At 32.8% G+C, this 62,106-nt stretch overlaps 5 protein-coding genes across 7 annotated transcripts; 3 read left to right on the forward strand and 2 right to left on the reverse strand.

Moving 5' to 3' along the window:
- Positions 1–7,187: 7,187 nt before the first annotated feature.
- On the reverse strand, positions 7,188–11,081 carry LOC146957340 (uncharacterized). Of its 2 annotated transcripts, none has more exons than XM_085735925.1 (9): positions 10,787–11,081; positions 9,793–10,323; positions 9,549–9,614; positions 9,007–9,173; positions 8,715–8,874; positions 8,468–8,561; positions 7,998–8,398; positions 7,782–7,886; positions 7,188–7,691 (listed from the first exon to the last, which is right to left on the reverse strand). In XM_085735925.1, exons 1-9 carry the CDS (start codon positions 10,916–10,918, stop codon positions 7,419–7,421), a joined length of 1,929 nt encoding a protein of 642 aa, XP_085592051.1. In that variant the 5' UTR covers positions 10,919–11,081; the 3' UTR covers positions 7,188–7,418. The 2 variants fall into 2 exon arrangements, with proteins under 2 accessions (XP_085592051.1, XP_085592044.1); XM_085735918.1 differs by having other exon boundaries at positions 8,715–8,877.
- A 9,889-nt stretch (positions 11,082–20,970) lies between these two features.
- On the reverse strand, positions 20,971–26,962 carry IREG3 (iron-regulated protein 3). Its single transcript, XM_085735933.1, has 13 exons — positions 26,616–26,962; positions 26,310–26,529; positions 26,162–26,225; positions 25,367–25,585; positions 25,118–25,290; positions 24,952–25,026; positions 24,709–24,810; positions 24,497–24,614; positions 24,268–24,414; positions 23,627–23,733; positions 23,412–23,525; positions 21,708–22,008; positions 20,971–21,329 (listed from the first exon to the last, which is right to left on the reverse strand). Exons 1-12 carry the CDS (start codon positions 26,747–26,749, stop codon positions 21,715–21,717), a joined length of 1,767 nt encoding a protein of 588 aa, XP_085592059.1. The 5' UTR covers positions 26,750–26,962; the 3' UTR covers positions 20,971–21,329; positions 21,708–21,714.
- Positions 26,963–28,371: 1,409 nt separating this feature from the next.
- On the forward strand, positions 28,372–30,968 carry LOC146957342 (uncharacterized). The gene is made up of 5 exons (XM_085735942.1): positions 28,372–28,503; positions 28,824–28,899; positions 29,143–29,287; positions 30,011–30,228; positions 30,310–30,968. Exons 1-5 carry the CDS (start codon positions 28,376–28,378, stop codon positions 30,565–30,567), a joined length of 825 nt encoding a protein of 274 aa, XP_085592068.1. The 5' UTR covers positions 28,372–28,375; the 3' UTR covers positions 30,568–30,968.
- A 1,354-nt stretch (positions 30,969–32,322) lies between these two features.
- On the forward strand, positions 32,323–35,446 carry LOC146957343 (high mobility group B protein 10-like). Of its 2 annotated transcripts, none has more exons than XM_085735961.1 (6): positions 32,323–32,564; positions 33,170–33,245; positions 33,492–33,651; positions 33,975–34,085; positions 34,407–34,645; positions 34,762–35,446. In XM_085735961.1, the coding sequence occupies exons 1-6, from the start codon at positions 32,401–32,403 to the stop codon at positions 35,077–35,079; spliced, it is 1,068 nt and encodes a 355-aa protein (XP_085592087.1). In that variant the 5' UTR covers positions 32,323–32,400; the 3' UTR covers positions 35,080–35,446. The 2 variants fall into 2 exon arrangements, with proteins under 2 accessions (XP_085592087.1, XP_085592080.1); XM_085735954.1 differs by having other exon boundaries at positions 32,353–32,564; positions 34,404–34,645; positions 34,762–35,223.
- An 11,305-nt stretch (positions 35,447–46,751) lies between these two features.
- Positions 46,752–47,629, forward strand: LOC146957344 (transcription factor bHLH149-like). Its single transcript, XM_085735978.1, has one exon. It carries the CDS (start codon positions 46,863–46,865, stop codon positions 47,466–47,468), a length of 606 nt encoding a protein of 201 aa, XP_085592104.1. The 5' UTR covers positions 46,752–46,862; the 3' UTR covers positions 47,469–47,629.
- Positions 47,630–62,106: the final 14,477 nt, after the last annotated feature.

Raw genomic sequence — 62,106 nt, forward strand, 5'->3', positions numbered from 1 at the left:
TTAAACTTTGGGTTAGGTTAGGGTGACGGTGGATGTAATTTCTTTCAGGCCCTAGAAATAAATAAGGTTGAACAAGAACAACAATGGTTAGACCTCAAATAAGAAGAGACAGTGAAAACTGTCTTGAGTCACGGCACATTGATAGAGTAGTAGTATAGTATTAGTAGGGTTGTGGATGACGGATGCAAGTTCTGTAGTCTGCATAAAAGAGGTGCAGTGGTCTTGTCAACATGATTGCCACTGTTATGTATTTGTGTTATTATTATTTGCCTTTCATCTCAATTCAATTCAAGTAAATGAAAAAAGCATCTCCCTCTCCCTCACTCTTTCTTTTACGTACGATACAACACCTCACTCTCAGGGCCCCTTTCTTTATCATGTTCATGTTCATGTTCGTTCAACCACTCAACTCAATCTTAAAAAACTAACAATAAATCAATCACTCACACATTCAATCAATCACACATCACTCCCCCCATTTTCTCGAATTTCTCTTTCCCTTCACTCACTCACTCAATACCACCACTACCATTTACCACCACTATTCAATAATACTTTCCTATTTTTATTAATAAAAATACAAAAAATAACAATTTGATTTCAAATTTAAATAATTCAGGACCAAATCTTATCACTGGTGTGCTTTAAGAATTATTTGTTAAACTTAATCGTTTTCTAGTGAACACATAATTTTAAACTTTTTAATTTGGCAAAAAAAATAATCACAATAGATGCAATTATACAAAGATAGACATGTGATAATGAATCTGATGCCAAAGTAAAGCATGTATGATTAGTGTGTTTTTTTTAGACAGGTGTCGTCTAAAACTAAGACAAACAATTTTAAGATTATGAGTTGATAAAGACACCTAACATAGTAGTGTCACTTAAGCAGAGCCGTTTCTTGGTGGCATAAGACGAACCTATAATCCGAGTCTTAAATAACAGGTAATAAAAAGAATTAGATTTTTTTAAGCGTGAACATAGTTTACTCTTACATGATTGTTTAACTACTTTAAAAAATTATCTAACAAAAACATCAAAATTCATAAAAAAAAACATTGAATTACTTATCTAATATTCAAATGTTCACACAAATCAATTTATACAAACATTTTTAGATACAAAGTTACTAATAATTGTGTCAACACCAACATGTTTTATCATATCTTTCTCACATCAATAGGTTGGGGTGAGATTGTAAAGGTGTTGATTTTTCAAACAGGCGAAGAAGAGTGACTCTAACTAGGGATAACAAATGGATGGGTAAAACATAAATCATCATTAATCAATTTAACATGACAAAAGTTTTTTCCTTTCTCACGAGGTCAATCAAATGGATTCAATAAGCATCAAAATGACTTCCTTGAAATCCAATTCCCGCATCCATTCAATAATCGATAGCAAACCCAATGCATCTCCAAAAGTAACATTAGCAACTAATCTTATAATATGTGAGGATCCTGATCAATGTGGTATCAAAGCCTCTACTAAATAAGAGGATGCATATGATATAAATGTAATAAAAATGTGAGTAAGGAAGAAAACCGCATAACCATAAAAACACCAGAGCTAAAAAATCAACCTCTCACCGTCTCAATCCCAAACTTGTCGATCTCTCTGAGAAAAATATGCATCAATATTTCACGTTTTGAATCCAGTCTAATAATTCATCTTACACCATACTAATTAATCTTATAATTAATATTCGAACTTGTATACAGTACGTACAGCAGTAATTCCACAATAAGCAGATTGGACTATTGACAACAACCTAGCGTGGCCCATTTGCATCCAACCAGGGCCCTCGTCTACTCCAGTCACATTCCAAACCTAATCGTATTTTCTAGGGGTGTTCGCGGTGCGGTTTGGTTCGGTTTTGAGAAAAAAATCATCCAAACCGCAAGATAAAAAAGCATGCGGTTTGGTTTGGTTCGGTTGATTTTTAAAAAGTCATCCAAACCAAACCAAACCAAACCAATGCGGTTTGGATTGGTTCTGTTTGTGCGGTTTATCGCGAGATAAAAAATATTACATTAACTCTAATATTGCCAACTTGTTACAAAATAAACATAGGACATTTTATTTTGATGTTTATATGATAAAATATTAGGTAAAACTTATATCAAAATAGGTAAAATTAAGAAGAAACATAAGCATGAAACAAATTATTGGGAAGTAAAGAAAACAAATTCATCATTGGAAATGAATTGAAAGAGATGTAAAGGAATTATAATCGAACCTGATGGTGCAACGATGAAAAAATCGAATCAAAAGAGATTATTCTTGAGCTATGTAATTGGGCTAGTACATATTTAAGTAATATTCATTATTCTTGCGGTTTGGTTTGGTTTGGTTCGGTTGCTGAGATGCAAACCGCAAACCAAACCGAACCGCGCGGTTCAGTGCAAAAGTCATCCGAATTCATCTGAACCAAGTGCGGTTTTTTGCGGTTTCGGTTTGGATTGGTTTGGTTTGCGGTTTTTCTATTGGGTTGGTTCGGTTTTGAACACCCTTAGTATTTTCCCCGTTAATGTCTGGTTTTAATTTCAGAATTAATTAGTTAGTTTTTTTACAATAAAAAGTGTCACTTTTCCAAAACTATTTTATAATCTTATCTTAATATCATAAAAGGGAAAAAAGTTTTGTTTTTCAATGATTATTTTTTTTGACTCAGAGTAATAAATTAAATATGGATTTTTTTTTTTAATATCATCAATACATGAGGAATTTTGATATTTTTTTTAAGGAATGAATTTTGATATTTAATACATAGAGTGGGGATGTCTCTTATTATATTTTTTTTTATCTATTCACATTTACAAAAACAAAAAATTAAAATAAAAATGTGTTCGCCGATGAAGGACAAGTTTTATTTGTGTGTGTGTGGTGCAGTGAAAGTTGGGTTTAGCATAAGAAATTAATCATTCATCGAATCAATGTATGAATTTATGCATATATGATTGTTTATATTTATTGTTTGATAATTTATTTTTATTTTTTTTGAAAGGATTTATTGTTTGATAATGTTTTGAATATGATTTACCTATCTTGAATAAAACATACGAGGATGTGGATTCATACCCTAGAAAAAAGCCGTTGATTCTGATTGTTTATATTTAATATTTTATTGCGGGGCAAAAAAAGATAAAATAATATTTCAAAATAGAAAACAATAATGTGAATTTATTTAAAAAAAAAATACATTAACCATTTTCTTAATTTATTTAAAAACAAATAGCAAACAAAATAACAATAGAGAGAGATGGAGAATAGAATAACAGTAGAGAAAAGGTAAAATAAAAGTTCAGAAAGAAGATCGAAGTAAGAAATAAAAGGAGGGAGATAATTAAAATTCAAAATGGAGTAGGAGTGGAAGGTGGTAGTTGGTTTGAAGAAAGTATCTCAAAACGTTTAGGCAACGACTTAAATACTTTCTTTTGGTCGGATTGTTGGATGGGGACAATGTCGTTCATGGAGAGATTTAGGAGGTTGTATGATTTATCGATTCATAAGGACTTGTCAGTGGGAGAGATGTACACTTTGGGTTGGGGTGAAAATGGTGAGGCTTGGAGGTGGAGGCGTCGTTTGTTAGCTTGGGAGGAGGAGTTGGTAGTGGAGATTAGGAATTTGCTTACTAACGTTACTTTGCAGGATGCGGAATCAGATGTCTGACTTTGGCGGCCCAACATTGGAGATGGGTACACTGTTCGTGGTGTGTATCAAATGCTCATGCGGCAGGAGATGCATAACCATGATGTCGTTTCGGATGCTCTGTGGCATATGAGTGCTCCTTTGAAAGTCTTTATTTGCGCGTGGCGTCTTCTTCGCAATAGATGGCCAACAAAGGATAACTTGGTGCGACGAGGTGTTATTTCTCATGATTCTCAATTATGTGTTACAGGTTGTGGACAAAATGAAACAATAGACCACTTAATTATTGATTGTCCTATTTTTGGTGATATCTGACAACAAATTAAGAGTTGGATTGGCGTGTTTTCTGTGGATCATCAACAGGTTTTGGACAATTATTATCAGTTTGTTTATTCTTCAGGTGGTTATGCTCCATGAAGGTCTTTTCTCCATTTGATTTGACTTTGTGGTATTTGGGTTCTTTGGAATGAAAGAAACCAAAGACTGTTTGCCAACACAACTAAAACAACAAAGCATCTACTTCAGGAGGTTAAGATTACATCTCTCAAATGGTTGAAAGCAAAAAATGTGTGCTTCCCATTTGGTCATCATTTGTGGTGGCAGCGTCCCCTTGCTTGTTTAGGGATTGGCTGATGTGTTTTTCGTTCATGTCTTTTTATGGTTTGATTGGAACTATTTTGTAACCTTGTTTTGTCTTCTTTGACACTCCTTGTGCTAGGGAACAAAACTCTTTGTTAATATATCTCATTTTGGCTTGTTCAAAAAAAAAAAAAAGGAGAAAGAGTTTTGTTGGAAAATATGTGGAAAATTGAGTAATTGACTAAACACAAATTCCCACAATGGGTAGAACTAATGTAGTGTGAATTAAAAAAAGTGGAAGTCTCAGATCGGATGGATCACACATTAGTAGTGTTTATATAGTGGGGGTGTACCTCTAATTAATGGGGGTACATAATTATGTGAACGAAGTAAGCACTAGAGAAAAAATATATATTGATATATATTTTATTATTTGAAAATGATAAATTAAATAATTAATTTAATCATTATTAGAAAGTATTTTCTTAGTCCCCAAGTTTTGCTAAAATATTTTGGAACGCAATCTAGAATATTTTGGAACATAATCTGAAATATTTTGGTAGACAATCTAATATATTTTAGTGCATGATATGGAATATATATTGATACTCAATAATATATTTATGTTCTGAATAATTTATTTTTGTACTCAAGTTTATAAAAAAAATTATAATAGCAAGCGAAGAAAAGGCAAAAAATATATTTATGTTCTGAATAATTTATTTTTGTACTCAAGTTTATAAAAAAAAAATTATAATAGCAAGCGAAGAAAAGGCAAAAATTCACATTATGAAAAGAAACTCCAATCAAAAACAACTTTTTTTCGAAATAAAAAACAAAATTATTTGATAATTGAAAAAGGTTATTTGACTGTATAATTTTTTGGTAGTGAGTCCTATACTATAGTATTTTAGATTAGATTTTATTTTTTTGCATAAATAAATAAATAAATAAATAAAAGTTATAGATTAGATTAGGATTAGATATATAGGAGTGCAGTATCCCGCGGGATACACGGGGGAAAATTTCTGTTGTGTAAATCCTTAACTTTGGAGGCCCACTGACCCACCTCACAACACAACACTCCTCTTCAAATCCTTCGTACCACGTTTCTGTATCTGTATCTGTATCACACACCAGTTCTGTGGGCCTGTGCTTCATTTCAACGAGAATTTCAACAACTACCAATACAGGCAATACTAATACTATATACTCATGTAATAATGTAATGTAATAATGTAGTAATAATAATATTTGCAACTGTTTTTCTGCTCTCTGTGTGTGTGACTCCTCCGTATTTCTAGCTATCATCACCAGTAACACTTTTAAATTTTCATTTTGATTGAGAAAGAGAGAAGAGAAATCAATCAAGAAAGCACATGGATGGGTAATATATTATGTGGTGTGCATGTAGTATATGTTTTGTTTTGTATTTATTTATTTAGAAAAATGATATTTTGACAACCACTTTTTGACAATTTTTGGACAACTTTCTCTCTCATACTCACATGATGTTGTTATCCTCTTTTTTTTTTTCTCTCTCCATTGTTTTTGACCAATAAGAAGTGAGAAAAACAAGGTTGTCAACAAAGTTGTCATCAAATGGATATCAAAATATAATTACTCTTCTTATTTACCCTTTGGTTTGTGTCACTTACAACGTGGTTGTTACTGTTTAAGTTGACACTTGACACTTGATGCACTTTTATTTTATCTTATCTCACTTTAACCACTGTATACCCTACTATTACAATCAAGCATTAGCATGTGACTATTTTCAACTGTTAGGCCTCCACATTGTACCTGTAGTAGGCTAAATCACATCAAAATATATACTCTCTCCGTCTCTATATGTAAGCACTTTTTTATTAGAGGGAAATAGTGCTTACATATAGGGACGGAGGGAGTACTATACTATAAAACTCAATTGAATGAATGAATATGATCATATAATAAGACAGCAAGCACCTATTCTGGATTAAAAGGAGCCTCACTACTCACTAGTGAAGAGATTCATTGCATTGAAGTTCCATTATCTTCCACCGTTCTTTAGTTAATTAAACACTTTTTAAGACTAGAGTTGGGTCTTAATTGCAAATCATTGATTATGTAATGGTGTTAGGGAACATTGAGTTGTTGTCGTGGGCTACCACCAAAACAAACAAATTAAGAGATTTTTACACACAAGAAAATAAGCAGATGAAGTGTTCATAATTACTCACAACTACGACAGATTAAACACAATTCACTCAACAAACAATCAAATTTAATGAATATATGTATTTGTACTTGGTGGAATGTTGATGTTCTTGTAAAACATGAATTGTGATATACTTTTTCAAAGCACCTCCTAAGAATTAGAAATATGATATACTTTTGTTTTTTTTTCTTAGACTGAGCATGTGTTTGCTTTAGCGGTGGGAATTCTAGGTCAGACCAAAATCACGGCAACAATCCACGTTTGTAGTGAAGCTAGGAATACTAGCTTCTTAAAATCACGTTGAACTTTGCATAGGGATGAGAGAATGTATCACCAAATGCCAATCCAAAAAAGCCATTAATTTAATGTATATATGTATGTGTACTTGTGGAATGTCGATGTTTTTCGTACACATGAGATTCGGGTTTTAGGAAATTGAGATTTTTCTTTTACGAATCTACATGTCTTTATTAAAATCAATCGTACATAAGGAGTTTTCAGACACCAAAAATACATGACTTTCACTATAGAAATTCGTACTTTAGTTCGTCATGTAAAAAATCAACCGATATGCTAACCCTAGCGGTCTTTACGCTCGATTATTTCGTTGTTTGAAGCTTCTAATGCAATTGACCAATCAGTATTAATATCAGAATCAGTTTTACTCTTAACAAAGTTTACATAAAAACTTATCCAAATTAAGATTCGCAATCACATCATAATCAAATGTTCCATCCTAAGGACATTTTGAATATTTTGTAATTTCTCCAAGCTCTTCATCATTAACATGGAATTGTCTTGTTGATACATGCATAAATAGATATCTAAGTTACCGTTGTATGGTCGGCAGATACGACTTATTCCGAAAAAAAGAGAAAAATAAACACAATACTACATAACTCATGGTTGATCCTACAAACACATCCAATAAAATACAGAGCAATTACATAAACCTTATTAACCTCCTCAATATTTCACCTAAGGATCAAGCATTATTTCCACTTGCAGGCCCTCCTAGTGTTAAAGCCAAACCTTGCAAGTCACTCCTGATTTTATGTTCTCCGGGTAAAGACACTGTATTAGTTCCTTTTATGATTGGAGACGGTCGAGCAAGTAGTGGTTGCTTTAGGGCATAGCACGGCTCTAAACGCGAACAGTTAGTTACTTTCTCTGAATTCCTCGAATTATCCACATGATTTGAGTTCATGAGAGGCTGACTTGATGGAAACAAACAATTTGGCTCAGCTACTCCTGCTCCCTGATAGATTATTCATTTGTTACATAAATCGTAGTACTAGGTAACTAAAAGATGTCACATTATATTTGAAAGCAAATTTCAAAAGCTTACAGGTGCAAATAAAACTCCTCTGAAAAGTCTCCCATTCACTACTGCAGTCATTAGAAAACCTGAATCAAAGGCTCCATCAATTTTGCCAAGAACTTCGGTACCAATCTAGGATTCAAAATCAAAAGTTAAAAAATAAGTAACTGAGATTAAACAACAGCAAAAAAGAAGAAAATCTCATCATAGTGAGAATTTGAATTTTGAAAGCAAAGGATCTACCAAGTGTTGAGTGTATCCGCGTCCGGCAGGCTTCGGTTCTAAAGCTTGGAGTCGAGCTCCTTTTTTATCTTCACCAACATGAAGATATTGTTCTTGCTTTGGTTGATGATCCATTACATGAAGATCTTGTTGACTTATTTGTGTAAAATTCTTCAGAAATCTCTTGTTACTTGAGAAATTGTCAAGTTGACAAGTGCTTGGAGTTTTATTGCCTAGTTTGACTCGGCGATATCGCTGAAAATCCATGGCAGAAGCATTTGGTTTTTGACCTGGAGTCTGTTCTTGATCAGATTGAGATGGAGATGAATGCTGAGACAGGGAAAGAGAATGTTCTTCTTGTTCTGATTCAACATCCCACACCTTTGTGGCAGCAATTCTCCTCCTCTTCTGTTGTGAAGTTCCTGCATAACATTACAAATTTAAGTCGAATTCTTGAGTGTCTTTTATGCAAGAAACAGTCTTAAACCTACCTGAATCAAATTGACACGGTCGTGCTTTCTCTGATGCAACTCCATAACCCCATTTTCCCAAGACTTCCACATCATTCCCGATACGCGAAATTTTCTGGTCCAAAACACATTATTAGTTCTTTTTTCAAAAGCAAGCTATAATAATGTGAACAACTTGTGCTAGTTGTTACTTGAAACAACATTGCTACATGAAATATTTTAAGAGTTTTTTATTGACAAATAAAAAACATATTAGTATATTCTTTACCGTGTTTGTATCTACTCCGCCATCCAGGATGGTCTTCTTTTCTTGATTCCAATAACTTCCGAAGACTTTGCACCCCGATAAGTTGTTATGTCCATTTGGATGCTCTGCTGCAAGCTGCAACACTAACAATTCATTCAAAGGACGTTCATCTTCCCCACACCTGCTACAAGTCAGAGACAGGCTATCATAATGAAATCCTGGAAACTAACATTACCACTAACTTACTAACATCCGTCGATACAAAAAGAGCTGCTAAGGAATAGGATAAAGCTAATTTGACGGGGAAACCTACCCGCCATATATAACAATATCGGTGTCTGCAACAACAGCGGTATGAGAAAACCGTCCTTGTGGCTGTTGACCATGTATATCAAGTTGAGACCATAAACAAGTGTGTATGTCAAACACCCAAATGTCGTTGCAATAACGTTTATCTCCGACCCCTCCAATGATGTATACCTGAAATAAATCATCACAAGAGTAAGTGGTAAGTTTAAAAAAGTACCATATATAGCATAAGTAATTAACGGCCAATTGTTCGTGAAAAAAGGCTAGACGGACTATGTAAGTAACTTCACAATATTTTTTTTACGCAATCTCACACTTATTACGAAATTTAGTTAAGTATACGATTAACTTCTTGTTCTTATAAAATCAAACATATGTGCATTTCTCAAAAGTGTTATTTATAGGAATTTGTTCTAGGAGAATAAAACAACAATGGAAAATTAAAATATATATGAATTTAGGAGTATTTTAGGAATGACATCATAAAATACAGTGAAAATAGTTAAATTTGCTTATATTTCATACTGAATGAGTAAAATCACTTGCCTTAGTTCCAACATTCACAGCTGCATGACCTGCCCTGACTCCTGGTGAAGAACCTTGATTTTTCAACTGTCATAAAAAAAAAAAAATCAAACAAATTCATTATATTTTAAAAAATAAAAAAAAAATCATTATTTTTGTTAGAAAACTCAAACAAATTAATTATATTGAAAATAATGATTTTTGGTCACTAGGTTCCATTTCCATATGAACAAATTATAAGATTGAGAGAGAAATTAAACCATACCCTAGTCCAAGTCATTGTTTCAATATCAAGCAAACTTACATCACCATGATACTGATCACCACTATCTCCACCATACACAATAAGCTTATTCCCAATAGCAAGAGTACAATGACTATCTCTAGGAACAGGCACATCACCTTTAACCTCAGGAAAAGAACTCCATCTCATAGTTCTAAGGTCTAAAATATGCAAATCATTTAAATAATTTGCATCACCTTCTCCACTACCACCAAAAATTACCAGTCTTTCACCACCAACAAGAGTAGCAGTGTGACTTTCCCTTGGTGAAGGTGGTATCCCTTCACATTTAGGCTTAATCCATTCTTTGGTGTAAAGATCAAGTATATGAGTTTCATTCACTTTCTTGAACCCATTTGTACCACCAAAAACTATCATTTTGTGTCCTACAAGAACAGCACTATGGCTATCTCTAGGACCTGGCTTTTCACCTGTTGTAGTAACCTTGCTCCATTCCATTTTGTCAAGGTCCAAACATAGTACATCACTAAAATGTAATCCTCCACAACATCCCTAAAATTAAATTAAATCAAATTAGTACACATGTAACGTTTAGTTACTTTATCATAAAAAATAAATGAAATGAAAATGTGAGTATTTTAAATTTTTTTTCTATATTAAGATAGCAAAAATATGATTGGAAACAAAAAACGTATTGTCGCACTAATTAGAGAAAGAAAAATGAAATGAGTTGATTTGTCTAGAAGTAATATGTGTGCTGAGAGAAATTAGGAAAAAACTAAAATTGAGAAAAGAAAGTGTTTTGGTTATTAACCAAAGATAGAAGTTGAAGACAACAAGTACTACTGTACTAAGAGTTTATGAAAATATTAATCACATAACGAGAATGAAAATTCTGAAAATGACAGAACTCCAAAGAAGTAATAAACTTACGAAAACTTCAGAAGACACCATTAAACACAGTGTGTATATATTCAGAAATAATATGTTTTTGAATAATAATAATACTTCATACCCCAAAAATATACATAAGTCTTCCAGAGAAGCAAGCAGAGTGACCCCATCTTTGAGAAGGATTAAAACCTAAAACCTTGGGATACAGCCACATTGCTTTCTTCTTAGGAGTTTCAGCAAGAAGAGACTCCATGAATAATATGTGGAGTATTTGTTTTTTCTCTCTCTTTGTTTAAGAAGAGACTCTGCTGTGATTGTGAATGTGGTAAGAAGAGAGTTGAATGAGTTGAATATTTGAATACTCGAAGAGAGTGCTTGACAACGATGAAATAATAACAAGAGAGAAAGAGAGAGTCAAAAAAGAAGAAGAGATGAAGAAAGGAAGTGATGTATGTATACTATCAACTATCAGTATCAGTAGACATGAAAAGATGGGCGCTTTCAAGTCTAAATCACTGCCAACCAACAGCAACACAAGATGGTTGTTGTCAAAACCACATTATTATATTAATTGCTAATTAGTCACTTTAGTCCCTGAATGGGAGAAGATTCGTCACTTTAGTCCCTGAATGAAGAGAAATTGCAAAACAGTCCCTGCATGGTCAATTTCAGGGACTAAAGTGACTAACGGAGTCTACATTCAGGGACTAAATTGACTAACGAAGTTTGCATTCAGGGACTAAATTGACTAACAAAGTCTACATTCAGGGACTATTTTGCAATTTATCTGCATTCAGGGACTAAATTGACGAATCCCTTCCGATTCAGGGACTAAAGTGACTAATTCCCCTAAGATCTTTTTTTAGGAAATTATTATTATAAGATCTTCATAATAAGTGTCCTAAAAACATTATTTAAATAAACTAAAATAAAAAATTTTGTTTTAAAAATACAATACAAATCAAATACATCTAAAAATCATAAATACATAATATAAAATATAAAAGTTATTATTTTTGGATGTTTGAACAATGCCCAAAAGACATTTGTTAGTATTTTCTTTATTATTATTATTATTATTATTATTATTATTATTATTATTATTATTATTATTATTATTATTTCCCTCTCTAGGTATTAAACATTATGTATAAGAAAATGCTACCAAATGTCCTTCCGATTAAATTGAAAACTTTATATTGGAAATTGTGTAATAAACACATTGAAACGTTAAAAAAAAATTATATAAAATTTATCAATTGTTTATATATATATATATAGTAGAAACTCTATAAATTAATAATGTTAGGACCAGAGAAATTTATTAATTTAGAGACTTATTAATTTATCGATAAATTAATAGTTATTAATTTAAAGAGTTTTTAAGTAATTATATTATACATACCAAACAAAAAGGCAAATTAGTCTATGCCTCTTAGAATTACGTTGCAGCGAACCTTGAGACTCAACATAAATTAGTAACTACTGTGTTCGTATACATAGGAAATCAATAATGACTTTTGAAGTACAGTAAATGTAAACAAGAGGAACAAATGTGTTCAATAGAGTGTAATATATTTTTTTCAGTTTCTATTAATTATTAATTTATGATTTTCTTGGGACCGAAAATTATAAAGGGATCTCCCGAAAAATTATTATCTTATTATTTTATCGAGTTTTTCAATTTTTTACATTGGCCCAAGTCGGGACCGGACAAATTTATTATTTTAGAGAGTTTATTAATTTACCGAATATTAATTTAAAGAGTTTCTACTGTATATATATATATATATATATATATATATATATATATATATATATATATATATATATAGGGTTTTGCTAGAAGCCTTCCATGAATGTGTTTTTTAGTAATTCACACCTCAAGGTGTGATTTCCACTTTTTAGTTATAACTTTGCTAAATGACACCTTCATAAAAATTAGTTGGTGTCTTTTAACATATGCTAGTAGAATAACTTGCTAAAAGACACCTTCATAAAAGGTATCTTCTAGCAAAAACCCATATATATATATATATATATATATATATATATATATATATATATATATATATATATATATATATATATATATATATGAAAATGTTAACCTGTGCCTTTGGAACATTAGAAACTAAACATAAAAAAAAATCTTGAAGTGTACGGTTAATATATTAAAAATTTAAATTTTTATATTTTCAATACAAAAACTATCTTTCAATTCACTTTTTAACTTCGTAACCACTGTTCGTTTATGAGTTTTGTTGACGTGTGTGGATATTAGTTAAAGAATTCATTAAAAAAACTTTATCTTAGATATAAAAATTATTACTTTTGTATTAACAGTAATTATTCACTTTTTCATAAAAACTTATTTCTTTTACTATTCAAGAACATTCATTAACATTTTTCAAAATATAAATGGATATCGATCCTCTTTATATAATACTTCCTTCGTTCCAAATTATAAATTGTTTTGGAAAAAAAAATTGTCTCAAATTGTAAGTCGCTTAACAATATTAATAAAACAATAATGTTACTTTTTTATTACACTCTTAGCTATTTATTCCTATCTCTTCTTTCAAATTTTTCATTATCTAATTCATACCATTTATTAAGGATAATTTTATAAAATAATTCATAATATATTTTTTCTATACAAAATTGATTACATGTGTGAAAGTTTCAAAACACTTTATAATTTGAGATGAAGGGAGAAATATAATGAAAATGCGAGAGAAAGTTCTTCTAAAAGTTCTATATTTTAAGCCTACAATTATCATTTCTTGAAACGGACTGAGACACTAGTAGTGTTATACCAGTACTAACCACTAATAAGTATAAGCAAAAGTTTGATTTTTAGATTCATTCATTAAATGATGTATGTAACCTATAATAAAGACTACATACGTCATTTAATGAATGAATTTAAAAATCAAACTTTTGCTTATATTAGTGACCGGATGATGTATTATAGAATTAGAAATTAGTATAAACATTCGTGGGTTGCTTGGTTGGATAAGCTTGAAGAACATTAAGTAGTGATGTAATATCATGGAACGTGACTATTGAAGGGAAAGAGAGAGAGCGTGCCTATGTGTTTTAAATCAGTTTCTTTTTCAATGAAAGTTTGATTCATTTTTCTTAGTATCATGTCTAGGTTTCTTGGTTTTCATACTTTATTATCGAAATGAAAAAAAATGGTGATGTGTGGGGGCAGAGGGTTGTTGGAAATGATGAGGAAGTTGTTTTGGGTTTGAGGTCCTTTGACGCATGATAATGTGGCTAAGTTTAGACAAGGAAAGTGTTCTTCATTCTGTTCCCAAAACAAACATGGTTCTGATGGTTATAGTATTTTTTTTCTATAGATTCTTTCAATGAGAAATGATTTTATTTAAGTCAATGTTGAACGCTTAGCATGTCTTTGGTTGTATAGTGTGGAGAATTGATTTTAACATAATTAATTTTGTTTAAAAATAATTGACCGAGAATTGTTTGTGTTTGAATACATTTATATAAAAGTGAGTTGAACAATGAATATATGAGATTTCTTAATGGAGAATGCTAAGCAATGCCCCAAGAGCATTGATTAACCATTCAAAACAAGCAAATTTTCACTTTTCATGAAAAATTGTGTAATTATTATTTGATCAAAAGTAACATCTTATATTTACAAGACAAAATTTTTATTTATAGATTCCTTAATCATTACCTTAAAGACACTGGATAGCAAGATCCTTTCTTAACATGGGTACTTAAGGATACTAGCAACATTTTATATATGAGTCTTGTAACAAGGGATAGTAGGAGGGAGGGCTTTAAGTTGAGAAAAAGTTGAGCAATATGATAAGACATGGGGATTGATGGAGGGTTAAGGGTTTAATATTGTTGGTATATGGTCTTCACCCAAGTCTCGAGTGGGATGTAGATCTAGAAATGTCTCTTTCCAAGGTGCCTCGGGGAAGTGTGGTGCTTTGTTCCGTGGAAATTCTTTTTAGTTTGGGGAAATGAGTTCGTGTTTGTTTACCTTAAAAAGGCCAGGCCAACTGCAGTGTTCTTTTTTAATCTGGTTTTTATACTACACTATACTATGAAACCAAACATATTTTATGTAACATGGCAATGGCACGATTATACACATATATAAAATTGTTAAAAGCATTGTTAATTTTAACAATAATTGAAAAAAATTAAGTACTTTTGATGGAAAAGTTAAGTCTAAGTAAATTATTGGATTTATAACTTTTTATTTCAAGCTAAATACAAATTAAGGTCGTGTTAACTAATACCTCTAAGACACTAGTTTAAAAAACATACAATTTTTTTTTACATTGAAAATCATATCTTTTACACTTTTAAGGTTTGATGACACATGTTTCAATATATTGGTTTCTTTAACTTGTACCCCAAATATTTAAAAATAGGGAAACAATATCATTCAAAAGTGCCTCAATGAGATGATTTAAGTCTCTTCTAGTTTAATTAGATGTTTTGAGTTCCGTACTTGCTAAAAAGTACAATAATCGTATTATGATTTGTATTGTATTGGTCATGCCTTGAGAAAGCTCTCAAGGGTTGTATTTATAGCCCTATATAGGCCTGATTTATGATTACTTAGGCAACAAGTAATAGGGTTAGTTAGGTAATTAGGCGGCTTCTAGAGGCTTCTAGAAGCAGCTTGAGGCGACGGCCTGAGGAGGACGCGCCTTGGGCCTAAAAGCCCACCTGAAGGGCGTTTAAGGCTTTATAAAGGGCGATGAGGCCTTCTGGAGGGTCTAAGAGCCCTTCTAGAGGTCTCTTAGGCTTTTAGGAATATATTGACGGTCCAAGTTCAAATCTAACAACATTACTATTGAATGAGAGTTTTGACCTCCACTATGATCATATCAAACTTGAGGTATTTTATTAAATGAAAAAGTCTAGTGACACATTGTATGCCATACTTAGAGTACACTTCTTAATTGGTGTTGTCAAACTTGAAAGTGAGTTGAGGGTATCGGCTTATAGTTCTAAATTCTGATTCACTTTCTTCAATCAACTACATTGAGAAAAAAAAAACTATTTCCCTCAATTGTAGGTTCCTTAACCTTTACAAAGAGTGTTCAATCCGGTATTTTGAGTTCTAAACTACTAAACTAAGAAATGAATAAAGTAAATATAAATGCAGCAAGGTAAATAAAAATGCGTAAAATATTTTGTTTGATTGGTTATGTGTATTGGTGAGTTGGACAAGTTCATTATTTATATTTAGAGATTTTCCTCACTCAGATATTTACGTAGATACTGCGTGATTTTTCCCCTCGATGAGCTTGGCGCCCACGTTTGACTTGCAACTTTCCACTTCACATTTTGTTCAATTACAACATCCACATTTGCACAACCTTCCACAATATATGCTCATCGCCTTGTTCGGTCAGTGGCACTACAAACTTGGAGCATGAGTTAAATGTGTTGTTGTCCAGTTCCACTATTTTCACAAAGTTTGATGTCTTTGGGTGGGACCTTTGTATTCTTCAGTATACTCGAGAAGAATTTGGCTCACCCTCGATTGGTTGGGATAATGCTCTCCCAACCTGCCATCGACCAAGGAAAATTTACATATCCATTTCAACATGATAATTATTTTTAGGTGTAAACAAATACCTCCTTGGATTGTGTTATCGATTAGCTCTGAGTAATGAGATGATGTTAAGTAAAACTAAGATTACCATGCATATACATTGTCATCATTACATTGTGAGATAGAAAACTAGCTGTTATAACCCCTTATTTGGCTTAGGGTAATGTTAACTCGTGCCCTTGAGGCATAAGTTAAGAAGGCAAATGTATAAAGTTTTTATTGGAACTTGTGCATTCAATGTCTTAAAAGTTGCAAAAGTTATACCTTTAATGTAAAATTTATTTTTAATTTCCATTTTAAGCTCCTTAACTTGTGCCCTAAGGGCACAAGTTAACATGACCATTTGGCTTATGATTGATAAAAGCTAATATCTCCTACTGAATCAATAATTACTATGGTAACCTTGATTTTCAAACTAATCTTGATCTTTTTCAAGTTTCATTATCCTCTTGATCTTTTTCAAGTTTCATTCTCCTTTGGAAATAGTTAACCCTATTTTCAAAACATGTCTTTCTCTGATTTACCACAACTATGGTGGTGTCGAAAGTTCTAGATATGGATCTCCTACTTTCTCTTCCAATATCTTTCTTATCAACCTCTATTTGATCATCCTTTGGCTTTGTTTCCTATTCATGACCACTTTTCTCTTCGCTCTTCGACTTCTATCGTAAGTGATGGGATAATGTTTCTTTAATCATGTCATCATTCAGAAGAATCTTATCTCACCCCACTGGATGAAGAATGATTTTCCACTGAGGGAAAAACAATCAATTTTAAAACCTGTCCTCGTCCAACGCCAATCTACTTATCTTGGTTTAGCTCGGATGGAGACCGCTCATGCTCAAACCTGGAAACAATGGGATCTATATGACATGATCATGCTCTCCAATGTTGAAATGTGGTTCGATTTGTAAAACTTATACTCTCCAAAAAGTCCTATGGAAGCTTTAATTTTGGTTAAATGAAGACGGTTGTTGACAAGCCATCGTCGAATCGGATTGCAAACCAATGGTAAATGACATCAATGAATCTTTTTTTTTTTTTTAATGTTATTGAATTTGGATTTGTTTTGCGTCACTGTACGCACTTTTTTTTTCTTTCATGTTAATCAAAATTATACGATTAGTTTTACTAAGAGTTATTTCAACACAAAAAAGAAAGTTTTATTACGAGACAAGCAAACCTTATCGCTCACATCTTGGTAAGTTAGTTCTCCAGACTTCAACTTTGGTTCAACCTATATTACAAACATCGTTTTATAAAAACAAAGAAAGTTTGCTCCTTTCAAATTAAATTCAAATAATGAATACATGATCAATATAATGTTATTTATTTTTTGTAAAAGAAAAATATTAAGGCAAAGGTGATGATGCTCCACTTCAAAGCAACATATATATCTTACGGCTCAAAGACCTATTTAGAAATTACTAGAAAAGAATTCTTGGAGTTCATAAAACTGGCTTACCAGTACTCCATCTGTTTCAAAATGAGTGTCGTTTTAGCCAAAAAAATTTGTTTCAAAATGAATGTCACTTTCAGTTTTCAATGCAATAATAACTTTTTCTTTTCAATTTTACCCTTCAATTAATAGTATGTTACACAATTTCCAAAGTATTATTTTTTCTTTAATGAAAAACAAACCAATAGTTGATTAGGATAATTTGGTAAAATTGCTATGACATTTAACTATTTTATTCAATTCCTTAATCTGTGTGCAATCGGCTAAATCGACACTCATTTTAAAACGGAGGGAGTATACGAAAACAAATAATCTAAACATTCATCAAGTTGACCATAGTTCGTACCATTGGTTTAATATACGATTCCGTTGTTTGTTGGAAGAAATTGCTCAACGTGACGGATACGTGCCGTTCATGGATGTCCTTTCTTGTTCACCAAATAGTCAAAAGTCAAAACCAAGTCTATACGCAACGGCGTTAATACGCCATAATCCTACTCCCAATATAGTGTTATTTTTAGTCTTAATTTATGTTTTGTTTTCATGACAAGAAATTTAAAATTTTGCTCTTCACCCTGCACAAATCACTCGCACTCTGCAGTGTTTCCATTTTTATCCTTGCGCAAGTTAAGTAACGCGGGCACCTTAACTTGCGCAAGTTGTATTTTATGCGTTACTTAAGTGGCGTTGCGTTAGTTAACTTGCGCAGCGTGAGTTAACTCACGCAGCGTGAGTTAACTCACGCTAGTTCATAATTCCAAAAGGACAATCACGTTTTTATTGCTGCCTAGCCAAGATGCATTTCAATCCAAAATCAGAAGTTGGCCAGGTTATATTCAATGAAAAAGAAGATGGATGAGGTGGAGTTTTGGACAAACAACACATGTTAAGATGGCTATATTAGCCTATGATTAGGTGGCGACCACTATTGTCTAAAAAGCTTAAGAAAATTTCCACGTGTTCAGCCGAGAGTTGCTTGCTGCATGGTATAATCACAGGTGTTTATACTAGATAAAATTCTCTAATATGAACTAGTGGATAGAACAAGGCTGCTTGCTGCATGGTATAGCATTTATAGCAATTACACATAAAGCAGTACTAGCTGCCAAATGAATAAGATGGAGAAAATTCACATTTTCCCTAGCGTGAGTTAACTCACGTTGGGTTTATAACCTACGTGAGTTAACTCATGCGGCGTGACTTAAGGTGCGCAGCGTGACTTAACTTGCGCATGGGTAAAAAAGAAAACGCTGCAGGGTGCGAGTGATTTGTGCAGGGTGAAGAGCAAAATTCAGAAATTTAAAGCTCCAAAGCCTAAACAAGTTTGGGCCTTATTGCCATCACCTAAAAAGCCCATTCAATTCTTGCATCAAGATATCTTTTCAATAACTTTCTGTATTTGTGCATTTTTGTTAGGATAATATGCACAAGACTAACCATTTTTTTCCAATGAAGATGTTTTAAAACTTTAATCATCCGCAGATTTGGTTATTCAAAACCTATGCACATAATTTTCTTTAAAATCTGGGAAATTTATGGAGAATAAAAGTGAACAGTGAACCCTGGAAATGAACCATTTCCATCCTTAATAATTGTAAGCATGGACTATCAACTTTTCCAAGAAAAGCTAAAAGAAAGACACAGAAATATATAGTAAAAAATCTGATTGAGACAACTAATATCAAAGTGAAATTATAACCAAATGGAGTTGCCATATAGTAGGTCCTTACTTTATGCATACATGTCTTCCATGGAGAATCTAGGCCAATAGGAAGACACTGTTGTGTGTTAGCTTAGAAAAACAAGACACTGTAGATGATGGGGAAAAGTGGATCAAGTGCACAATGTTGGACATTCACATTCTACTGTGCATGCCTTTTTTCCGGTTATTAGTATTTTTTTCATTTAAAAAATCATTCCAATTAGTTGTAATATAGGGTGTGTTTGTTTCAGCTTTAAAAAAAATAGATTTTGTGTCAAAAGAATCTAGAGATTCTTTTTTTAGAGATTTTTAAAAAAATCTGAAGTTATTTGTGTTTGTCTACTATCCATAAAAATCTATTTTTAAAAAAAAAATGAGTTCTAACATGCACATGTGTTATCTCCTTGTTGTTGAAAAAAATAGATTTTGAGAAAAGTTAATCCTAATAGCTTTTCATTTTAGGGTCAAAATAGATTTTTTTGATAAAATGATTTTTCTAAAAATCCTAAACAAACACTCAAAAATGAAAAAAGTGATTTTTTTAAGGGAAAAAATAGTTTTTTTTTGAAAAAAATCTGAAACAAACGGGCCCATAATAGGAAATCAACCTGAAAGTCCTCGTGAGTTTAACTCAGTTGATAATTAGTAGGAACAACGCATAATATATGCAAGATCCGGGGTTCAAATCCCGGCCACCACCAAAAAAGGAAATCAATCTAAAAATAAATTAATCCAAAACACATTTATGAAAGCTTAAAGGTGCATTTGTTTCAAGTTATATTTGTAGATTCCTGAGAATAAAACGATAGAAATACATATGCCTATGTTTGTTACAAGTTTACTAAATTTTATTCTCGGGTATAAAACGTTCCTGGGAATAGAAAAATTTTCCCAAAAAAAAGGGTGGGAATAAAGTTCCCATGGAGATGGGAATAAATTCATGAGTAATTTCCTATTATAATTCCTATTTTATTGGTTCCCAAGAATATTATAGTGTTAAACAAACATCTTTTTTCTAAATACCTTGGAATAAAATTCCTATCTTTATGTTCCAAAGAATATTATTCCTAGGAATGAATTTGGTAAACTTGAAACAAACACACCCTAAGTTTTTTTATCCTTCCAAAAGAGTCTCAAAACATGATAAATAAACAATTTATATTTCAAAATAATTTAATCCAAGTTATGATTCTGAGATTTTAAATAAAACACCAAATGTGTTATTAATGTCAAACCAGGTATCCCTCTCCCCTGAACCTTTAATATGAAAAATAAGTAGGGGATAAAGTTCTTCAAAATAATTAAAATGGGTGCAAATTTTTTTTTTTTGAATAAAAATAAGTGCAAATTTTATTCTTCAGTTTTAATAATAAATACATATCACCACAACTTACCATACATATGTACTACATATATATGATCACAATTTCAAGTTTCCGACCTACCAATTTTTTCATCAAAACAGTACATAACTACTCCATTTGCTCAAAATGAAGTAATGAACCTTCACCCAAATCCAAATAATAGTGAGCAATTGAGATTTCTCTATGAATTACTAAACCCTATCAGAATTACCACAATTCTGCAGCAAGTCTGTTACATTTCTAAACCTTAGAAAAGAATAAGGAAAACAATAAATGCTTTACAAAACGTTTATGCATGGTAGACCTAGACACCTAACTAACTCAATTTATTATGTGCACTAATATAATATAAAGGCATGTTATCCATTTACAGAAGAATTACAGGCAAAGCCATAGAAAAAATCTCCGGCTTCTGTATCAGGTGGATAAATCATCCACCATGCTAATTGTTTCCAACATATTTGGTTCTTGTCCACATCCAACAGTCTTTGCAACAAGGCAGCTAGTGGAACAGAACAACTGCACCAACAGAAGTTACTTGTCAGATAAAATATTGTTAGAAGAATAAAACACAATTAGAAATCCATAGACTGGATCAGTGTTTACATCAACAAGTTTACTGAATTTTTGAAGAATCAACCTTTTCTACTTTACAAAGACTGTCATCTGCCAATGGAACAATAAAATTTCCGGAGAAAGGAAAAATATAACAAATAACACACATGAAAGATGCACTATCAAACAATGAACTATCAATACTTTTATACAACGGATACACACAAATACCAAAGTTGAGGATCACAAGTGAAGGACATTTTTTGTTATACTTTTATATTGAGACATGTCATAGAAAAATATGGTAGTAAACAAGGAACGATAAATGCAAGGGATTCTTACATAAATATCAAAACTGAGGATGATAAGAGAAAAGGCTTTTTTGTTCGTCTGTTGGATTTGACAACCATCTGCAGAACATCCATGCTGCACCAACCACTGATAGAAGAGACAACATTGCTAAACATCCAAAATGAGAAGGATCGTTTGCGATTATTGCAACACCAAGCATTAGAGACTCTGCCAGACTTGCAACAGCAACTTCTGTAGTCCCGATGAGATTTGCTTTGGATGATGGGATCCCAGTTTGGATAATTTGCGCCCCTACAACATCATATGACATGTGTCCTAGCCGTGACAAAATCTGCAGAAACAAGCACAATAGTTTACACAAAAATTTAATGCGAGTAAATTTGACAAGATCTAAGTTGCCATCAAAATCCAAGTTTGTATTTCAAAAAATGAATAAATAATGCAATTTGGAACAACCAAATCTTTTTTCTCTCATACAAAGCTTTTACTTGTTTAACAAATATTCAATTACAATGACCTGTTGAAACTTTTTTCAGTAGAGATATCCAGTTATAAAAACAATGAAGCTCCACAAAATTTTCACCCAATACAAACCAAGTCTAGTTTGCTAACAAATGCACATAGCATTTGAAAATAAAGAATTTACAAGGATCTAACCAGTATTCAAAACGCACTATCTTGAACAATCCATATCACCATTTAGGTCACTAATTTATTTGGTACAAGCTGATTTTAAATTCCTATCAATGAAGCCTGGATACATATACGCAGCGCATATGATGCAACTTGGCCTAGATACGTTCAAAGAATCTTACAAAAAAGGTATGTTTTGTATAAACACGTGATATTTGTAAAGAGGGTTTGGTTATTGTTCATTAATATACAATAACCATATCAGTAGGTGACAATCACTATTTACAAAAAGGCATATATAGACACATCTTTGATCTTTCCTTTGTCCATATCAAAATATCCCCTATAAACAATTTGCAATGTTATGAAATTTTCTCAAACCCATGTTTGAATGTCAAAGGAAGCATCATTTGTCCTATTTGAAGCTTGAAAGAAGTCTTGGCTCTACTGAATTGGTTACATTTATTATCTAACACTAGTTATATCATTTTCATCTACATCAATCCCTATAGTATAAAAAGCATAGCTTTTAACTTTGGTCATCAATGAGCAACCCAGCCAATTCAAGAAGTCCAACACCACCATCAAATATATACTGCACATTTCTACTAATGTCCCACAACCTTGTCTTTCCTTGTCCCATAACATTGTATTTTCTCTATATTTCAAGGACAAAATTTATAGGTCGCAATCCACACAACCAAATTCCCTCCCCTTTTGGATCACTTTTATTTTTATTCAAACAATGATTAAAGGAGTAACTATTCTAATTCCTCTCGCCATATGATGGAGAATAAGGCTTAACAAGAAGCTTTAAGGTAAGTAGTTGTACCCCAAATGCATCAAAGCTGTATCTAAAATGTATTTGTCATCGATTTTTCAAAGGAAAAATAATTGGAGGATGCTCCCTAGATATGATCTAGGAGTATCGTATGAGTGTCGGTATTATATACGCATACGACACTGATATTTTTGCAATTTTGGAGTATCCAGGCTTCAATTATACCTATCATTTCAATCCACTAGTAACTACCAAGGCTGTTGTAATTATATTCTTAGATAACAAATATCAAAGGGCAAAAACCTTTTTTAGTGACTTACAATCAGAAACAAGAAAAGGAGAAGAGGACTCTGATGTGATATTGATCCACTCATATATACAGCAACAGCCATGCTGAGAAATAAAGCTTGAAACACCAACCCAACTGCCCCAGCCTGGAAAAGAGAATATTTTCAATGAGATAGTTTATATATAATAAACTCTCATACTTTCTTATGTGCAATATATAAAAATAAAAATGAAAAGCTAAAGATACCTTTAAAATGCCAAATTGCTTGACCAGAGTCGAAGAGACGAATGTTGCTGCAACACCCATAAAAGCACACATTCCGCTAAATCCTCCAATGATGGATGGACGTAAGCCTGTAGAACAAGTGAGGAGGGAAACTTGGACGTTTAGTACAATAACCTAAAAAACTAATCCTCGGTCCCAAATAAAACAAGGAAAATAAAAGATAAAAGAAAATAAAGAATGACATTGAATTTTAGTTTAAATAATATAGAATCAATTAATGGGGCCAAGCAGAATGCAGACTACAACAATAAATCTTATATCAAATCTACTCCCTTTTCCCTTCTCTTTTTTACTGTTTGGTATAGCATTCGGTTTAACAACGACATATTAAAATCATAACTTCACTCCAAGGTGGACCTCAACTAACAATATTTGGAAACACCATTCGTGCTAGACAAAGAATATTAACATTGAAATAAGTAAGAAACGAAAAAGGGAGATTGAGCACGTATTAGCTAATTTATAAGAAAGATTTGACAATCAAAAATAAATTTAAAACATGAAAACCCCTCATTGTCAGCATAATCTTTATGCAATAAATGATCTATTAGAAGTCAAAGAAGCTTCCCAAAAACGGGACCATTTAGGAAATTTTCACATACCATGCTGTGTTAAAAATGCTGTCATCAAACTGCCTGGTGTAAGAACAATATTGAAGTAGAGAAGCACCCACGCAATACTAGCAGGAAGGACTGGCTGACCTAGATACTCTTTCCAGCCGAGCTTGATAGCTTCCAGACCTTTAACAACTGGTTTTCCACCAGATAGATGTAAGCATATACTGTCATATGAAATCTTCAGGGTCTATGGGAAGATCGGTTTAAATAGTACCTATACTGTCAGCATCTGATGCAGAATCTTCATCGAATGATCTGCAACAGGTTTGTGACGGTTTAGGCCGGTCAAGAACACCGGTAGAAAGCTTGTTGGTTAAACATGTTAAAATAATCTGCAAATTAAGAATGATGAGTAAAAATTAAAATGAATCTATCTTCTGACTGAAGGAAGTTAATGAACGAGGAAAAAAAAAACAGAGAACTTACTGTAACAGGCAGTAGTCCCATCATTAAGCCAGAAGCAACTTTTAAGCAGATTACAGGATGAAATTTGGAAAGAAGGACTCCAAACAGCAATGCTCCAGCTATCTGAAATTGAAAAATTTGTGAGTTTCAAAGTCAGGGCTAAAATTGATACTTCATAAGAAAGTTCCTGAATATTTCATGAGACAATAATAAATTGGACCGAGAAGTATAAAAGTATGCTAATTAACTTGGCGCAAAGATTACCTCAGATAACAGATCAATTCGATTTAGAACAGCATTTGCTTGTGCAAGTGCGACTGGCCTATTAACTCCTGTCAGCTGTGGAAATAAACCACTAAGAATCATAAATAATTATTGTAAATAACAAACTACATGTCAAGGGAACAGGAGAAGCATTGAATGACAGTACCAGCACAACCCAGTCACGCTCATTTGCAACCCCCAAAGCCACACCACAAAGCTTCTCAATAGCCCCAGCTGAAACCAATACGACAAACCATGGACGCAGAAGCAATGTAGACACTGAAGTAGGAGGCACGGAATGAGCATGTATAATCATAGCTGCCGATAGTAACTGAGTGGCTGCCTGAAAATAGAATGATTGATTTTAGGAAAAAGAGCTATATCCTGCTTGATTTTATAAGGCTCATTAGATAACTTGCCTGAATGACAGTTAAGTAGTTATATGCAGGAACTCTCGGTAAATGGTCCATTAATTTGCCAACCAAGGGACCACCAACAATTATAGCCACTTTAGTGAAGAAACCCACCACAGCAACTGGCAAGAGGCTTGAATGAATCAAGGCAATGGCAGAAGGCCAAGCAAAAGTCCAAAGCTGCTCCACAAAATTTGCAACAATGCAACTAGAATAGAAAGCTGAAAACATATAAACTTCAACTTAAGAACAGCTTAGATGATCCAGCCACACAAACATCAATAAGTGTACAAGGCATAAGGCACGTAATAAGGTGATATCAAACAGTTTTGGTAACAAAGAACAGACAACAAGATCACCAAGCTAGGCACATCTGAAGTTATAAACTACATTTATGAGATTGTCCCATCAAACAAATGAAAGCACTTTTGAATTTTAATAATCCAACAAGCTGCACCAACGTAAGATTTTCAGCATTTTAATATGTATGAAATCACAAAATAGGCATGCCACATTCCACAATTCCATATGTATAGAGCAATGGATACGGTTTTTAATGCTTTACATTCCACAAGTAAATAGGGGGTTTTGGTTCAATCGAGCACTTCATCTAAGTGACAGGGAAGAAAAGACCGAAGAAAGACACAATTTTAAACTAGAGCATTACATTTTCTAAAATATAAGAAAACTCTACTTTATTGAAGAAGTCAATACAAGAATCACATTAGAACTAAATACTAAGACAACATATATGATATGGATGTAGTTATTAAGGTTGAAAATGAAAAACATCCCACCATATAACCCAGCAGGGTGTGCCGGAGTAGCTGCAAGAACATGTTGTTCCTCTTCAGACAAAACCTACATACATAACAAACCATAAAAAGATAAGAAACAATGAAACAATTCTTAACAAAAACCTAAAACTATGAAAAAACAACCTACAGGTAAGGATGTCAAGACAGTATCTACAAAGGCGGTTTCAGAGAGTAAGTTCAAAGAATCATTCTCCACCAGAATATCAGTATTGATTTTAATCGGCACAGGACATTCAGGTTCAACAATTGCACACCCTCCTCCTTCACTCTTATCCTCGTTTACATGATCCAATTCCAATTGTATATCAGTATTCGTTATCGAACATCTGGAACTTATACAAGCAAATCTGTAAACAAAAACAATTCAGTAACAGAAATTCGAACTTATATAAATGATGAAACACAAAACAAAACAAAAAAAAAAAAATAATACCTCTGAGTGATAGAAGGGTAGTAATTGAGGTTTAATCGTTTACAGCGATAGCGTAATCTCGAAGAAGGTCGATGCGAGAAAGAAGGAGGAATGGTGAAATGGATGAGATTAAAGGAGGGCGAAGCAATAACCATAGTTGTCCTCGTTTCTTGTGAAACTTCAAGCTGTGGAACTTGAAGGAAAACCAGTTAGGTTTCGTCCAACTCATGCAGTCTTACTAGAAAACAGAGAAAAACCTTTCCCTTTGTTTTGAGTAATGTTCATTACAGAGACAGAGAAAAATCGAAGTGTGTGTGTTTTGTGGCAATGATAACCAAAATCTTATCTATCTATGAGAATAAGATTATGGGAATAATGTAATGTTTGAATGGATATTATACGGCGGAGAGTGCAATTTCGTGTTTTTGTTTGTGTGGCCATTTTTTAGTTCCTTTCTTGAGTGAAACTTTAATCTTCAAAGGTTTTGACGTGGAGCCACGTGGATGAGATGTTCTACTTCTATTTTTTTGTTTACAACTTCATAGATGTTCTACTTCTACGGTTATACGTACCCTTTTACAGTTGTGTCTTTGCTTTGATGATAAAAATTGGTGTTTGTAAAAACTAATTAAAAATAAAATCAATTTGTGTTTGAATACATTTATGAAAAATTGAGTTGAATTTTGAATTTGTGTGTAAAAATCATCGTAGAAGATGACAACTTCAAACAAAATCAATTAGAGACCAGACACTAAAGATCCTTTAGCCGAAGATATTAGACTACCATGAGGGTGGCCTTATCAATTTTGAATTTGCAAAATTTGAAAATCATAGAGACCAATTTACATAATTTTAAAGAACTATAAGAATCAATTAGAGACTCACATTATCTAAAGTAAGAAAGAAGTTTCAAACTATTGGTATTTAAAATTTCCTAATTTTAACTTTCACATAATACTTAATGAAATCTCTTCATTATAAAATTTTTCAAATTTATTATCAAACAATAAAACATACATTTAAAAATTTAAATTAGCCTCTTAAATTACATTGTCTCCAAAAATTCATCCATCCAAGTACACTCTTTTTATTTTGTTGGATAGATAGATGAAGTAGTAAATCACTCAAATCTCTAATAAGTAATGCCATTAAAAAAAACTCTAATAAGTAATCAAGTGTCTAACATTTCTTTAAGTCTAGATTAAAGTTTTAACCGAATTCATGGGAGATCATGTATAGCAACACATTCTTTTAACACAAATTTTCCAACCCAATATATTTTAAGGGGTGTTTGTTTGAGGGTTACAAAATATATTCTCAAGTATTAATTAATTAAAAAATTAAATTCAAAACACAGATTTCAACAAAATATTTTTACATTTGACTTATTAGTTTATGTCTTAAAACACAAATTAGCATTCCCTATCTTTTATTGGTTCAAATTCCTACCCACAAAGTGTGATGGAGACTCGTAAATTTTAATCAATAAAAATGAATGTATTGAAAAATGTGTTGTTAACCCATTTTAGCATGATACAATTAGAAAAAAGTTACTACTAACTAGTACATCACAATCACAATTTCTTAAATTTATTGACTTAACCGAACAAAAGAACAGATGTAAAAGAAGTGAAAGACATAAGACTGCCACGTATTTGGGACTGAGTATAGGTGTCGAGAGTAATCAGCTGTTAACTGTCCATTTTCCATTGTATGAACGTCCATACATAACATAATAATCTCCATTTCAACAAATCACGTATTTGGAAGGCAACAAGACTATGGTTTCATCAACATCACCATCAGATACCAAACTCACCAATGGGAAACAATACCCTTCTCCTGATGACTTAGAAAACTTCTATGTCAAACTCACTCAAGTGTTGGATTCCACCGGGTTCAATCTCATGTCAGTTTCTTCAATACTCTTTAATCTACTTCTAATTTTCACTTTTGTATCTTTGTTTATAGAGGGGAACTTTCAGCATTTTTTACTTCTCTGTCTTGGTTGCTAAAAAATTGCATATGCATTCAAAATCAAGGCATTAGAGAGTCTTTTTTATAGTATATTGTTTTCGCAGAGTTTAACATGCAGGGAAAAATGATATGATATGAAATGAAATATGAAACATGAAATGTTATTATATATAATTTTTATTTTTAATTTATTTGGATTAAAAGTATGATGTATGAATCATCATGCACCTCTGCTTCAATTCTACTTTGCAGGTTCAATGTCCGAGAAACATCCTTAGACTTGTATCTGCTTTACCTGGAAGTCACCAGAAGAGGAGGTTTTCACCAGGTACATATATTGTTCATTTATCTACATTGATCTCACCACATGATCACATGATTTAATTTCTTGTATTTGTATATTATATGTTCATCTCTCATTAATGCATGTTTAATTAGGTACCTTTTGTTTATTTCATTATTTGCATGCACACCAAATTTAATCAAGAAAGGCTTTTAAGAAAAGTTTTAAGTAATTTGTCTCAAGTGTTCAAGTTTATATGTAGTTATGGATTCTCTTGAATGTTTCCAGGTTGCTCTACAAAACCGATGGGTTGAAGTTGTCTCTGCACTAAAACTGGAAGGCAACAATGCAATCTTATCTATTCAAGTTGAAAGCCTCTATGCAATACTTCTATACAAATTTGAGAAATTGTACTTCTCTGGCAGCCCCAAAGGTATCTAAGAGACCAATTTGTGGTTATTTTAAGTAGATATCTTGTTTCATTCTGGCACTTCACATATATGCTTGATATGTAGATGTTTGGTAGTTTATACATAATATGATTTTAATTTACAACTAGTAATAGAAAAGTACCTTGTAAAAAACATTGGTCTAGGAAAATGTATTGGTTGTGAAATTAAATCGCTCGGAGGTGACACTAGTTTCATCGGATCATTGTTTCAATAACATATAAAGAGATATATAGAATGAAAGGTTTTACATTAATGCTAAGACACAAAGAAGACATTATAGCAGCTTCATTAAGCTTAAAAGAAAGCAGAACTCAACTACTGGTTTATCTCAATTAATGGCTGATGAAGATAATCTGAAGGTGGCAAAGATGTCAAAGGACTACTCTAGCCAAATGACAAGTTATAAGAATTTAGAATATTTATGCGATGAAAATTTGATTCACTTTTTGGATGTAAAAGAATGCACTCAAGTACTAATGAATTAGCTAGCTAGCTGAATACAAACTAATATCACAACTGATCATATATTATGGTAACTGATTACTAAAGTTCCAATACAGTTTATATTTATGTACTTATTAGCTGCGCCGTAGACATTTGTTTTCTTCAGTAACTCAGTGATTTGTTGGATGAGTTTAAAGGTGTATCATGTGAATTCAGAAGTGCTTATGCTGCATTATTTAGGATTCTTACTTAATGTGCAGGAGCTGACAGTCAAGAACCTCAAGTGCTTCTAGAAGCACCTTCAAATAACAAAGAAAAGAAGAAACAACGAGGTTCTCCAACTGGAAAAACCGGGTATCAAATATTCCTCAAGCAGGAATGTGCTCGATTAAAAGCTCATGATCAGGACATAGATGGCAAAAAAGTCCTACGCATGGCTGTTGATGCTTGGCAGAAGATGTCTGTCACCGATAAACAGGTATTATAAATTTATATTTTTGCTATTAGCCTCTACTTGGTCTGTTTGAAATTTTCCATTTCTAATTACTTTTTCATGTAGCCATATGTGGAGGAAAGCAAGAAGATAAAGGAAACAAACAAGGAAGCGATGATCGTTAATGACAATAAACAGAACAGACCTAGTGTGTGCGGTGACTCCTGCGTAACTTCGCAACCTCTAACAAATTACTCTTTTGTCAACAACACAACTGTGAAATTGGCTTTTGAAATGACTGAAGAAGCACTCAAGAATCCCTTCTTACCAGTTGATTTCGATACCTACTGTTCATTATATATGCTAAATGGGAAATCCAAATGACTATACACCAAGTGTTGGGTAGGTCTCTTTTTTTGGTTTTTGAGGCAATGCTATTGCCTAGGCTTCCAATGGTTATCCCTTTTTGTGACTCAATCAAACCAATTGAGACAGCAGCAACCAAGTATGATGCATAGATAGCAATGTTCCAAGCCTCTTGCAGTACTAGTGACTAGTGAAGTATGTATGTATATAAACTATAATGTTCTAAGCCTCTTGCTCTAGTGACTAGTGAAGTGTGTGTGCGCGCGCCCCCGTGCTATAGAAATGTTCCAAGCCTCTTGCAGTAGGGACTAGTGAAATATGTATAAAAACTATATATGTGATGTGACTATAAAGGTTTGTGTTATAATGCAAAAGTTTGTTGGCAATTTGGCATGAATAACTAATTCCTTTTGAGAAAACCAGCTTTCTATTGAATCTAAAATACCATCAATGCTACTCCTTTAGGACCACATTCTTTATTTTTGAGAATAGTAGTGACTATTTATTTGAAAGCTTTTTTGAAAGACTATTTTAAGTTGTTGACAAGTTATTAAAAAACTTTTGAAATAAAGTCAACTCAACGCTATAAATCTTCCTGGCTTGATTTTAAAGGTATCCTTATCCTTATGTAACAAACTGGACAACTTTGTAGAATTTCATGCCATTATCTGGTTGATCTCTTACATTTTTTCTTTTGATTATGTCAATAATGATTCAAGTAGTCGCCTCGGCTTGTCCATTGTATTCTTGTATGAAGACAATGAATCATCTTTTCCTCAGTGAACATGGTGCCTTGGTTGGCTGTAATTGTTTATGGGATTCCAAATCAGTATATGATATGGTGTAGGATGAAACAATTGATGTCTTCTTGTCCAAGGCTGAACCTCCACCCATTTAGTGAAGTTATGTTTCTTGGAGGATGTAGGATGTATCTTGTCTTGCCAATTAATAATCGGATGCAGTAGCTCGATTGGTACCTTTGTATTGGTCCATGTATAGTTGGTATGCTTTGCATCCTTTTGCATATTAGAAACAATCCGCCATTATGCGGGTTGGGTCAGTTTCAAATTTGAAATCTATGGAGACCAATTTGCATAATTTTAAAGAACTTTAAGAATCAATTTGAGATTCACATTATCCAAAGTAAAAAAGAAGTTTCAAATTCTTAATATTTAAAATTCCCTAAATTTAATTTCCACAAAACACTTCAACAAATCCCTTCATTATGAAATTTTCAAAAAAAAATTATCAAACTATAAAATATACATTAAAAAATTTATATTACCCTCTTAAATTACATTCTCAAAAATTTCATTCATTCAAATACACTTTTTTTCTTTTATAGAAGCCACCCAAATACAGTCTAATAAGTGTGTAACATTTCTTGTATGTATAGCAACAGATTCTTTTAACACAACATTTTTTAACATATTATCTTTTATCAATTGTAATTCTTATAATCCCATTAAATTTATATTGGACCCACAAAGTGTGGCGAGACTCATAGATTTTAGTCGATAAAATTGAGTGTATTGAAAAAATGTGTGTTAAAAGTCTATTGTTAAGCTCATTTTAGCATAATACCATTAGAGAAAAGTTGGTACTTATTTTTTAAATTTATTGACTTATTTTTTTAACAGAACAATAGAATAGAACAGATGTAAAAGAAGGGAAAGACATAAGACTGCCACGTAAATGGTTGGAGTTGGTATAGGTGTCGAGAGTAATCAAGTGTTAGATGTTGATTTTCTATTGTACGTGAGAGATATACATAATTCTTTCCATTCCAACAAGTCAACCAAACAACACAGAAAAAGCAAAGTGTATTTTGTTAGTTTCCTAGCTCAAACAATGGAAGGCAACAAGACTATGGTTCCATCATCACCTTCAGATGCCAAACTCACCAATGGAATTGTGTCCAATGGGAAACAGTACTCTTCTCCTGATGACTTAGAGATAGAGACCTTCTATGTCAAACTAACTGAAGTTTTGGACTCCTCTGGGTTCAATCTCATGTCTGTTTCTTCAATCAGCTTCTTACTTTCTGTTTTGCTTTTATTTTTTTCGTTTGTATTTGCATGAGTGTTTTTACTTGTGTGCATTATGCTATGTTTGGTTTTACAAAATTTGCATGCAAAAAACGTCAAGCATTTTTTTTTAATTGCCACTTCCTGCATGTTTGGATATTTGGATTTACGGTAAATTTGTAAAAATAACAGTGACATGCTCGATTTTATTCTCCAATTTGTAGTTTTTGCCACAAATTCATCCAAACATGCACTAAAAGAAAAAGGAAAAAGTGTGTGTACTTGTGGATAAAAAATGTAGTTGGAGAAGGTCACTAGCTAGTCATAGTCATCGGCAAAGTCACCACAAAAGAAAAATCGAGACATGCATTTAGTCATATTGGTCCTTAAAACTGAAATGTGTTGTAATTTGCTCCTCTTTAAATGTTTGGTATAAAGAATGTCACTAGAATAGTAGAATGTGCTTCAATTTAGAAGGGAAAGGTGATGTGATACATGAAACATGAAATGTTATTGACTTTATTTTATATAAAGTTTTATGAGATAATAAAGGGTATATGACCATGCACCTCTGTTTCAATTCTACTTGACAGTTTCAATGTCCGAGAGACAATCTTAGACTTGTACCTGTTTTACTTGGAAGTCACCAGAAGAGGAGGTTTTCACCAGGTATTTGCCCTGTTATCCACATATTGACCTCCCATGATCACATGATTTAATTTGTTGTATTTGTTATATGTTCACTTCTCATTAATGCATGTGGCTTCTATTATTTGCATGCACACCAAGTCTATCGATCCAATATGTTGTGTCTATATAATATAAATTAGTCAAGAGAGGCTTTTAATTAAGTAATTTTTCATATGAATTGTTCAGATTTAATATATTGTAATGGATTCTCTTGAATTTGTCCAGGTTGGTCTTCAAAACAAATGGGCTGAAGTTGTCTCTGCACTCAAATTGGAAGGCAACAATGCAATGTTATCTCCTCAAGTTGAAAAGATCTATGCAACACTTCTATACAAATTTGAGAAATTGTACTTCTACAGGTTTCCTGCAACCGGCAGCGCCCAAGGTATCTAAGAGATCAATTTGTGGTTATTTTAAGTAGATATCTTGTTTCATTCTGGTACTTCACTTAGATGCTTGATATATAGATATTTGGTAGTTTATACATAATATGATTTTAATTTACAACTAGTAATAGAAAAAAGCCTTGTAAAAAACATTGGTCTAGGAAAATGTATTGGATATGAAATGAAATTAAATCACTCGGTGGTGACACAAGTTTACATCGGATCATTGTATGATGTTTTTATTACATTTTTGTTTTAAGATGAAAATGTGTTTAACCTTAAAGTCTCCTTTCTTTTCTCCTCACACCTACATTTTGTAAAGGTACGCGTAAAAGGAAGCAGAACTCGACTACTGGTTTATCTCAATTAATGGCTGATGAAGATAATCTGAATGTGGCAAAGGTTTCCAAGGACTACTCTAGCCAAATGACAGGTTATAAGGATTTAGAATATTTATGCAATGAAAATTTGATCCACTGATATGTAAAAGGTTGCACTCAAGTACTAATGAATTAACTAGCTAACTAGCTGAATCAAAACTAATATCACAACATAACACAATTTATCAACTAATCATGATAACTGAGATTACTAAAGTTCCAAAACAGGTTTGTTACTTTATGTACTTATTAGCTGCAATGTGGACATTTTTTTTCTTTAGTAACTCCAAGTGATTTGTTAAATGAGTTTAAAGGTGTATCTTGTGAATTTAGAGGTGCTTATGCTGCAATATTTGGATTCTTAATTAAAGCAGGAGCCGGCTGTCAAGAACCTCGGGTGCTTCTACAAGCACCCTCAAATGACAAAGAAAACAAGAAACAAGACAAAGAAAAGAAGAAACGGCGAGGTCCTCCTACCGGACAAAGTGGATATCAAATATTCCTCAAGCATGAATGTGCTCGATTAAAAGCTCAAGATCCGGACATTGATGGCAAAAAAGTCCTACGCATGGCTGTTGATGCTTGGCAGAAGATGTCTGCCACTGAAAAACAGGTATGATAAATAAAATTGACATAATATCGATCAAATATCGAACAATTTATATTTTTGCAATTAGCCTCTACTTTGTTTGTTTGAAATTTTCCATTTATAATTACTTTTTCATGTAGCCATATGTGGAGGAAAGCAAGAAGATAAAGGAAAAAAAGAAGGAAGCAGTGATCATTGACAATAAACAGATGGGCACTGAAGATCTTAAGAAGGATGAAAAGAAGAGCACTCAAGATCTTAAGGAGGAAAAGAGGCCTAGTGTGTGCGGTTACGACTACTGTGCAACTTCGCAACCACTACCAAACTATTCTTCTGTCAACAATGCAGCTGTGGAGTTGGCTTTGAAAATGACTGAAAAAGCACTCAAGGATCCCTTCTTCCCAGTTGATTTGGATACTTACTGTTCGTTGGATATGTTAAATGGGAAATCCAAATGACTATACTAGCGGTTGGTTAGGTCTCTTTTTTTGGTTTTTGAGGCAATGCTATTGCCTATGCATCCAAGGGTTATCTCTTTTTTGGACTCAATCAAACCAATTGAAGCAGCAGCAACCAAGTTTGATGCACAGACAGCAATGTTCCAAGCCTCTTGCAGTACTAGTGACTAGTGAAGTATGTATATAAACTATATAGTAAATTAGTAACGCTCCAAGCCTTTTGCACTAGTGACTAGTGAATTAAGTATGTATACAAACTATATATAGCAATGTTCCAAGCCTCTTGCAGCAGTGACTAGTGAAGTATGTATATAAACTATATATATAAACTATAAAGTTGTGTTATAATGCATAGGTTTGTTTGCAATTTGGTGTGGTTGCCAAATTCCTTTTGAGAAAACTACCTTTATGTTGAACTACAAATACCATCAATGATGATCGGTGGGACTCCTTTAGGACCATTTTCTTAATTTTGAGAAGAAAATGTAATGTATGATTATTTATTTGAAGGCTTTTTGAAAGATTTTTATTTTAAGTTGTTGACAAGTTTTTACTTTGTTTTTAAAAACAAAATTCAAAACTGCTAAAAAAGAAGAGACTTTGATTGTTAATTATACATAAGTATGATTTCGGATTTTAAAATTCGAAAACATCATTTTTTGAAGAAAAAAAAGCAATCATTTTTTTTACTAAACCTAACATGTTTAAGAAGTTGGGTTAGTTGGCTCATGGTAAGACCTACTAACCCAACTTGTTCAACAAGATAGGGTTGTCTTAAAAGGATTACATTCAGAAAGGAAAGTAAAGTAAAGGTAGATCTACACCAACGAACGAAAGGTAAAAAGATAAGGTTGTCTGAAAAATTAAGGTTGTAAAGTAAAGGTAGATCTACACCAACGAAGGAAAGGTAAAAAAATAAAGGTTGTCTCAACGAAGGAAAGGTAAAAAGATAAGGTTGTCTGAAAAATTAAGGTTGTCTTTATGATTTTGTTTACTAATTAATTTATTTGATTTTTTTGTAGATGAGTTTGATGAAAAAAATTCTGCGAATTATCAAGACCTGCTCATTTGAGTTCAAGCCAGCCAACAGTCGTTTAATAAAATCGACAACCGAGATAATAGTAGCAAAAACAGATAAGCATGAGTTCTACGTTGGCTTGGACACAAGACTTGGACCATATGGGAGATACTCCTTTGAAGGAAACAAATATTAAAAAACTTTGAAATAAAGTCAACTCCATGCTATAAATCTTCCTGCCTTTATTTTACATGTACCCTTTTGCTACAAACTGGATAACTTTGTGATTGTGAAGATGAGCACATTCACAAATTTTCCTTCTGCCCTCAAACCAGTGTTTAAAAAGTCTAAAAACCAGTTTCTTAAAACAATTGGTATGTTGACACCCCTAACTACATGAAGTGTAATTCTAGTAGCATTTCTCTATTTAGCACCACTTTCTACAACATCCTTTCCCCTTTCTTCCCCTCTTGAAAATGATAAAGTTGGGCTCACCACAATTATTGCATACATAATAAATGCAAGGTCAAGAATGTGACAAAATTATAATAGTTAACTTCATGATTGACCTGTATTGAAATTTAAGTCAACTGATCTCAGTATATTTGTGTAACTGTATAGGACTTGGCTAGTTCTAAAAAATAAAAATATAAAATGCAATTTCAGCATCAAATTGATATACTTGTTACTAACCTCCCTTCTTTTTGAAGTCCTGGTTAACTGATAAAATGCAATTTCTAGGCCTGGTTAACTAGGAATCTAAATTTCTACAAAAGCTTTCTCTTTTATCAGTGCTGCTACTATGCAAAGGCAGGCCAAAATGTTTCCTGCACAAGGCTTTTTTTGGACCCAAAATAGCAAAAATATTTGGGCTTCACTTGAAAAGAATCCCTAGCTTTGTAGCCTATAGCCCTTTCCATGTCTTACTCATTTTTTTATCAAGATGGGTATGTCAGAATCACGGCGATCCATCTTAGTTTTCTAAAAGCTACTGCTACATTATGTAGCTTTTGTAAAATCATGGTGGGTCACCGTGATTCTAACATATCCACCATGATATCAAACATACACAACATATTAGTAATAATAATTTTGCTGAAATAACGATACTAATAATCTAATACTGAGGTTCAAATAATTATAGTTGGTCTAGCTAGAGAGGTCAGCCTCACATTGAATTTATATTCAAGTCCTACATTGTCAAGATTCTTAGGTTGTGAGCTAGTTTTCAAGAGTGATACACAAACTCATTTAACAATATCATAACTGAGTTAAGGATAATAATATGAGAATTAGACCCAAAGCCCACACTAGATGCGAGGGTGAGTATTGAGATTGTATTGGAACCTTACATTATCAATATTTGCGTCTTGTTCGACGTATATCTATGATTAGGGACCCTCATCCTTTAGGGTGTGTTTGGAACAGCAGATAAACTAAGGAAAGAAAGCACATGGGAAAGAAAGTATCTTGAGAATTGTGTTTCCATAGTTTGGTTCAATTGTTAGATAGGAAAGAAAGTCTGATTTTGGTGGGACCCATGCTCTGAAACCTTTCCTCCCCACCATGCGAAGAGACACAAAGGAATGGAGGCATTGTGATCAAATTACAAAATGACCATTGGCTTTTAAACAATTATCAACGTTATTTTTTTTGGCTTTAATTAATATGTTCCCTCACCTGTCACTTCAGTCTCCAATTTTCATTCTAATTTACAATATACTCCGTATACTTATAAATGACTGTTTTTTAATAATGTTACTTATTTATATCTATAAATTGTATATATAAATATTTTAAATATTATATCTATTATGTAGGGATATTTATGTCAATTTACTAATTATATAACTATCTTTCCTTTCACTTTCTTCTCACCATCATTCAAACCAAACAACTAGAAAATCATCTCACTTTCTACTCACTTTCTATCCACTTTCATTCCTTTTACATTTTTTCCTTTTACTTTCTTTCCTTTCACTTTCTCTTCTGATCCAAACACACCCTTAAGTTAAAATTTGAGAGTGAAATGGAAGTCCATTTAACACCTAGAACATGTGAAAAACAATAAAAAATTTAGTTAAAGGTTGACGATCTTTCTTTTGATATAACACGCCAAAATTTACAATTGATGTGGAATTTGTCAGGTCTTTTGGCATTATCATTGCTGCTAATAAGCAGCCATGTCACTGTAGTGGTCATATTAAATATTACTTCCTCCGTCCCATATTACTTGACCTAGTTGACTCTGTCACATATGTCAATGCACAATTTTAAACTTAAATTTATTTAATAATCTAATAGAAAAAATTACGAAAATTTGATATTTTGAAAATATTAATCGAGACGAATCTAACAACATCTTGTATGCTATATTTTGTTTTTATATATTAGTAGAAAAATAGAGTCAAAGCATGTTACATTTTTTTTTTGAGGGAACAAGGCAAATGAATAGTGCAAATATTCTAAATAGGTCAAGTAATATGGGACGGAGGGAGTATGCTTATTGTATTATATTAGTAGTATATTATTCAGATTATGATGGTTGTTTTGTGGATAAGCAAGGGATGGATTGGCTAACAAGGCAAAGACTAGAGCGCCGTAGTGTTTGATTAACATATTGATGGTAGGTGGATCAATAATTGGATATTTGTATGTTTCATTCATTTCATTACAAAGGAATTTATTAGTGCGTAGAAACAAATGGATTGTAATATCTAAAATAGGACCAAGTAAAACAGGTTAGTTACACCAAATCTCAAAATTAAATTCAAGCCTTATTACAAGTGTTTCATAATTGGTCCAAACTATCATGTTAGTAGTTTATCATGACCATTTTGTTTTTGAATTGCAACATGTGATTATTATTCCTATGAACAATATAATTGGTCGCTGCTTGAGAATTTTGGTGCCATGATCGTGTGATTTGGTTCACTTCATTTGAATTTTTGACAACCGTGTTGCATCAAATTTGTGACGAGTCAGTTGTTGATTTGCTTATTGATCAGGTCAACCATTCAATTGATACTGGTTAAATGATGTATGTACATATAAAAATGAGAAACTTATTGACATGTTTATTTATTTATTGCAAGAAAACCATGTCGGGTGCATAGCAGCATCACTTCTAATGTTGTTTGTCTTATTCGGTCATATGATTTAACTACTCTTTTGTATTATTGTCAAGTGTCTTGTAATTGTATCGAGTAAAAAAATATCAACTGAATATACAATATTTAATATGAATGATTATAAGATATTAGTCTAAAGTCCTCTAAAAAAAAAATATTAGTCTAAAATATAAGTAAACTTGTAAAGATCTTGTGCTCTTGCACATGGGAATGACAACAAACATAAATGTATCTTGTCAAACAAAAAACAAACATAAATGTAAAATTGTGTACCGTGACATTTGGGGAAAATACCTTTCATAGATATTGTTCTTGGTTGGAATATTACTGGACCTTACCAACGATATGTCGTGATCAATGTATTGATGATTTTGTTCTGTAAAATAAGTAACATTTTTTTGTCTCCTCCTTATATGCTAGGGAAGTGGTAACACTCTCTAGTGGGTTTTGGTGGTTGTCCTCGGCTACGTGGTTTATCCCTTTGCTCCGGAGGAGTTATGGGTAGGTTAATACTTCCATTAACCTCCTTCTTGTGTTGCAAGGTTCCCGGAGAGCAAAAGGAAGATGTCTTGGGTTATGCTTACACGGATCGAGTACTTAATGTAGATTGTATGATTCAAATAAAATTGAGGTATAAGTATTTTTTTAGCCTAACCCAAGATGTAGCAGACGATTGTGACGGTACACAGCCCCAAATATTCGTGAAATATCACAAAGCCGTGTTTAAAGTTAAAAAAAAAAATGTCACTTTAGTTTTGAATTTGGCGGTAAGCACCCGGATCATGGTGCTATAAGAGATCAATCGCACTTAAGTGGGATGGCTTCGTGATAATTCTCTTGTGATATTTAGCATTTTTCAGTTTAGAGATATTTATGTTTGAGAGTGAATATATATAATAGACTAAATTGAGAATTTATCAATTAAACTTTTGATTATAGGTCGTTTTCAGCTCAACATCCAATCAATACTCCCTCCGTCCCATAATACTTGACACAGTTGACTTTATTACGCATGTCAATGCATAACTTTGAACTTAAATATCTTGAATAATATATATTAGAAAAAATTATAAAAATTTGATATTTTGAAAATACTCATCGAGATGAATCTAACGACATCTTATATGATATTATTTATCTTTGTATATTAGTAGAAAAATACGGTTAAAGTAAGTTAGGTCAAAATTGCACATTTTCAAATGGGTCATCTATTGCGGGACGGAGGGAGTAATATACTAATATGGTCAGAAAGGAAGAGGTGGAATGCAAATTGGCTTCTATGGATCAAATTATTGGTGTATTAGAGAAGTCAAATTGATTGACCATTAACCATAGGAAGATGAGCTACAAAAAAGTATACATCATCACTAATTAGTAAAAGACACGCCCTTCTCACATGGATTAATAACAAGATTCATTTTCAAATTGCAAATCCTGGAACCCCCCACACAGAAAAACAAAAGATTCTGAGCAAATCTATGAGAAAGGTAAAAATCCTCTTGTTTTGACCGAGTAAAAGATCAAATTCTGACCAAGATAACTTTAAAAATGTTAAAGGCATGTACAGCAATCTAGGGATTAAAAAAAACAAAACAATCATTAAAATATAACCAAACCATGTGTTCCTTGTTGGGACATAACACAATTAATTAACTGTTCTTATCCGGTGAAAATTCCCATATTGAAAAAAATTAAAAAGAGGGACTCAGTCTCAGTCTCACATGGTATTGAAGTATTGATATAGTATAATATGAAATTAAATAGATATTTTATGCAAAGTGATTTTGCCCTGGACCAATTTCCGTTGTTGTTTAATATATTAAGTTGGCTCTTGGAGAGTGGAGAGTGTATAAACAGCAAAGCATGTCTCTTTCAAGGAGGCAAAAATTTTTGGCTTGTCATTACCATACTAGGCTAATAAGATTTTTCACAGATTTTTGTTTCTAATTTTCAATTCTCTCCACAACTTTATTTATTCGATCGTGTAATTTTATTATGAGCACATGCTCTTCTCTCAAACAGATGAATCAAATTGGAGAGAGTGCATTTGCAGCAGACCAATAATGCACATAATAATATTCTCCATTCACATATAGAAATGAAAGTAGGCAATGTGGATGAAACCTGGCCACACCGTCTGAGAGAAAATTTGAATCTATAAAGTTTTATATTTACATTAAGAAAAAATATGATAATAAATGAGGGCCAGGTTATAGAAAAGTGATGAAAACAACCACATGCATAGCCTTCTTTTTTTTCTTTTTTCTATTTTGGCTTCCATTTGGGTGCATCACCCTCTAATCATTGCCAGGAATAAAAACAAACGAGTTTGGTCCCATTTCAGGAACCAATCAACAGAAGCCAACAACTTTTGTCTGTCCAATTGGCCCTTTTTCAATTAAAGAATAAAGTCTTTATTTTTGGCTTTTCAAGATTAAGTAATGTAACATACCATTTGTCTCAAAAGAAAAAATGGTATGTAATATATCATGTTCTTGATCAGTTTATTTACCTATTGAATTCACAAACTCAAGGTAATTTTTTTTGTTACACAAATTTTATTTTATTTTTCTTCTAAAAAATTGTACGAATGTATTTCCAATTTTGGTAGGTAAAGGTAAGAAACTGAGTGAATTTTAACATTATTATGATGATAATAATCATACGGACGGATTATATGGCTTTTATCACATGCCACCCATTTGTGCTATGATGTATTCATTTGGACTGTCATTCATACCCTGCCAAAAAGAGAGAGAACAAAAGAAATAAACTTTATCACTCAGCGTGACCTGCTGCTGTTCATGAATACTCTGATCATCAATCTTGGCCGTTGGATTTGAGAGAGAAATGTTCAGGCACCGTTATATTAATTGAAAAACTTTGTTGATTTTTTTTTTACATAAGGTTAAAAATTGTACAATTCGATATAATTGAGACACATTGAAAATGTTATTTTTGCTTTGCAAGTACGAGTTACAAAAGAGGCCAGAATACCTACAAGGTGACGTGGTGCTAAAAAAACTAGTATAAGATACCAACCACCATATAGGTAAAAGAATAGATAGTATTCCATGTGTCCCTATATATATATATGTCCTTCATATTAATTATAATCTCATGAATTAAATCCCAGAATTAAAAAAAGTTGGTAGTATTAAATGTTTTAATAATGCATGTTTTTTTTTATTACAAATTTACATTTTAAAAAAGATAATGAACTAAAGTTTCCACTATAATACTTTTTTTTTAACAAACAAAAATGGAATATATATATATATAGACAACTGTAGTTTACCCCGCACAAGATGTGCAAAGAGGAACTACTCAAAAGTTATTTACAATAACAAGGTGCTAATCAAAGCAAAGCACCACCAGAACAACAAAACAGGCAAAACAAAACAAAATTACAAGTGGACGCCCATACAGAGTAGCGGTTTATTCCACCAATCATGATAACTATAATGAAAACTTGCCTGCTTTGACTTTAACCATAAAAAAGATGTCATTTTAACCTTGTCAATGAGGGAGAAAAGTGTCGAGACCGTGTTATTAAACACACGATCGTTCCTTTCCTTCCAAAGAATCCAAACCGATGCAAACCAAATAATTCTAAAAAACATATGAGTAGATCTAGGCAAGCCAGGCATATTGATAAATTGTGTGAGGTGTTGACGTATCTCACAAGGTGAAACCATAGACAGACCAAGCCAAAGCCAAACCTGTGACCAAATAGAACCAAATACATGACAACCCAAAAATAGATGAGTCGTTGTTTCTTGACTACCACAACCAGCCACACAAACCGCATCCCCTAGAGATAGAACCCTCCGCTGCACCAAATTATCCTTGGTTGGAAGCCTATTGCGGAGAAGGCGCCACACGAACACCGACACCTTAGAAGGAATTTGCTGATGCCAAATGTCTACAACTTGGGACCTGTCCTCCAATTCAGTCGATGTGGTAAGAAAACGGTAAGTCCCACTCACGGAATATCCATGAATGGGATCAAGCAACCACTTCCAAGTATCTTCGACATTTTCCTGAAAAACAATGTTATGAAAATACATACAACACTCCCTCGCACTCTCCTCCTCCCACGCCATCAATCGCCGACGCCACACCCCCCTCCACCCTTCAACCGCCCTTAGCTCCCTCCTCATCTTCTCCACCGAGCAATCCTTGTCAACAGACAACTCAAAAAGGCGGGGAAATTTTAGTTTTAAAGGAATTTCCCCGACCCAAATATCATGCCAAAAAAGAGTACTCCTCCCATTACCAAGGACCCTCCGAATATTATTATCAAACCAACTACCAACACCCTCACCCACACCCCTTCGCGAATCCTACACAAAGACCGCCACCATGCCGAGCAATGGCTACCACCCTCTTTCAACCGCCCCCCCTCCTCACCATAACGAGCCTTAAGGACTCGGTACCACAAACCCTCTTTATCAACCATCATCTTCCAACACCATTTACCTAAAAGAGATAAATTAAAAGCACCCATCCTCTTAACCCCCAGCCCTCCTACCTCCTTTGGAGTACAAATTGACTCCCATTTTATCCAAGCAATTTTCCTAAAATCCTCACCACCCCCCAGAAAAAAAATTTAAAAAAAGATTCAATAGAAGAAATTATACCTGCATGGGCTTTGAAAAAGGAAAGAAAGTAAACCGGTAGAGAGGACAATACTGATTTCAGAAGAACGAGACGACCACCGAAAGATAGAAACTTATGGTTCCACGACGACAGACGAGAGACGATGCAATCGATAACAGGTTTCCAAAAAGAGAGAATCACCTCCAATAGGCAGCCCCAAGTAAACAAAGGTATTATAGTTTCCACTATAATACTTATTGTCGACTGCTTAAAATTTAATTGAAATATACTAGTAAATAAATAAATAATGGATTTGAAAAATAAAAGATGATCTTATATAAGGGCAAAATAATTTCTCAAAAGAGTTTTTTTTTAGCATTCTCAAAAGAGGTTTATATCTAGGGTGGAGAAAGTTATCGTTATTAATTATATGTTGAAGCAAATTAATGAAAATTGGACAAAAATTAGGTTACTATATATTACTCATTTTTCTTGTCAAAATAATTTACTCAATTTAGAGGTGTGAAATCGACAATGACCTTCCAAAATGAAATATATTAAAAAAAAAACTCATATTTTTTGATAGAATAGTAAAAAAAGTTAAGAACTTCTCTCATATTTAACTTAGGTTTTATATTTACTACATTTATAAGACATTGTGGAGAGTAATATAGATGATAGACTTAACTTTTTTTATTAAAATTGCGTAGATTAAATCTAATTCACTACATTTTTTTAATATGTTTAATTGACCATATTTACTTATAATTTTAATTTATTCAACATGGATTACTTAATTTTTCCCTCACCTTTTCTCTCTCCTTTACCTTTGGCTTTGGGTTCTATATCTTTGCAAGTAAGTTAAGATGATTGAGGTAGCATGTGGATCTTATCCGTATTAGTACAAAATAATAGTGTTTAGTTGGATAGGCATGTTTTGATAAAGTGAACTCTATTGTTCAAAAATTGAGAAATAGTGTGTGTCTCCCGTGACTAATAAACATAATTAAGAGTTTTGCTTAACTTGATCGTAGGAGAAAGGATATTCTCCTTTTATTTTATTTTTAAAATTATTTATTTGTGTAAATTTTTATGTAAACTATGTTTATAAAAAAAAACATTTTAGGTAAAAAAAATGTATATCAATCTAATTTTTTTTTACGAAATTAATCGCCAAAATTTAGATTTTTTTTTTGACAAACGCCAAAATTTAGAATTAGAACATATAATTGATCAGGGACTGACATAAAAATAAAAGATTATAATTAACGAATTAGTTAGGACTGCACGAAAATACAATAAATTAATTAGGCAAGTTGCCCACTAGTCCATATATCTTTTTTCAACAAATAAACCTAAACTTTCCTCATGAGAATAGCCGTATGAAGTCTCTATCATTCTATATTTTAATTATGTCATGTTAAGAGAGCATTATCGTTTGTTAATCTTTCATTTCATTTTAATAGTCAAACTCTCATACCTTAAACCACTAATTATACCTAAACTCAAAGGCAACTTCCTTCCAACCCACCTCATCACGTTTTACTTTTTCATCTTTTTCTAGGATCGCAAGACAATTTTAACCACAACATGTGTAATGTAGAAAATATGTTCAAAGTAAAATGAAATTGATGATTCTATTTGACCTTGTTTTTTTTTTGGGTAGTGCTATTTGACCTTGTTTGAAATAATGTTTTACCTAGTCTAGATTTACCATTACTGAACAAAATTTACAAATCTTCCCTTTGTGATTTAAAACAAAATAATTAAGAGAAATGATATTTGTACAATCATTTTCTAACAACTTTTGTGACAACTTTCTCTCTCATACACACATTATATTTTTACTTTTTCTCTCTGTTGCTTTGGTTTTCGTGTCAATACATAGTTTTCTTTGTAAAAATATGGTTGTCAATGTGGTTGTCAATCAAATTAATGTTCAAATAACAATGCTCAATAATTAAACCAACAAAATATTTAGTTAAATCTAAGAGATCAATATATTTCAATCCTAAATTTTTTAAGTATAAATTAAAGGATATGTTTTGTTTAGGTAGAAAAATATTAGTATAACAGTTATTTTATGTCATCATGAGTTTAACTCAGTTGATAGGGACAATGCATAATAAATGCAAGGTCTGAGGTTCCTAGATAGAATGTGAACCATGGTTCCTTTAATCCACTCAACTCTTGGTGTTCTAGTAAAAAAATCACACATGTAAATCGATTTGAATCTTAAGCCAGAATCTAGTTCATAATTTGAAGGTGTCCAACCACACACATATACATCCATGGACTCAAAAGTATTTTTTTTTATTGAAAAATGTTAATACTTAATTGTTAGATTAGTTTCTTTAGTTTTTCTCCTTTTGTCTAAGTTTGAACTAAAGACCTTCAACTCTTTATCCATTAACTCAAATCACTTGAGTTATCCAACTCCCACTCAAAAATATTGACAATGTGAAACTTGAATACAACTATAACATTTACTCTCACATCTAATGTGGCTCTTGTGTCCAATTCTCATATTAACATCCTTGATACATCTCTAATATCATGTTATATGAGTTTTAATACTAACCCTAAAAATTAGTTTATAGGATAGGTATACTTAACCATACATATACATCAAACAACTTGAAAATCTGGACAATGTGATACAATTGAATTACAACTTCAATAGTTACATCATAAAAATTAATGTTATACTGTGACATTAAAAATTGCTCGTGGAGATTGAGTCATGTAATTATTCTTAATCTTAAAATTAAAATGTTGTAATGAATTTTAAATTTAAAAAACAATATAAAAAAAAAATTGGAAAATAGAAAGGGAAATGAAATAAATGTGAGTAAGGTTAAGGACGCGTGGTTCCCGTGACTCCAAACTGCTTATATACTCTCTTCTCTTTCTTTCTCCTCATTTCGTACCTCACATCACACCAATCCATCTTCATCTTCTTCTTCTTCAACAATTCTTCATTCAATCTCTTCGCTAAATTCATTCCTCTATTCAATCTTCAACCATTTCAAATGGATTCATTCGAACCAAACACAGATTCAACTCATTCAAACACATCACAAGAATCCAATCACAAAAAACGCCGCAAAATCGATAACCTCACCACCGATCAAAACTCTATCAATCTCATGCCATGGAGATCCCAATCAGACCAAAACACCTACTCCAAAAAACTCATCCAAGCACTTCTCCGTATAAATTCCCCACAAACAACCAAACCTGCCGCCGGTCAAGTCCGTCAAACCGCCGATCGAGTCCTCGCCGCTACCGCAAAAGGAAGAACACGCTGGAGCCGCGCGATTCTTGGAAAATGGAAGAAACTCCGAAGACATCACAAAAAAGTCAAGAAAGCTGCAAACAACGGATTATTGAAGAAATCTTCCAACAACAACGGATTGAAGAGGGAGAGGATTCAACGGTTACCAGCTGTGCAGAAGAAAACACGCGTTCTCGGCCGGTTAGTTCCCGGTTGCCGGAAAGTTCCGTTACCGAATCTTCTAGAAGAAGCTACTGATTATATTTCTGCTTTGGAGATGCAAGTGCGTGCTATGACAGCTCTTGCTGAGCTTCTCGCCGGTGGAACGCCGGCGGGAATCGCCGGTCAGGTGTTGAGTTGACCTGTGCGCATTGTTTACTGCCTAGGCTATATTGCGCCAGGTGTTACTTGATTTTTTTTTTTTTTTTTATATTATTGGTTTTTTCTTTTTCAGATTCATGTATCTTATTATCGTGTACACTGTACATGCCATTTGCTTAATCCTCTCTTTATGTTCCACTATCCTAACTTTTTTTTCTTATATTTAATTTAATTTAATTCAATGTGAATATGCTACCTATTTTGATTATTTTCTTAACTACTTTTTGCAAGAAAAAAAAACTTGTGATTTTTTCTTGTTATTTTCCAAATTTGAGAAATCCTCTCCAAAAAAAATTGAGAAATCAATAAATTACATTCTAAGAACTTTATCTTTTTTTGTCAGAATAATAATAACAATCATAATGTAGAAATATTTTAGTTTTTTTCACTTGATCTTTTGATTCTCGTAAAAAAAAAACTAATAATTTAGAATTCAACCTATAATTTCATAAAATCAGATTAATAATTGTTTTGGCCAATAATCAAATAGGATGCTCTCATTTAATTAGGCTTAACTTGAACTTGCAATTTCTCTACATTTGTATGATCGTATTGCACAAAAGTTGCAAATTGAAATAGTTTCAAGGCATAAGAACACATTTTAAGTAGTTAAAGATATAAATTTTATCTTAGAAATTGAATATTTCTTTGAAGTTTAAAAAGTATTCTTTTAAACGTAAATTCTAATATAAATTTCGTGTTTAGTCTTTTTAACATTGTGTGCTTAAGTATTTAAGATATGGTTCATGAAGTATCAACTAACAAAATCAAAATTGTTAGGTTGTACGTTTTTACCCTGTTTAATTCTAAGACTCGTATTTGTGTGTTTATGACTTTATGTTGTCAACAACTTCATCCATAAAACAAAAAAAATCAACACATGAATAAATTTTCAAAAAATGTAACTGTTTATCGGAAAAAATAGTCATGGTATGTTTAGCTTTTATGGGTCTGTTTGTACCGACTAATTTTTTAGTTTATGAAAAATATCTTACACAAATAAATAAGTTTTTATGTTAATTTATAATTTTTTAATAACGAACATTTTATCTTTGTATTTTATATAAAAGCTTATTTATTTGTATAAGCTATTTTACATAAGTTAAAAAATAAGTCAATTCAAACGGGCACAATAACTTAAATGTACAACCTCGTATTGAGCTTAGATTTTTTTAAGAGCTTAGATTTGACAAGTTTTGTAACATAGCTAGTGGTGAAAAACTATACGAACTAGAAATTATCTTTTATCTGTACTTTTAAATAATTTTGCTAGTTTTTGTCGAAAAAAATGTTATTTTACTGTTGGAAAGAGTCTCTCCCATAAATTATCATCGATCGAAATAAAATTAAGGCTTAAATGCATTTCTAGTTCCTCTATTCTACCTTTTTTTAAATTTTAGCTCCTTCATTTCTAAAACCAGCCTTTAGATCCTATTATACATTTCTTAGATTTTTATAGTCTCCCTACTATTTAAGTGATGTGTCACTCTTATTAGCAAGGTGACATTGACGTGGCATTGTTGTGTTACCTTTTTAATTTTCCATGACAATTATAGTGATTATTGTCCTCGTGAGTTTAGCTCAGTTGGTATGGACAATGTATAATATATGTAAGGTCCGGGATTCAAACCCCGACCACCACTAAAAAAAAAATTATAGAGATTATTTTATATAACTAATAAAAACTAATTGATTGCTTATTAAAAAAGAAATGAACTAAAACATAAACATGAATTGAATTAGATTTAGGAACCCTAATTAATATTTTTTTATAAAATATAGAAATATAAAAAATTAAAATAAGAAACAAATTGTTTAACCATTTTTCATCGCTATCATCCTCCTCCTTTATCTTCATAAATCTTCACTATCATCATTCTCATTCTTTCTTCTCATCGTAGAACTTCATAAGTAAACCCATAACTTTACATCTATACAGAAAAAAAAAACTTGAAATTTAAAATACACAGTCAATAAAATAAAAACCCATAATATCAAGTCTCGGTCTAGAACTTCAAACTAATCATCTTTGACCCTCAAAAACTCCAAAAACACTTCGTTATAAATCCATTCTAAGACTCTGGCTCCCGCCTTAATTCTTCATCTTCCTCGTTTGTTGGACCGAGTCAGGAAGAAACACAACATCATCAAGTAAAAAGTGAATCATCACAACCACTACGCCCCCTCCTTTTTTTTTCTTACCAAATCTACACCTTCGTAAAATCTGAAGAGAACACACACAATTTTTCGGGTTCACAAAAATCATAGGAGAAGAATATTGTAGTGGGAACGTGTTTTTGAGTTTACCAAAACGAATAAGAATGTGATTACTGTGAGATTTTAAACGATTACGATGATTAATGCAATTATGTAAGTTTTTGAATCATCAATTTAAAAAAGAAAAAAAAAATCACATTGTAGGGTTCAGGGATTTTTAATTTGGGGGAAACATGAAATTCAACGAATTTGAGAGATGTGGTGTTTATGAGCGTTTGGATCTAAAACGAGCTTTGTTATTCAAGAACAAGGTCACAAATAAAAACAAGATTAGGGTTGCTCAATAAGATTCGCGAATGAAAATGAATGATGGAAATCTAAGGATTAGCGAGGTCAAATTTGGAATCATGGGGATGGCGGAAGAAGGATGGTTGCTTAATCTGATTTGTGGGAAAATGAGACTAGGGCTTCCTCAATAAGATTCATTTCCTTAAGTATATTTTAATTTTTTTCTTATATTAATAAATAATCAATTACTTTTTATTAGTTATATAAAATAATTACTATAAATGACATGTAATGGTTTAAATGACATGAAAAATAAAAAAGGCAACTTAAATATGCCACGTCAGTGCCACTTAACTAATGAGTGGGATACATCACCAAATTAACGGGGGACAAAAAAATCCATTAAATATATAATAAAGGGACTAAAAAGTTGGTTTTAAACTAGGGGGTTAAAATTTCTATTAAGGTAAAATAGGGGGGCCAAAACTACATCTGAGCTTAAAATTAAATTTCATCAGTTCTACTCGTAGGATCACATTGATTTGCTAAAAAAAAGTACAAGGCAAAATAACTAAACTTGTATAATATGAAATTTTATTACAATAATCTTCACGATCCACACAAACAGAGAAGGGAAAATAATCATTTTACAATGTGGAGACTAGAATTATGATTTTATTTTATGTTAACCTTTTAATTTTTAAAAATTGGAATCTTTGTATCACGGAGTTCGACCATGAGGTAAGTATAATCTGACCACAAACTATTCCATCAAGAAATTGACTCGAATTATTCCAAACAATTCATCTAATTAACCACTTGAGCTCAGTTGTTTGGTTACTAGAAATATGAAGAACCATATATATTAGTGTTTGATTTACTTTTAAATTTATCTTTGCAAACTATTATTAGTAACATTTGCTACAATCGAAACGGTTCTATCACCTATGAATATCATCGAGGATCGGATGCAAAATTGCATGAAAGATGACCAATGAGAACAAGATCCACTGAAAGGTGTTATATTTCCACAATTTGCGAATTAAAGTTATTTTAAATTGAGAGTTGTATCACACTTAATGCTCGACACACTTTGAATAATATTATGTTTAATGGAGAGGATATATGGAAAAGCAAAAAAAGTACAATTGTGAAAAATAATTATAAAAATGTAAATTAGCAATTTTAAAAATGAAATATGATTTTTTTATATTTTAAATCAATATATACAAGTACGGGTATCCTTTCATTTTTTACAATGAAAGTATATGAGTATTATCTTCACTAACAACATAAAATTTCTGAATCTCCCACTATCTTTGATCAAACGGGACCTAGTTTGACCAGATTGTCTATGCAAAGTTGGACTTGAGGTCGTAATTCAGAAACAGTCAAAATTTGCAATTGCAAAGAATTAGTCAAACAAGGTGAAGTACTTATCGTTTGGTGTTTGTATAATACTTGACCCATAACGGCCTCACTTAGCATATATACATATTATGATTATCCCACTGTCATTTGCCTCTCCATTTTTGGTTAAAAATATTGTTGTCGTTAACAGCACTTTTGCTTAAACAAGAAAATGTGCAGATCTATCAAAATGATAAAACGTCATTCCATAAATATTAATTTAAAGTATAATCCGTTGTTGGCATCCACTTGCAAAACCATTTATGCTTGAACACGAAGTTTTCTTCCCAAGGAGCATGTGTGGAGGTATAATTGTTGTTGTGCAATTGTAATTCTCCATTTTTTTAGCTATTTTTATCCCATGTATTTTTCTCGTCTCTGGTTTAGCTGCCCCTCCAATTTTCCCACAAATGTACAATAATGTGACGTTATTTATTGACATAACATCAAATTGTCATGACCAACATTACTTTTCTTTGAAATTAAAAATTAAAAATCTTGACCAAAAAAAAAAAATTAAAAACACAAAATCAAGTTTCTTAAATGAGGTCGAATGAATAAACCCTAATCATAGTCTTAATCAAGCTCAAGTACAACATAATTTATGTAATTTTTATTTTAAAGGAAACGCACGCTATCAATAGCAATTTGATGTCATGTCAATAATAACATTACATTTTTCTTTTGTGGTGGCCGATGTTTGAATGTCAGACCTTACATATATTATTCATTGTCTATATCAACTGAGCTAACCTCACGAGGACATAATAAAATTACATCTATGTAAACTTGGAGAAAGACTACTAAATTAAAATGAAGAAAACAAAATGGATCAAAACAGATAAAAAAAAAGTAAGAGACCGAAATCGTATAATTACAATAATTTGGGACCAAAAGTACATTGAAGATTTGGTCTAAAAACATGCATAGAATATACAAAGAATGTAAGGAAGTGGAAGTGCATGCATTATTTTTTTGGCTAAAATATGGTTTTAGTCCCTGCAAATATGTCTCGTTTTGATTTTAGTCTCTGTAAAAAAAATTTGTTGTTTTTGGTCCCTGCAAAATATTTTGTTTTTGAAATAGTCCCTGACCCTACTTTTGTGATGATATGCATATGTGACACATGATAACTGAACCTATTTTGTAGTTTTTGGTCCCTGCAAAATATTTTGTTTTTTAAAAAGGTCCCTGCAAGATATTTTGATTTTGAAAATAGTCCCTCCAGGGACTATTTTCAAAAACAAAAAATTTTGCAGGGACCAAAAACTACAATTTTTTTTTTACAGGGATTAAAACCAAAACGAGACATATTTGCAGGGACTAAAACCACATTTTAGCCTATTTTTTTTTTCATATTTCACATAAATATTTTAGCAGGAGTAAATAGGCAATTACCCCCTTGAAATTGTAAGTTTCGTCAATTATCCCCCTGAAATTAACAAAACTTCAATTACCCCCCTGAAATTGCACAACGTTAATCAATTTACCCCCTCCGTCAAATTCTTCTGTTAGTCAACATGACGTTTTGCAAATACCCCCGAAGTTTTGCACTTATGTGCAAAATGCCCCCTGAACTTGAAAATTTATATTTTCTTTTTCCTATCCTTAAAAGCGACTGCATTATCACTGAATTGTGGAGCGTATTAGCAAATTTTTGACGGTATACAACCATATATGTTCCATGAACTCCATATATTTTTATTAAGGTTTTTGCTAAGGTTTTTTTTTGTTTTGTTGAAGTTTTAGCTGCCCTTTGATGTTTTTCCCTACCTTATTGCAGTTTCAAGAGGCCTTCAGTAGCACTGATGGTCGTATAAAGTTTGTTCATTCCATGGAAGGAATTGTCAAGGGAAGTGAACAGCTAATGCTATTTTTGTATGCGTAAATATTTGGAAGAGTAACTGCAGCTCTTGAGGTGTTGTGTTAATTTAAGTTTAGACTTGTAAAAATGTTGAAAAATTTGATTCGAGATTGTGCGTCTGTACCATTCCCTCATGTGATTTTTCACTTCCTCTTCCTCTTGCTTCTCTTTTTTGACTCTTTTGTTTGTCAAATTCCAGTATTGACAATAAGACATTAAGCTATCTCCCTTGCATTTAAGTATATTGACCAAGTCCATCATAGAGAGTGATAAGGAGTTAGAAGGTGGTGTCAATTATAAGATTCAAGTAAAATGGGTGAAACAGAGAAATGCTTTTAAGTGTAACATGTGATTGAAACTTAAATAAAAATATATGGAGTATACCGTCAAAAACCTTAATAAAAATAAAATATATGGTTGTATACCGTCAAACACTTAGCTAATATGGTTGTCAAAAACATATATGTTCCCTGAACTCTATATATGGTTGTCAAAAACCATATATAAAGTTCAAGGAACATATATGGTTGTATACCATCAAACACTTAGCTAATATGCTCCACAATTTAGTGATAATGCAGTCACTTTTAAGGATAAGAAAAATAAAATATAAATTTTCAAGTTCATGGGGCATTTAGCACATAAGTGCAAAACTTTAGGGGGGATATTTGCAAAACGTGTTGACTGACAGAAGAATTTGACGGAAAAAAAAATAAGAAAAACTTCGTCAAATTGACACATTGATAATTTCAGAATGAAATTACTTCGTCTACATTGAAAGAAGAAGGAAAAAAAAAATAAGAAAAACTCGTTATTCATAAAAAGAAATAATATTTATACGATCACTTTGTCATAACTTTTTGACATCTCTTTCATACTTACATTATATTCTTATTTTTTTTTCTCTTTATTTTTTTGATTAATAAAAAAAGATAAATAAAAATTATCACAAAAGTTGTCTATAATGGTTGTTCAAATATTATTTCTCATTCAAAAGAAAGTGACCACGGTTGATACGTGTGCTTGTGAGGACCTACAAATTTCACATTAACTTGCATGTGACTATGTGAGCATAGGTAACGGAGTTTCACATGCTATTTTAAGAAAGATATAAACCCTCACTGGCCTTTTGTATTTACATATTTGCATACACATTCTTCTTCTTGAAACAGACACTTGAGGGTCAGATAATGGATAAAAACTAGTGTTTGAGACCCACCTCATCCAAGTGGGTGAATTAACGACTTTCAAGAAAAACCTTTTTCCTAATTAATGGCTGACACGTGTGGAAGCTTGCCAATATAACTGTCAAATACCAGATCACCGGATGGTGACATGTCTATACTTAGGAGAGCTCTCAAATAAGTAGGATGGGCTAAGACGGTCCATATTTCAATACTATCATTCTTAAAAAAAATATTTGAAATATACAACAAATTTACTCTATTTGTTTACACTTAAAAAATATTTGAAATATACAACAAATTATATGTGAAGAATCACACGAAAAACATATAAGGAAATGCACATAAGTTTTGTTCTTTCTAAAATAAGGGACAAAACTTACATATTTTTTTTAAAAATAGGAGACATGAAATGCATTTAAGCCAATCACTTAAAAGAAAAACAAATAAATTGTATAATGTAATAGAAGTTGGATTCTAGGGCGAGGGTTAAATTAAATCTCTCACCGGTAAAACATTTAAAAATTATCATTAAATTTAATCGATGATTTAGATTTGTTGAACATGTACATATGTTCACACACAAACCTACCCATATTTCCCCATTTGTGTCACCACCAACTCACCAAAAAACTGTCGACCGGCTAGAAATAAATGAAACCGTGACAAAATCACAAAATAGTTATTAGCATGCATGATATTTGATGGTGGTTGGATTTTAGTGAAATGGAAGAAGAGGAACGGGACATTGTATACATATTTCTTACAAATAGATGTTATTATTTTAGCGAGAAACGAAAGAAGTTAGAAGAGGAGGGAGGTTCAATGATTTGGTTGTATTTTGGAGTGTATGAATCCGGATTAAACAATTAAAGTAAAGAACACATGTGTGCAGACAACATAAATTCATGACAACAATTATATGTTGAATGAAAATAATGGTTGGTTTTATGTTTTGTTTTGCAATTTCTGCGGGCAAATGGGGAAGAGATAAAAGACGAGAAATACTTGCATAGAAGCGCAACTAACCCCTCATTTTTGCACACAAAGAATAGATAAAAAGTGATTAAAATTTGAAAAACAAGTAGGTTCCTTTCTTCTTTTTCATGGTTGTATGTAAACAAACGATGAAAGACTTAATTGAGCTCTCATTATCTAGGGCTTGATATGGCTTGAAGTGAGGGTTTATCTCACGTGATTGTTGAGAGTGACTCAAAAATGCTTATTGATATGGTTACTAATAATTGCAAGATCAATGGAACCATCCCTTCTCTGGTTTGACGTATTCAGGAGATCCTTCAACGAGATTGGCATACTTAAGTTATTCACACTTGGCAGGAAGGCAACAGATGTGCTGATTGGCCGGCAAATTTTAGTCTATCCTTGAATTCTTGAAATTTGGTTGTTTTGGAGTCTCCACCTAGTGAACTTCAAAGATTCGTTTGTGATGATATTTCTGGAGCTTGCATGTCTAGGAATCTACGTGTAACTTATTTTTTTTTCTCTTTGTTTTTGGCCCTAGGCCCTCTTTTGTAAAAAAAAATAAAAAAAATTGTTTGATTTTAATCCGAGGGACCACACCTATGAAGCCCTGATACTTCAAAATGGATGACGTATCGTATCTCCTGCGTATCTTGCACTGATACCTGCCCGATACTTCCCGATACGTATCAGGAGAGTATCCAAAGATTAAATTTTATTTTTTAAAAAAATAATTATCCGATACTTCCCGATACGTATCAAGAGAGTATCTGATAATTATCCTGCACCGATACCTGCTCTGATACTTCCCAATTAATGTTAACTAAAATAACTTGTACTGATGGGTTCTTTTTTGGATATAGTGCTTCTTTTTTGGATCGATATAGTATAACACTAACAGTGTTTGTTGGAACAAAATGTGTTTAACAATGAACCTTAATGAGTTTTGATGATAACAAGGTATTAAAAATTGTAAATTGGATTAACTAATATTTGTTCAAGTGTACAGGACCATAGTTAAATTTTTACATCATTAATTGGTACTGAAGAACAAATTAAGAGCAAAAGAAATCAACAATTTGAAGCTTAGATGCTCTTGAAGGCAATATGCTCCTGAAGACAAAAAGCGCTCCTGAAGTCAATTTGCTCCTGAAGAGAGAAAAACGCTCCTGAAGTCAAGTGCTCCTGAAGACTAGAAGTCCTGAAGCGCCACGTCATCATCAGAAACTACAACATCAGAAGCTGCCTCAACAGAAGCCATTTCACCAGAAGCTGAAGATCAACTAGATTTGGAAAATTCAAGGATTTAAGAGTTGTTTCGTGGATCGAAATTCATCAAAGGACAGCAGAAGATTAGTGGAACTTTGCAACGGTCATTTCAAAGGTGTTTGAAGGCATGTGCTTGCAATTTGGACGAAAGCGTTGACATTGTACTATTGTACGAACTGTACAACCACCTTCTCCACTACTCTGTTTTGTGTCCATGCTACAAGACAAGAAAACAGCTCCATAATACGGCTTCGCCTGCAAAGATGTTCCTTTGGATTATGATGTAAGTCATTTCTTAGCATCAAACGAGATAAGTATTTGTGTATCGTCTCCACAGGGAATAGTGCGTTATCAATGACAGTTTAACATCGATTATCATTCAAAGTATTAAGAGTACTTGTTTGTTTGAATTGAAATGTAACTAGCTAAACTAATTGCAATAAGTAAAAGTTGAGATAAATAAGGATTGAAACTTGTTAGGAGTAGCGTTCCTTAACCAAGCGTCACACGTAACCTAATGATCCATACGAATTCTAGCTTTGTAAACAACATTATCACAATCAATTCTAAACTATCCTTCGTGTCCAAAGTGATATAATTATTTCTAAGTTATCGTTTAAACATTCGTGTCCAAATCCCTTAAACGATAACAAAGTCGATCGGATAACTTAATCGACCGTGTCCAGCCTGATTAAGCATCTGAAAGCATTAAACTCTTGATTAAGGTGATTATCACAAGATTAACAAAGTTGTCAAAGAAGTTAACCTAAGATATGTTGCTACCCTAGCTCTAGATTCAAGAGTTTGTGTCCAAATCATCTTGAATCTTATTGAAAGCATTAACACAAGAATAACAACAATATTGAATATAAATTGCTAGAATCATATATTGCAAGATCAAAAGGTTACATGTTTAGCAAAGATCAAGTACCTCTCATCCCAACAAAGGGTATTTAGCTACACATCATCATGGAAGCCTTGCAAGGATGGATTGAAAAGGAAAGATTCATTACACCTTGTGATGTCTCAACAAAGTATTAAGATCCAACTTCCAAAACCAATCTCACTCAATGAAGAACTACCTTACTTCTCTCTATGAAAATATCTAAACTAAAACCTAAGAGAAGCTAAGAAAATATCAAGCTAAGATATGATAAGATATTTACAAAGAATAGCAAGTGGGCTATTTATAGAATTCCCACTATGCTTGAGCTCGCCTCGCGAGCAACCTTACTCGCCATGGCGAGTGCTGTTTCCTGCACCGTTAAGATTCTGCCACGTCACCCTGGGAGGGTCAAACCGCCCTTACTCGCAACGGCGAGTAGATATGCTCGCCTCGCGAGCAAGTGGGTGCTTTCGACTTTTTGGCTTGAATTGGTGCTCGCCACTGCGAGCGGATGTGCTCGCCTCGCGAGTTGTGTAGTACCTGCGGCCCTTTTGCACTTTTCTTGGCTTTTTCATGCTTGCTTAGTGTCTTGAGGTCAAATCCTGCACAATTGGGTAAAGTAAGGCAATTAAAGCGTAATAAGGCAATTATCACTTTTATCTCGGCTTTTCCCTAAATTACTTGCAAAACAAGTAACAAAAGTGCTTAAAATATAACATGAAAATATCACTTCCTAGCACTTATCAAACTCTCCCCAACTTAACTCTTTGTTTGTCCTCAAACAAAAGATTGAAAATCAAACAAGTTAATAGAACAAGACACAAGTACAAAAGGTTTTGAAAACATCTTCAGATGAATGATTTAAAAGTGAATGCGCTGGCAAGTCTAAGTTTCCAACTAATCTAAAATTCTACTACTAACATGAGATGAGTCCTAAGTACAAAGTTCATGTCAAATATTTCAAAACAATAATACATTTATTTACGAACCACACCTAACACACTTCTATGAAAGTAGATAAACAATTGAAAACAAATCAATGAGGGTTATGAACACACATCCGGCAATCAAGTTAACATACCAATCAAGTTATGTGTCCATCCAAATATCGTTTCAAAAGGCATAAAAACATGGATCAAAAGGTCTTTGAGGGTTATAACTTGGCTTGGCTACAAAAGAAATGTCATATGTGGGCAATTGAAATCAAAAAACCTATCAAAGAGGAACATTCCTTGTATCAACCATTAAAATTCACAATCTTTCCTACCAATCATTACAAACCCTTGGTGCTTAAACATGAAGCACTTTGATCTTGACAACTTATTTTCTTTTTGGATTTTTCTTTCTTTTTTTTTTTTTCTTTTCTTGTACACATTGTTTTTCTTTTCTTTTGTATTTACAACAACATGTTGTCTTGATCAAAGATAAATTTACACCATAGCACTTGACATAAGATTTACATCTACCTTCTCTCCCCAACTTGAATCAACAAATACCCTAACTGAATGTTCCTCTACTCTAAGGCAAAAGGGACAAATAACATTGAAATTTTAGGGTTCAACAATTAAAAACATCTCAGAGTCCTAAAGTGCGTCAAGAATGAACTGAATTTTGAAAAAATTAAAGGCAACTTCATCAAGCATTGTGCTTATGAATTGACAGTTCATAATTGATGACTCCGATTCATTTGGCTCAAGTGGGTTAGCAAATACTCACTCTTCTCACAAGGTAGGCTATTTGTGGTCAAGTAAGTTTCACTCAATAACAAAAAATGTGCCTTGATCACTTCCATGCCTTCACACAATTTAAAACAATTATTGGATTTAACATAACACAAACGAGTTAAACAATGAAAGCCGGTCTCCTTGCATATGTACAAACATTTGAGGTTTCCTCACTTTAGGCTAGTACTACGTGGTTCACAAACAAATAAATTATTGTAAAGAACTAAATGAAATGAAATTTGTACAAAGTGCTCGTTCCATATTCGAGTAAAAACCTAGAAAAACTGGAAACTTGTACCTTGGCTTTGCGCTTTTAATCACTACTATGAATCAATATCAATCATCTGAGAATTGAAATTTAAGCTATGGTTATTAAAACCACAAGGGTACTTGATGATACAAAAAAATATGCTAAACATGAATTTAACTAATCATAATACGAAAATAAACAATACTAAGATAAATAAGAACATCACAATACTAATTAAATTAATTGTGCCAACGAAACACAATACAACATAACACAATACGATTGTACTAATACAAAAATAAACTGAGTCATTAGTGCCAAATCAAAACAAAAAAGAAGTAACATTGTTCAAAAAGTATCATAAGAGAAAGCAAATGAAATATAAGGAAGACAGCAAGAAATGAATGAAAGCTTGAAAAAATCACTCTATGAAGAACTGGCTTTCAAGACTTTTCCTCCTCCTTAAGATTGCATGTCATCATCCGAGCCATCGTGAGTAGATGTAGCACTCGGTACATTTGCTGGATCATCTCTATCATCATCCTCATCACCACCTACATCTTCTCCCAAGTTTGTATCCTCATGACTTGCAAAGTCTTCAACCCCTCCATATGGACCTGGCATGCCCTCAGGCCAATTAACATAGGTCTGAAAAGCCTGTGGTGTCATGAACTGATCCATCACCTCCTGTGGGTAGCCTACTTGCTGCTGCATGACATACTGAGATTGTTGGAAGTAGGTGTTTGCACGGTTTTGAGCTGTCAGCATATTCCAAGTGTGCATATTGCTTTGATGCTGCCACTGAACGTAGCTAGCAAAATCAAAGGCAACAGTGGGTTGGAATGGCATGGGTTCTTCTTGTGGGGGAGGTGCCCGAGAAGACGAAGCTTGCTTACCCTTACCTTTATCTTTCTTAGATTCACCCATGATGAAACGGGTGATGAAACTATCATTGATGGGGTTTCGAATTTTCTCATGAACGCTAGAAGGAAGCCTCATACCGGTATCCTTAATGAGTCCCATGATGAGACCGGGGAAGAATAGGCGGGCTGGAGGCTCACCCTTCCCTTGTAAAGCGACTTTCCTCAACTCCCAAGCAATGGTTCGAGCTATATCCACGGGTTTGCCCTTAAGAATGTAGTAGATAAGAGGGCACACTTCCACAACACAATCGGACATGTGGCTACTTGGCATGACATTGTAGAGGATAAACTTTTGGATTATTTTGGCCGGGTTAGTCATGAATTTGTATTGGCAGCGGTGTTCTCTCCCGGCTTCACTCTTGTCATAGTTGAAACCCTCAAGCAAAAGAAATCGTTTGATTTCTTCATGAGTTTCATCAACCTTAAAGTGCCCCAAGTTTTTTTTGGTGTGAAATTCATCATATTCATGGTCACGGGGTAGTTGGAAAGGGTTCCCAAGGTATCTGTTGATGGCTCCCCTGTTAAAACTAATGGTGTGACCCCGGACAACAGTCTCATACGGAAAGATATCAGTGAGGGGGTTTTCAGGAAGAGCATTGGCGTAAAACTCACGCACAAGCTCAGCATTTAGGTTGGTGATGGGGTTGCACAGTCTATCTCAACCTTGGTCTTTCAAAAGTTTAGCAATCTCCCCGTAAGGTCCATTAGGACTTATGTTAAACACTCTCTCAGCCCACATGTTTTGGTCGAGCAACTCGACATACCTCTCCTGATGAAAGCGGGATTTAAATCTACCCATATCAAAACTTTGGTTTCGGGAGGGTTGGGGTGCAGAGGCTTCACCCTTCTTTCTCTTTTGAGGATTCTTAGGAGCCATACCTGCAAAACAGCCAGGAAATCCATACACAATACAATATAACAGTCAAAAATCTGTATGGAAACAAATCAGCACAATTGGCATCACTAGAACTTCAAACCAGAACAAAAATTTCAGGTTCTGAAGCTACTCGCCTCGCGAGCAGCTTTACTCGCAGTGGTGAGTTAGCAGATGAATTTCTGGGTTCAAGATGGACACTCGCCTCGCGAGTTATGAAGCTCGCCACGGCGAGTAACCCAGAATTTTTCAAAAAAAACCATTCTTTTTTCAACAGTTGTTCAGTTTCATGAATTCTAACCCTAAATAAAGCATTTTCGACCCTGGTAATGACCTAAAGATGAATTGAATCATGCCTTTGTTTTGTAATTCGAATTTATGCCACAAAACCCTAATTTTTATTTTTCAAAATTTACAAAAGGGTTAACCAAAAGATGTGGCTTAGAGAGAAAAGCAATACGAAATTGTGCATGATTCTGTTTCATCTTAGGCATCTGGGTGCTAAATCAGAACAAAAGTTTCATCAACCTTCAATCTTCTAATCCTAGGGTTTACATGCATTCAAAATTGAAAATAAATCTGAAGCAAGAAGAAATGATTCAAACCTGTTGGAAGATTAAACTGATGCAAGTGCAAAATAAACAGAAAAGAATGAGTGGCCTTGTCTTGACTTTGATTGAAACTTTGAAGATTTAGGGTTAGTGATGGTGTTAGAGAGAAGAATGTGAAATTTTTTTGATGAGAGAGA

The sequence above is a fragment of the Medicago sativa genome, chromosome 1 (genome assembly GCF_051527215.1).
Source record: "Medicago sativa cultivar Bolivia chromosome 1, Bolivia_mono, whole genome shotgun sequence".
NCBI classification, from domain to species: domain Eukaryota; kingdom Viridiplantae; phylum Streptophyta; class Magnoliopsida; order Fabales; family Fabaceae; genus Medicago; species Medicago sativa.

Bases quoted from the DNA above. Each gene is read 5' to 3' on its own strand.
- LOC146957344 (XM_085735978.1), top strand. From the start codon at position 46,863: ATGGATTCATTCGAACCAAACACAGATTCAACTCATTCAAACACATCA.
- IREG3 (XM_085735933.1), bottom strand. From the start codon at position 26,749: ATGGTTATTGCTTCGCCCTCCTTTAATCTCATCCATTTCACCATTCCT. The intron at 25,027-25,117 runs GTACTGTCATTC...TTATTTCCACAG, and splicing joins AGCGTGACTGGGTTGTGCTG to CTGACAGGAGTTAATAGGCC. The intron at 23,734-24,267 runs GTATGTGAAAAT...CTTGTTCTACAG, and splicing joins AGCATTTTTAACACAGCATG to GCTTACGTCCATCCATCATT.
- LOC146957342 (XM_085735942.1), top strand. From the start codon at position 28,376: ATGGTTTCATCAACATCACCATCAGATACCAAACTCACCAATGGGAAA. The intron at 28,504-28,823 runs GTCAGTTTCTTC...TCTACTTTGCAG, and splicing joins TCCACCGGGTTCAATCTCAT to GTTCAATGTCCGAGAAACAT. The intron at 28,900-29,142 runs GTACATATATTG...GAATGTTTCCAG, and splicing joins GAAGAGGAGGTTTTCACCAG to GTTGCTCTACAAAACCGATG.
- LOC146957343 (XM_085735954.1), top strand. From the start codon at position 32,401: ATGGAAGGCAACAAGACTATGGTTCCATCATCACCTTCAGATGCCAAA. The intron at 32,565-33,169 runs GTCTGTTTCTTC...TCTACTTGACAG, and splicing joins TCCTCTGGGTTCAATCTCAT to TTTCAATGTCCGAGAGACAA. The intron at 34,646-34,761 runs GTATGATAAATA...TTTTTCATGTAG, and splicing joins TGTCTGCCACTGAAAAACAG to CCATATGTGGAGGAAAGCAA.
- LOC146957340 (XM_085735918.1), bottom strand. From the start codon at position 10,918: ATGGAGTCTCTTCTTGCTGAAACTCCTAAGAAGAAAGCAATGTGGCTG. The intron at 9,174-9,548 runs GCAAGTGATTTT...GATTTATTTCAG, and splicing joins CTGTGAATGTTGGAACTAAG to GTATACATCATTGGAGGGGT. The intron at 8,562-8,714 runs GTAAAGAATATA...GTTTTGGACCAG, and splicing joins GCGGAGTAGATACAAACACG to AAAATTTCGCGTATCGGGAA.